This window comes from Delphinapterus leucas, chromosome 14, assembly GCF_059928025.1.
Source record: "Delphinapterus leucas isolate spDelLeu-1000000601 "Yukka" chromosome 14, BTC_Dleu_Yukka2, whole genome shotgun sequence".
Lineage (NCBI taxonomy): Eukaryota > Metazoa > Chordata > Mammalia > Artiodactyla > Monodontidae > Delphinapterus > Delphinapterus leucas.
In genome coordinates this window covers 63,219,121-63,291,209 of record NC_143142.1, presented here as the reverse complement: position 1 = coordinate 63,291,209, position 72,089 = coordinate 63,219,121, and the positions used below count along the sequence as shown (strand labels likewise).

Genomic DNA, 72,089 nt, shown 5'->3' with positions numbered 1-72,089 from the left:
TGGAAAGGGACTCCAGGAACTTCTGACCGCCGTCACAACCCCACAGCTGACCCCTACCTCCTCCCCTCCCCTCCCGCTTTAAACGCACACCCCTCACCGTTTGTGGGTTTTGTCAAACTCTCCTACCCTGTCCATCCCTCCTCCTCTCTCCGCCTGACCCAGGAGGTTGAGGTAAACTGTCTCTAATTTGTTGCTAAAAGATTAACTGCAGAGGGCAGGTCGATTTGATTAAGGCAATTAATCTTTGGTTACAATGTTCTAGTGTCATTTGCGTGCGTGAGGGCGGAGAGGGGGACCGTAGAGAGAGAGAGAGAGAGAGAGAGAGAGAGAGAGAGAGAAAAGGCTAACGAGACTTTTTGGAGACGCTGTGGAAAGAAGCTACCCTGCCCGGGACTGCGGCCACGTCTTCGCTCCCACACCCCGCAGCCCCAGAGCCCACGCGCGGTTTCAGCACTTCCAAGCCGGGACAGCGACTCCCGAGAGCGCGGCTAGTAACTTCCGGGTCACATCCCTGGAGTTCACACCTGGCAAGCAGAGGCAGGAGCTGACCGGGAGTTTGCACTTCGCAGGCAGAGGCTGGAGCTGACCAGGACGAAGGGTACACCCTCCGCCTTCCCCATTGCCCAACCACTGGGCTTCCCTTTCCCCACTTCAAAGCAGGACCCGGTCAAATACTGTCCCCCTAAATCCTCAAGACTCAAGCCCACCTAGAGGCGGGAAAGGGAGAAACCCCCAAACGCTCCTAGTAAAGTTCCCAAAGCTGGAGTTTTCTCTTTTCGTGAATAATTAACGCTGGTCATAAATAACTGATGGAGGCAGTGGAGAAAAGGAAGAAGGAGGAGGCAGGCGAGAGCCAGGGCGGCCAAAGAGATCGAAGGGTTTGTTAAAGGACCATTAAGTAAGCCTTGCTGGGAACGGTATTCCTCTGTAGATCACAGAGAGGTTACACCCAGGCACCCCGGCGTGGGTAAAAGCAGGGAAGCAAGGCACCCAGGGGAGTGGGGTTGTGCTGACCAAGCCCGGAGCACCTACCCAAGACCCAGTCTCAGCACTTTACCCATTCCCTCTCCTCTATCCAGAACTCATCTTCCCAGAGCCCTTTGAACTCTAGTCATCCTCTAGCCATCTGTCATTCACATCCCCACACCCAAAGTGTAGAAGTTCTGGGCTAGATAGTAGAGGCCCAGGGGTGAACCTAGGCTTTGAGCTCTGTCAGTTCTTCCCCAGCCTGTGGCAAGTCCTGCCCACTCCCAGTTTGCAGGCACCTCCCCAAAGCCACCTCCTCACTCCATCCCAGACCATACCATTTCATTCTTTTCAAACTGGTCCAAAATTTTGGGACTTCAGCCTCTTGCTTGTTCATTCTCATCTTCCTACACCAAACCTTGAAGAACAGAGTAGTGTACACACACACACACACACACACACACACACACTGCTCCATGCTCTTCCCCTGCCCCTCCATCATCTCCAATTCCTGACTTCTTTTGACGGTCTTAAGCACGCTGACCTCTGGCACCTTGTGTTTGCCCCACCTCTGAACTGAGACTCTTAGGCAGGGGTCTCAGAATCTGGAAGAAAACCTAAGAGGAAACCCTTGCTCCTAGGTTGGAGGCCTATGCCAGAGCCTTTTGGCCCCTTTAGGAGACACTGGCCTCTCACCAGATGGCTAGCCTCAGGTGGCCAGTGCATGCTTTCAGAGTGAAACTCCTGAGGGCCCTTAAACTGAGCATCCAGCACAATCCTTCACAGGGCCTCACTGAGTCCTTTCCACAAGCAAAGCCATGTCTTGTCTTTTCCCAGTGCAACTTGGGATAGGCCCTGGGAAGAAAATATTGTAGACTGTAGCAACCACCACTGGCTGTGAGGTTGGGTTCCGACGTGCGGGCAGGCAGAAGGCTTTTTGTAGCCTTTCCATTGGTTAACAGCTTCCACCACCCCCACTTCCCTAAGGACCAGCTCTGAATATATCAAAGGCCAGCCTGGCTTTTCTGGGTGGGAGCAGAGAGTAGCTTCCAAAGAGGAAGGTTGGTGGCCAAGCCTCAAGGAGTCTAGATTTTTAATGAAAATTTTCTCGTCTTTATGTGATATGAAAGAAAACACTAAAACCAGTTTTATTTTCTCACCCACTTCATCCCCATCCCAACACTCTCCACACCCTGAGCTCTTACCTTTTAAAGAACTGGGAAGTTCTGAATGGGGAAGGGAAAAGGCGAGAGAATAGGGACAGTTTTAGGGAATTGTCTTTCTGCCTCAGTAGGGATACAACAACCCAGTAGGGTTGTGAAACTAGACAAAGGGGTGGGAGGAAATCAGATCTGGGGGAGAGGAGGCCAGCCCTGGAGCCATGGGTTGTTTACTTCTCATATAAAATATAACTCCCCCAAGCAGGAAGTTACTGCAAACATGTATCAATAATGAATGAATCTCCTGTAATAAAATACTTACATAATTAGCACAAGTCAAGTGGTTGCATTATGTTAACCTTTTGCAACTCTGAGATGGAAAATCTTGCTCCAGAATTCCTCAGAATGCCATTTTCATTCTCAGGAGAGGGTGAGAGCCAAGCGCTCACCCAGCTTTCCACTTTGTTACAATATGGTTTTCCATTTCTGAACCAGAATGTAAGTACTTCTGAAATATAACAGAAAACTCTCTTTGGTGAATTCAGAACAGTCATTAACATTCAGTTTTAAGTGAATGTTAACAGTAAATAAAGAAATCTCTTGATTGTAATCATAGTAACAAAGCAATAATTACCCAGTAGGTGGTCATCAGTAATGATAAATGTATCATTATTACTGTGTGAGTCTGGGAACTCCGTTTTGGAAAGTACTTCAGACTTTTTAGTAGCATGGCTGGTTACAAAGCATTTCTTAGCCTGAAAAAGCCATATAATTTTATACACAATTTAGGTGAAAATAAATTTAAATCTGTATATTACATTTTTAATTTCAAGTTAGTAATTAAAGTTGGTTCATTATATCTCCTCTGAAACCCTCAGCGCTCATCTCCATGGTTTGTTTGTACAATTTGTTTCTAAGACACCCAAGGTTACACAGTTCTAAAAGATGGAAATTTTAATTATTTGCCAACATTAAGAGTTTGTCAGTGATATCATAATGCATCTTGAAAAAGTTTGGGATTGGTTATTGTCTTTGATCTGGTTAGCTATGCTTTCACTTTCAACCTCATGAGGGAAAGACTTTTTGCTTAAAAAGTACTCTTAAATACACAAAAATAGAAAATTCCTCTGAACATTCTCTCTGAATTTTCACTGGCTGCTATTTTTTCAGGAGAAAAAAAATCAGTGACTCAGATTTCTACCCCCGTCTACCCTGGGATTTATTTTGCTATTATCTAATTTCACCTTTTGCTACCACTGAGCTAACAACTGCAGGCAGGAGGAAAGCTGAAGGCATGATGCTTATTGGGCAGCCTGAGAGCACATGATACTTTAATAATATATTAGCTAATGGGATCAAGCTTGATGGCAAAGTAGAAAATTTTCAAATAGGGAGGGGGTGAGAGGGAAGAGGACAGGAAAGGGGGAAAAATGCCTTTATTTCCCCAGGAAATAAAATCCAATGTTCCCTCCACCAGTGTCACTGGGGAGATGTTAAATGTATATCTATGTCATTTTCTCTCTTGTGACATGTCAACAGACAATCTACAGCCCCTCCCCCTACTCCTACTCCTCTGCTTCCCCTCCCCAAGCTTTAAAATATCCTGTTCCACACCCTTTCTGCATCCTCAGCCTCAGTTACACATTAAATTGCTTCACTGAAACAAAAGAGCCAGTGTTTTTTGTTGGTTTTTTTTTTTAAGCCTCAAACAGCATTCTTGTTCTTGGTGGTAGTTGGAATCTTCATACAATTAAAGACTCTTTTGCATAAATCCACTGAAATACTTGCCTTAGTTTTCTCTCCCACAATCTCTATTTCTTGCTCCACTGTCTCCTTTTCCTTTTCTCCCTTTTCTCCTCTCCCTTCTTTAGGAGTGGCAATCAAAAAAAGGCAAGCATCTTTCCTTCTTATTCATTATTACAGCGGCATCTTTGAGACGCATCTTTGCCAATGAAAACTCCATGTAGATGCCTATCCTTTTGTTGTGGTGGCCTAGGTTATTCAGGAGCAGAGACAAAAGCCTGAAGTGATGTGATCTAAATGAGCTCTGGGGTTTTCCAGCTGGGACCACCTCCATTTCAAAGGACCCCCTCCCTCCCAACAGGGGGAGGAGGGAAGTGGAGGGGGCTGGTACATATGTGTATGCAGGCACAGAAAGAGAGAAAGGAGAAGACAGGGAAGGGAGAGAGTCTAGTGGGCTCTTCCTTATGCCAATGTCCCTCTTTGATGCACACTCGCAGGTTGTGTTCAGGGAGCATGCATCCATAGCCTATGTGTGTCATCAGGTATTTTGTGTTCCTTTGAATTTTATCTTGGTCAACTAATATTTGCTGAGGAACCATCAAGTATACCAAGTTCATGTTCCATTCTGGATTTTATTACTTCATGTAAACTATGTGCACATGTGAGTACTTTGCTGTGTTTACAAGTTTGTGAGGACTTGTGCAGAAATGTGCATTCTTTGTTATAAAAAAAGAAAGTCCAATAGCAAATGTTTCCATTAGTCCCTGGCCTCTGTGAACTGGTAGGGTAAGAGCTTTCTCTGCCACTGACCCAAGGACAGGTTCTCTTGTGAGAATGGTTTCCTCTGATTAAGGGGAATTAAGCCTTGGTTCCTTCTCCTACAGTCTTTATTTTCTTATAAAGGTGTTTGTTTGAAAGGTAAGAAAGAAACTACTGATTCCCATAGTCATTGGTGCATGAGGAACTCAAGGGATCACTGGGGCAGGGGTACAGTGCAAAATGTGTTCATTTTCTCTTCCCTTCCTCAATTATGGTTTAGATTTTTAGGTTTGTGCTCTCATTGTATGTACTTCTCCAGGGATACTCTGGCCCCAGGAAAAGGGTTCCCATTTATGGACAGTATTTATTAAGAGAGGGCTCAGAGGCCTTTCTCATTTCTCCTATGATTTCCATAATGGATGAGTTTTGGTTTGCTCCTCGTCCTTGGTTTCCTTCATAAAACTCCAGCCAGAGCAATGGAGGAAAAACCAGGGAGTCTAAGCTGGGCTTGCCAGGCTGCAGAAAGCTCTTTTGGGTAGAAAGAGGGAACTGAGGGCTATCAGCAATTATTATCATTATGGCCATTACCATTGCTAATTTTTGTTATCAGCTTATTTTAACTTGGTTAAGCAAACAGTAGCTAAGGTTCTGGCCACCTGTATACAAAATAAACACTAGACCAATTAGGGGGCAGGATAAAGTTTTAGTGAAAAGGACTAAGATTCCTCCGGGGAATTTGGTTCCCTCTCTGCTCACTATGAAACTAAAATGCCTTTGAAATCGTTTACTCTGGAGCTATTAAAGACTTCAAACATATCTTGTAAGAGTACAGGCCTAAGCTTGTCTCCATTCTCCAAGGAAGGTGCTTTTAAAGCTAGCATGTATTAAATGACTACTGTGTGCCAAGCATTTTACATATATTATCTTATTTAATTCTCATAATACCCCTGTGGGCTAGATATCAACCTCCTCATTTTGCAGATGAAGAAACTAGGGCTTGGGGAGTTTAGGTATCAAAGTAAAATTCCACAACTAGTAAGTGACTGAGGAGAAACTTGTACCCAGTTTCAATCTAACTGCATCTCCTGTAGTTTCTGATATATGAGAATTCTTCTGTCCCTGGTAGTTTTGCCAGCCTTCCAGTTTCTTTCTGGGCCTCTACTTTTGCAGACTTGGAACTAATAGGGAAACCATTTCTTGCCCTACCTGATGCAGAAATACCAATGCCAAGGACACCCATTTCAGGGACACAGAAGCAGTAATATTCTTGCCTAAGAGCTGAGAATGGGGTAAGAGGGAATGAGTGAGAGAGATAGAAACTGTTTCTTTGATCTGTAACTGTCATGGGTTCTCCAATACCCAGACTGGCAGTAGAATGAGAAGGGATATCTGGTGTCTCTAATTTTAATGAAATTATATTAAGGCCTTTATCTTCCTTTCGTGTCAATGCCAAACACAGGCGTGGGGGTGGGGAGTGGCTGGACTTCTCAGTCCTTTTAGATGGAGCAGGTGTGGCAGAAGTACGGGGGTGTGTTTCTGTGTCGCCCCTTGCCTCTTAAGTCTGCAAGGCCATGCTGGAGCCCAGAGCCGAATCTAGGGCTCCGATGATTGCAGACTGGGAGGCTTCTTCCGGGAGGGCCTTGAACGCAGTAGGATCTGCTGCGCCACGGAGCTCTGCATTGGCGTCAGCACCGCGGACAGCTCCTCGGCTTTGCCCTTCCTCTCGAACCTGCCGGGATTCCCACGCTGCCTCTCGGAACAGTCTGCTTCCAAAGTGGAGGGCATCCTGACCAGGTTTGGGTTCGCTTCAACCAATTGTTAAAACTGCAGCTAGAAACCTCCGTCCACGCTGCTGCAACCGCCGCGTGCGCCTGCATGGAGGCGGCGCTTCTCCAGTTCCGAGGGAGGCAGCTCGGTTTGTGGTTTTCCTTTGGGTCCGGTGTCTGGGCTCCTTTACCTGTCCCTGGCCTGGGTAAACCGCAGCCGCCTGGAACGGAGATGAGAGTGGAAATGCTCTCCTCCGTGCGGTGATAGATCATGCAAACGGGTGACACCAGTTTAACCAACAAAACAATTTGAATCAATTAGCCGGCTGAGGAGAGTCCCGAAGTGTAAAATGCATGTCTGCTCGAATAGGAAAGCATTGATTAACTCGGCCCCTACCTGCTGCCTCCCGCCACCGCCTGCTCCTCCCTGCTGCCCGCCTGCCAGGGTCTCGGGGGCCAGGACAGGGACTGACAGGGATCAGGCGCCCCTGGTCCGGAAAAGGAAAATGGAAGAGCAGTGGAGAACCATCTGGAGACCTGTTCAAACTTAGGGGACAGCAAAGAATCAGAGAGATAGTGAGTGACAGAAAGTTGCTCACAGACTCAAAAACGTATAAAAAGCCTGTAATTCCGAAGTCCAGCTCCAGACTCATGGTGAGGATTTGCTGGACCACGGAGTCTGGCTTTGAACAATTGTTCTCCACCTTCACCTTCCAAAAATATACTTGGCCTGACAGCTCAAACAGGCACCCCAGACTCACTGGGGAAATAAAATTAAAATGCTATTTTTAGAATTATTTGTGCAAAAGTACTTAACCTAACATCACACGTTTCTCTTTCCAGTGAAACTTCTTTGCATTAAAATAAAATCACAGGTTTGTATGGCAATAACCCACCAAGCTAATGTACAAATGTTTATGTTGAAAGATGAGGTAAGGGGGGTGGCTACAGGTACCACTCAGGCATGGATTTCGTCCTCAGGGTAAACAAGGATGGGAGGGAAGGCAAAGATTCATCCAGTTTCTCTTTTCAAAAAAAAATGTTTTTACAGACTTTTTTTTTTTAAGTAGGGATCTGTAGGGGAAGAGGAGCCTTTTGGGGGCAAAGATGGAAACAGCGAAATAAAAGGGAATAAAAGCACCACATGATCTTCCTTCTCGGCAGCGACCACGAATTTTCCTGTGGTACACTAATGAGGTGATAGGACTTTTCATTTCTCCCCATTTTCGGTCTTAAAATCTGCCCCATTTTCAGGCTTTCTTTCTAGCAGCCTGGGCTCTAGGAAGTGTAAGCAAGCCGAGACCTCCCTTTGTGGGAGATCCTGACCTCAGAGAGGAGGAATAACCAGTCCGGGCCGGGAACCTTCAGAGGAGCAGGCGTGCAGGCGGCCTTCAGCCTTCCGCAGGAATGGATTCGTGAATGAAAATGACGCTCTTTTGGCAAATGAGCCAGGCAGGCATAGTGTGAGTTTCCCTTCTTCTAGGATGGCGGGCTTCGAGGGCACTAGGGAGGGAGCATTCAGTTGACTTCAGCCCCTTAGAACAGAGCCTAATTAGTGCCGATGGTGACTTCAGAGACTAGGAGTTGGGTGAAATATTTCACTGCCGTTTGAAACTTATACCGACACAAACATTACAATTTTCATGGCTCTGAAACTGTGTTTTCTGCATATTAATTTAAAATAGCCACAATTCCTGTATCCCTCACTTTTTGTTCAATTGACTCCCTTTTGTTTTATTGACCTTTAATGAAGTGTTAAGATTTCACACTTGAATTTAGTGATGGTTTGTTGTTGATACTATGATGTAGTCCCCGTTGGGCTTCCGGGTTAGTAGGGGGTGTTCTTTCAACCATTTCTACAATACGACTGCCCACCTCTAAGGCTATGTGTTTCACCAGGCAACAATCGAAAATTCAGCTCTGATAGTAAGGGAAAAACTTAAAAGTTCTTCCAATCCCGCCCCGTGTAGGTATTCTTCTTAGAATGTCCTCTAGATAAGCAGCTTCTTCCATTTCTGATAAACGAGAGGTGGTCATTTTGACTCCTAACAGCTGATCAATGAGGAAGTAATATACTGACACTTCACTATATTGTATGTGTGCCTTACTTTGGGAAGCTATAGGAAATGGTCTTTTCCCATCCTACTTCTACTTCTTCTTCTCATTAGTATTATTATTATTTCCCTTTATGTAAGGGCATGTTTCTACATAGTTCCCTGAGAAATTTACTTCTCTGGGAGCATTGGCAACTTGCTCAAGTGCTTTCCTGTCTCACCTTTTCCTTGTGCTGAAGTGGCCTGCATGGGTTTTATAAATGGGATGGAGAACTATTCTGAATGAAGTTGACTGACGAGTGCACACATGCACTCATTGGGGTCCTCACTTAATTGCACACTTTCCAAAATAGAGAATGCCACTCTGTATCTTGTCCTAAAAAGGCAAATGTGTGTTCAAAAGTGAAGACATTCTCCACGCTTCCTTCCAAGTTTTTAGATTGAGCACGCTTTGCAGAACGCGCCCCCCCCGCCCCACCCCGCCCCGTCCCGCCCCGCTTTTCTCATTTCACAGTTTCAAAGGAGCACTGAAACTATTCTATTCTCCGGCTAACTGAGAACTGTGATTCCTATATCTTCGAAGACACAGTGAGGCTACTGATTTGCACTGCGTACCTGAGAGAGCATTCTCGAAGGAGGGTGGCTCAGAGAAATGAGGGGAGGAGACAATAACTGGCAGGGATACAGTCAATTTAGAGGCATCCTTCTAGAATCCGGGGCCTCCAGGATCCAGGTCCCCGGGATCAGGCAGACTATATAGCTTTCCACTCCTAAATCAGATCTACGGCTCCAGCACCACTGCTGCGTTTGCTCAATGGAGAGGTTGTTGGCAATTGCGGGTTGGTTAGGTGTTAGCTTTCGTGCCTGCTGAGAAAGGATCTCGCAGCTCCTCGCTCTGCCTTTCGCTCTCCCCCCTCCCTCCCTGTAACATGCCAGCCCTTTAATGTGGAGTGTCAGGGAGACGGTGACGTCACCTTGCCCGCTGGGTGGCGTCCCCTCGGTCCGACACGAGTTCAGAGACAGAGAAAGGCGCTGTCAGACTGCACTCCACCTGGGGCTCGCCTGCCGCGGGTTTCCGCGCGCCCACACTTTCTGCGGTCGAGGGGACGCCCCGCAGCAATTCAGGCGGTCATTCTCCGCGGGCCGGGGTACAAGCGCCATTAGAGCCGACGAGCGCCAGGATCTTCACGCGGAGCCCTCTGAAGTCCCGCCCGCTGGATTCCAGGACCCGCTTGGATGCTTCGCCTCCGAGCGACCTCAGAAGATGGGCCGGCAGCCACGCGCGTAAAGACAGCTAGGGGTTACCAGGTACTGCCGGAACCAGCCGGCCCCCGCTCGGCGCACAGCTCGCGGTTCATTATTTGGGATCCCGAGCGGTGGGGTTTTCCGGTTAGGTTGAGGAGCAGCGGAGGGCTTCGGTAGTGATTGGTTTGGGAGCCTGGGGAGTTAAGTTGAGGGTCGTTGGCTCGTCAGTCAGATAGGGAACTTCGCCAGCTTTCTTTCTCAGTTCAACTAACTTTTAATTGTCTCTTCTTCCCTCACTCCCTTTTAAAAATCCCCCAACCTAAACCCTCTCATTTGTGTCTCTGCTCTGACAGGAGTCTCTGGGAGAGCTTGGGGTGAAAGTGGAGCACACCCAGTAGGAGACACTTCTGCCCCGTCTACAGCTGCTCAGGCTGCGGGTCTCTAGCCAGCTCCCCGCTAGGCCAGGCCCGCTGCGCGCATTGCCATTATCCCAGGGTCTTATTAAGATAATAAGAATCTTGTTAGGGAGGGGAAGGAGGATTGAAGGACCATTTGGCAAAGTTAGGGCTGGTTATATCAGGCCCAGGTATCACTGTGCCATTTAACACCCCGTCCCCTGGAAATATTGTCTTTGATCCATCCGAAGTGACAGGCCTGGCTTTCGTCTCGTTGATCGCATCGAGGTTTGTTCACCCTTCCTGGAGGCCACAGAACGTAATGAGAGCTGAGGATCCAGGGGTCAGAAGGGCGAAGATTGTCGGGATAGAGGTCACAGGGGCCCAGAGAGGACCAGGATATGACAATTTGAGTAAAGGGGTACACTGGTGTATTCCCTGAAATCTCTGTAATAACAAACTCCAGTGTCCTTGATGGAAAGTGGTGATGAGACGGCTACCGTTGATTTTCCAGGGCAAACGATAGTCTTAGCAGCTGCCCTGGACAAGTAGCTGTGCAAAGGTCACTGTCAGTTTCGCAGGGAATGAGCCGCTTTGCTTGTTTTGACTTAGCAGTGTTGTCACAAAGGTTTCTTTCGCTTGTTTTTTCTGTATTTTCAATTTACTGGCTGTTTTCCCCCATTAAATATCCCAGTTGCCCAGAGATGACAGGAATTTTACCGCAGGCCCAACCCTGGGCTTCCGCTTTCAGCGCTCCCACAGATTACCTAGTCCAAGGATTATTTCTACCGTGGGGCACTTCCCCCCACCCCCAATAAGGTAAAGAGATATCTACATAGATCAGAAAAAGAAATGTCACAGAAAGTGGTTCACCTTTCAACTAAATTTGCCTTTTAAAGCCCATCAGTAACGATCCCCAAGAATTGTTCAGTTTCTTTGCACTGTTTCTGGGCTTAACACTCTTGCCTGTACTTATTTGCTCATTGTCATGGAAATAACAGGCAAACAGTTTTTGAATATTTTCAAGTCTACAACTTCATCTTTTAAAGCCACCTATTGGAACCAGAACTACTCAATTTTAGCAAGCAGTTTTTTGAACCCTTGAAAGTGGAACGCCTGTTTTGGTGCAATCTTGCATATCGGTTTGTACATTTTCCCCAAAAATTTCTAATTAAAGTATCAAAATATCTAATGGCAAAGGTAAGGGAGAAGGGATTTCGTTTTGCTTTAATGAGCTGTGTCTCAACCAGTAGTGAATTTCCCCCAAGGAAACCACAGATGCCACAAAAATTACTCTTGAAAAGGTTTGGGGTTGTTTGTTTTTTTTTTAAATCAAAATCAATCTATTTTCAAGCAAATGCGACTGGTCTCTCTTTTAAAATTTGGGCTTCAATGGCTAAGCCTCAGTTTTCCATAACTTTTATAACCTGTACTAGTTACCACTGTCATCATTACTTCCTAATTTATAGCAGGAGTGCCATTTTATTCTAACAGCTTCTATAAATCGGGGATAAGGTCTTGAGTTTCTTAGGAACTGACTTTTTAAAAATTTACTTTGGATATTTAGAACCGAAGAAAAGTAATTCCAAATTCCTGCATTTCCAAAGGATGACCTTGAGGAAATTTAAGAGATGACTTCCTTGTGTCTGAAACTTGCTTCCTTTGCCCAGTGATAATTATATCTTAACCAAAGCAAGGAAGTGATTATAATTCTTCAGTTAGCGACTCAACCCACCCCTCTCTTTGTAAACTGAAAAAGCTCTAGTCAACGCTTTCTCCTTTCCCTTCCAGTCTCCAAGGCCGACCCGGAGAGCTCGGCCCGGGCTTCCGCGGCGGAGGAGATGGCTTCCAGCCCGCTGCCGGGGCCCAACGACATCCTGCTGGCATCGCCGTCGAGCGCCTTCCAGCCCGACGCGCTGAGCCAGCCGCGGCCGGGCCACGCCAACCTGAAACCCAACCAGGTGGGCCAGGTGATCCTCTACGGCATTCCCATCGTGTCGTTGGTGATCGACGGGCAGGAGCGCCTATGCCTGGCGCAGATCTCCAACACCCTCCTCAAGAACTTCAGCTACAACGAGATTCACAACCGCCGCGTGGCGCTGGGCATCACGTGCGTGCAGTGCACGCCGGTGCAGCTGGAGATTCTGCGACGCGCCGGGGCCATGCCCATCTCATCGCGCCGCTGCGGCATGATCACTAAGCGTGAGGCTGAGCGTTTGTGCAAGTCGTTCCTAGGCGAAAACAGGCCCCCCAAGCTGCCTGACAACTTCGCCTTCGACGTTTCGCACGAATGCGCCTGGGGCTGCCGTGGCAGCTTCATCCCCGCGCGCTACAACAGCTCCCGCGCCAAGTGCATCAAATGCAGCTACTGCAACATGTACTTCTCGCCCAACAAGTTCATCTTCCACTCCCACCGTACGCCCGACGCCAAGTACACGCAGCCGGACGCAGCCAACTTCAATTCGTGGCGCCGTCACCTCAAGCTCACTGACAAGAGCCCCCAGGACGAGCTAGTCTTCGCCTGGGAGGACGTCAAGGCCATGTTCAACGGCGGGAGCCGAAAGCGCGCGCTGCCCCAGCCGGGCGCGCATCCCGCCTGCCACCCGCTCAGCTCGGTCAAGGCGGCCGCTGTGGCAGCGGCTGCGGCGGTGGCGGGAGGTGGGGGACTGCTGGGCCCGCACCTGCTGGGGGCGCCCCCGCCGCCGCCCCCGCCACCTCTGGCCGAGTTGGCGGGCGCGCCGCACGCGCATCACAAGAGGCCGCGCTTCGAAGACGACGACGACTCGCTGCAGGAGGCGGCTGTCGTGGCCGCCGCCAGTCTTTCGGCCGCCGCCGCCAGCCTGTCGGTGGCCGCGGCCTCCGGCGGCGCCGGAGCGGGCGGGGGGGTCGCGGGCGGTGGCTGCGTGACGGGCGTTGGCGCCGGCGCGGGCGCGGCGGCTGTCGCCAAAGGGCCACGCAGCTATCCGGTCATCCCGGTGCCCAGCAAGGGCTCGTTCGGGGGCGTGCTGCAGAAGTTCCCAGGCTGCGGGGGACTCTTCCCGCATCCTTACACCTTCCCGGCTGCAGCAGCCGCCTTCGGCTTGTGCCACAAGAAGGAGGACGCGGGCGCCGCGGCCGAGGCTCTGGGGGGTGCGGGCGGCGCGGGCGCGGCGCCCAAGGCCGGCCTGTCGGGCCTCTTCTGGCCCGCGGGCCGCAAGGACGCCTTTTACCCGCCCTTCTGCATGTTCTGGCCTCCGCGGACCCCGGGCGGACTTCCCGTGCCCACATACCTACAGCCCCCGCCGCAGCCGCCCTCGGCGCTCGGCTGCGCGCTAGGAGAAAGCCCGGCCCTGCTGCGTCAGGCCTTCCTGGACCTGGCCGAGCCCGGCGGCGCGGGCGGGAGCGCCGAAGCGGCCCCCACGCCGGGTCAGCCCCCTCCGGTCGCCGCCAACGGCCCGGGCTCCGGCCCGCCGCCTCCTGCGGGCGGCGCGGGCGCTCGCGATGCCCTCTTCGAGTCGCCCCCGGGCGGCAGCGGCGGGGACTGCAGTGCGGGCTCCACGCCTCCGGCCGACCCCGGCTCCGTGTCCGGGACTGGGGCCGCGGCCGCCGGAGCGGTCCCCGTGGGTGCCCGAGTGCCCGCGCCCCACCACCCGCACCTCCTGGAGGGGCGCAAAGCCGGCGGAGGCAGCTATCACCATTCCAGCGCCTTCCGGCCGGTGGGCGGCAAGGACGACGCAGAGAGCCTGGCCAAACTGCACGGGGCGTCCGCGGGCGCGCCACACTCGGCCCAAGCGCATCACCACCACCACCAACAACAACCGCACCACCACCACCACCACCATCATCCCCCGCAGCCGCCGTCGCCGCTGCTGCTGCTGCCCCCGCAGCCCGACGAGCCGGGTTCCGAGCGCCACCACCCGGCCCCGCCGCCGCCCCCACCCCCGCCCCCGCCGCCTCCGCTGGCCCCGCAGCCGCACCACCGAGGCCTTCTGTCCCCCAGTGGCACCAGCTGCAGCTACCCCAGCGAGGACAGCTCCGAGGACGAGGAGGAGGAGGAAGAAGAGCAGGAGGTGGACGTGGAGGGCCACAAGCCTCCCGAGGGCGAGGAAGAGGAGGAGGAAAGTCGAGACCCCGAGGACGACGAGGAGGAAGACGAGGAGACAGGGGTCCTGCTAGGGGACCCTTTAGTCGGGGGCGGCCGATTCCTCCAGGGCAGAGCGCTGTCGGAGAAGGGGAGCAGCCGGGACCGCCCGCCGGCTGCCTCGGGCGCTTTCCCACTGGCCCTGAACTCCTCCAGGCTCCTGCAGGAGGACAGGAAACTGGGTGACCCCGGCGGCTTGGACCTGCCTCCGCCCCCGCCCCCGCCGCTGGCCTCCCAGAAATCAAGCGGCGGCCTTAGCAGCAGCCCGGGCAGCCCGGTCCACCATCCATCACTGGAGGAGCAGCCCTCCTACAAAGATGTAAATATCCCCTTTAGGCTCCTTCAAGCTAATTATTATTATTTAAATGCACCTTTAGGCTGAATCGGTTACATATGCGCAGGAAAGATGAATCACCAGATTTCCCCACAGAAATGAAATATTCAGTGTGTTTGGGAGGGCTTCTTTCCTACCAACTGTCCTCCATAAAAATGTAGTTTCTGGTCTCTCTCTTACAAAGCCTCTCAAAGGCCTTGGGGCCTCTATTCCCCCCTATATTTAAGTTGGCTGCTTATAGAAGTTGGGAAAGACCCCTAAATTGACCAAGTCCTTCCTCTAATCTACCAATCTCTTTTGCCCAACTCCCTGCCGCCAGTTGAGCACAATTGTTCCCCCAGAAGCAGTGGGACCACAAAACTGGTGCAGTCTGAATGATCCTATCATTTTTCTTCTCTGTAATTCAGTGCCTCCCCGAACCATGACCCAGAAAAGATCAAAAATACATTGACTTCAAAAGTTAGATTCAGTTTTATTTGAACTGCTTTAATCAAGGCTTGAACCCCAGAGCTCTAGCCAGAATGGACACTTCTGTAAGACATTGTGTCCAGTAAAACAAAAGGCAGACTCTTTAGCAAGACTGGCTTCTCCCAAACCAATCTCCACCCACGTGAAAGTGCTACCTGGGGCCCCTAAAGACCAAAGTTAAATTTAAGTGGCTCAGCATTGTGTTCACTCAAGTGTGCATAGAAAACACTCTCAAGGACTTCAGAGTGAAGTGACTCTGTCCTAATGTAGTGTAGATGTGACAAATAATGTGGCATGTTGATTTACAGAGTGTATAATAGGTGCATATTTAACATACTACTTTGTAAAGGATAATGCAGGTACGTGCAGTCGTACATTTGTATTTAAGCCCAACAACTATTCAGAGAAGATAACCATCAAAAAATGAAGTCTCCTGAGGCTCCATGGAGTCACTTTTATTGACGCTTCTTCCTGCTGACTGTTGACATTAGCATATGGTTTCATCCAGGCATTGATTTGCATCTCTAATTCTTCTCCATACAGAATCAGAAAACTAAGGAAAATAACCAAGTTATTTTATCTACAAAGGATGACAACAACTTTTCAGGTAAAAGAAAATAACCCCCCAGTTTTCTTTCCTGCATTTAACCATTTCTGTGAGACTCACACCCAGCACCTCCTGCCCCTACCACCATTCTGTGGGTTTTCATCCATTGAATTTTGAATTTTTTCATACTACAGTTTATATTTTAGTGGGCAGCATTTCTGTAGTTTCCAAGCAATGGCAATTTTCCAGATAACAGCACTGTTGCCCCCAATCTCAACATACGTCTTTGCATTTAAATGGCATCAGTACTCTAAACATACACAGATACATAAATACATGTTAAAATTCTTGGGTGTCTTTGTTTCCCACTTGTCAGTACAGATTCACTTGCAGATTTTGTGTTTTGTTTGATTCTAGATAAGAACAAGGAGCATAGCTTTTTCATCACAGACTCTGATGCTTCCGGAGGAGATTTTTGGAGAGAAAGATCAGGTAGGCTGGGACAAATAGAAGGAGTGAAGAGTCAGATGACAGAGAGAAGGGCTGAAATTCATAATCAGAAGACTGAATATTTAGTACAAGGGTAAAGATAAAAAACAATTCCTAGTAGATATAACTAAGAAAAAACACAAATGGGAAAGCAGTGACATTAATAGCAATAAGATTATTAATTGCTGGGCATATTTCAGAAGAGAATTCAGAAATATATCAGGTTACACAGTGAAACGGGCTGGAAAAGCATAAAATGACAATAATTGAAATGTTCTCTTAGAAACCTTCCATTAAAAAGGATCACAGCTTATTGCTTTTAATATCTGTCAGAAAGACATTAAAGGTGTTTTATGACATCTATGCCAACATTTATATTATCTCCATGATAATGATCTCTACACAAAATGTATAATACATTTACAAAAATTACATTATACAAATTAAATGAAACCACCTTTTACTGATTGCTAAATGTCTCCAAGGGGTTTGGGAAAGACGTGATTAGAAGTTTTGATACTAAGTTGTCTATTGCAGTGTCTTAAGGAGAGCGTTTTGTTTCTTGGGAAAAAGGAATCTAATTTTCCATTTATGTAATGCAAACTGCCTTGGCTTTGACTATTCACGGTTAATTGACTGTCAAACGAGGTTGTTATCCTGCGGCAATGTCTGCAAATTTGCCTGTCAAATGAGACAGAGAGAGCAAGCTAGGATGTGAGGGAGAGGGAGAAAGAGTGGTGTGGGGAGCAGAAATAAAGAAAATAGGATCTTAAAGGAATCTTATATAACAGCAAAGTACAATGAAAAAGGTCTCCAAACCTTTGTTTTTATTTTTCCTTAAAGAAAACTTTTCAGTACTTTAAATGGCAAAAGGCAAACACCTATTTTAATGAAAAAATAGCTTTATATATCATGGGAAGAAAGCTTTATATATTGTGAGTTATTTCCAAATTATTTCATGAGTATTTTCTATAAATATTGATCAACAGCCAGTTTGGGCTGACTATGCTAAGGAGTCACTAAGAATAATTTGGTGGTGTATCCTTGGCCGTATCAAGTCTCCATAAAATTGTGCATTCTGGCTTTACCTGTTTGTTAGCACATTTTAAGTGTTTTTATTATTATCACTTTCAATTAAAGCATAGCCCTTTGAAAATTCAAAAAAATCACCTTTCACAGATTTGCTCTGTGTCTAATATGATAAAGTTGTTAAATGTGGATTTTTCTGTTACAATCTAAAGTGTACAAAATAAAGTCACAAAGGCAATGATATTTGCCCAGGAACTACCTCTTCCCTAGTGCGATATTTCACAAAATTGAGGCTTGAAATAGAAAGGACTGGTACCAACACATTTCTAATGGGTTTGCACACACACACACACACACACACACACATACACACAAAAGGTTTATAATTCTATTTGATTGATTCTGTAATATCTAACCATTTCCCAGACATTTCTGGATAGTCGATTGCTTTTCTTTGTTTGATATGTGTAGAGGTTAACAGACATTGGAAACAACACATTTATGAATATAAAGGAAACACTTTTGGAAACATTTTTCAGCCCCATATCAAATGATATTTAGCAGCTCTGTAGAGCTAAAAACAGATTTAAAAGTAGCCCAATTTCTCCCATGCCTAGAAACCACAGATGGGAGTCTATATGTACTCTAGTGAATGCAAATTAATCGGGCTGTTTCAACAGCCAAAGTGGATGGAGACCTTTGCTGGGGGTGTGTTGTACAAACGGTGAGCACTTAGAGAATTCCCATTCCTCTCTAACCAAAATAGACACAGATCGGAAAGAGAGTTTAAAACCAGTGTCACATCCTAGTGGCATTGTCAATAACTTAATTTGGGAGGAATTTTTATTTGTTTTTATTTTATTTTATGTACAACCCTATTCTGTGAGCAGCGCCATGAAGCTTGAAGTCCAATAAAATAAGAAAACTTGCATGTAGCAATGACTTGTATTTTTTAAATAATGTAAGCCATTCAGAGCAGGACAGGGACCCCACTTTTCATTTACTCATCTCAAGACAGGTTTTAATTTACTGTTGCTTGTTAAAATTAGTACTTTGTAATTTATATGCATTAATTTTAAGGTGTTTTTGACTGTCTAAGTTTGGAAGTTTTATTTTTTAGTTGGCTGTTGGTGCTATTAAAGTTCAAATTATACTATACATGTGTTTAATATAAAATAACACATTTAGAGAATAATTCACACCAGACTTCATTTCGCTAAAGCATAACTCATTAGAAGTCTCCTTGGGCTAAACTCTTACTCTATTTGGGTGCAAATTTTAAAGAAAATAAAAATAAAGTTTTATAAGTATTCTATAAAAGATGTAAAATGTATGTAGTTTTTTAAGGGGTATCAATGATTTGTACAAAACTAGGGGACAATTTGATGTTTAAATTGTTAAATTTAAAATAGTTTCCATAGATTTAATGAGAAAATCCAAACTTCACAATCTGAAATCATCTTTTTAGGAACTTTAATTTCCTACCTTGCACTTAACAGTTAGTATTCATAATTATCATAAAAAATTTAAGTTAACATTTTGACAAATGTGTATACCCATTAGAAATCTAAATGTATTAGAACATACTGATTTCTTTACTGAATTATCTTCTCTTCATTACGTGTACATGAATAGTCTCTATAGATTTGTTAAAAACTGAATTTCTCTTCTTCATCTTCCTCCGATTTGGATGGCTGGACTGTTTTCATTTGAAAACAAGTTCCTCCTGGCCTTGGAAGGTATTTGGTTCCCCCATACTTAGGAAGTTCAATAAACCCTAAAAAAGTCATTAGAACCCCAAGCATGATAGCCAGAGTGGGTCAATAACTACAGAATCCACTGTTGTCTGATGTTCAGATGGAAATACAAATGTCAAAAGGATGTAAATAAAAGTATAATCAGGATCGGTGTTCACATAAAAATTCCACAGTGTCTGGAGCTCAGGGCAGTACAGTCGATAGTTATGTTGGTAATAACACCTAGTCATGCTATTGATGTATTACTAGTCCCTCCCTCACAATAATTAATTTGATACAGATTCCCAGAGAAACTTGCTCCACATTGATATTCTGTATTACAGTTTCATTCTCACATTATTCAGAGAAGTATGTAGGTAGTAGGTTATATCATATTATTATTATCCTGTATTGAATGTGAGACAGGTGGGACGTGGAAAGGATGAAAATATATTATTGACATGAACAAATGTTTGGGTGAAGAGTATATTTTGTTAAATTTATCTTGGAATCTTGGGTCACAAGAATTTCACCCTCATGGTTCCTTTGCTGAGCCTGCAGAGATATTTTAAACACCAGAAAGTGTTAAGGAGTTTGGGTTGTTGTAGGACTCGCTGTACCTTCAACTGTCCTTGCTTGTAGGAAAGATCAGCTCATGGTCTTCACACTGGAATGCACATTTGAGAAAATCCCAAAATGGTCACCCAGTTGGCCTATGTTTTGGTATTAATGTATTTACTTGTGATCAGACACCAAGAACCCGTTCATTTAGCAAAGTGTCAAAAATCCAGATGAGCCAAAGAGATTATGAAGCCTGTGATGAACTGCTTTGTAGTGGTAGCAGTAGAATGCTTTATCTGGAACACCTTGCAGGTGAATGGAGCTACTTCTCCCCATGTAACAACTGTTAACTTCCACGTGTACATGATAGCATTCATTTGTTTATTTACTCAATTACTCCCCAAATATTTCAGAATACCTACTGTATGCTAGGTATTTTGCTAGGCTCTGGAGATTCAGAGATAGAATCAACGCCAGTCCCTGCTCTCAAGTTGCTTCCAATCAAAAGGAGGGGACAGATAAGGTGTAAAGCAGTATGAATACTATAATAGCAGTCTACACAACATAACATCCAAAAAGGTTTATATAACCATATGTCCCTTTAGCCAACGTTTAATTCAATCATCATTATTGGAAGATATCAATGTTTTATTTCTGTGCATATACAGTATAACATAGAAGAATGAAATGTCTTTTCAAACTACCTAATAAGTCAGTATGCAATTTTTGATTTTTACATGAATTTTTCACTCCCACAACAATCATAAATGTAGTTTATCAGGAAATTTCTGACCTTTCTCTAAACAAGTAAAGATACAGACTTATCTTTAAATGATAAGTACTTGCTTTAATTTATCCCTAATACAAATTCAGTTTAGCAACAATATTTAGTTCCAGTTCATTTTTTTAGTGCATCATTTTAATTAAGTTTGGCCTTTGTTCAACCTTTCAGCCCTATTGGTAACTGTTACTTTTCAACGATTTCAAAAAGATTACATTTTTTAATGATTTTTTCAAAAACCTCCCTGTTAATGGTCATTAACCTTACTCATAGCAGATATTATACTTCTTTATAATTAGAGGGACCAAACATAAAGTTTTAAGCAGCCAAAATGCCCCAGAAGCCAGAACTTTTATCTGTAGGTCTCTTTAAAATAAGACCCATTGCTTTAAAGCCAAGTAATATAGATTAGGGGGATGGCAGCTTGGTCAAAATATTACCTACTCAAAAATATAAATGACAGCATTTTGCTTGCAATCCCAGAGTAAGGCTTTGCATATCCGTTTTGAATAACTTTAGTGAAGTTAAGTGATTTGAAATTGAATGCAGTGGGGTAAGCTGGTGAGACAGCTGAAAGCTATTGCAGGTCAAGGAAATCGCGTAAAGTGGAGTCATCCTCAATTCCAATCCCTTTCATTGTAGAAACGCCAGAACCATTGGACTCTGAGAGTGGCTGCATCTTGTCATATGTATAGAAGTTTTAAAATCAATTTGATTTTCACTGGTATAATTCTCCAGTGTACTTAATATGCTATGGATGGATTTCTGAGAATAGTAAGAAGCAGTTACACTTCTCATGAATATATAGCAGATGAGGCGCTCTGATTTATTATTCCATTCTATTTTAGAACATGCTTATGATTTTTTTTTAAAAAAAGTAAAAGAAGAAGAAGAAAAATTCTAAAAAGCACAGACTAGTAGATCTGAGTTTTAATTCTCTCACTTACTAGATGACTTTGGGCAAGCCCTTTAAGTACTTTGGCCTCAGTTTATCCACCTCTAAGTTACTACTGACATTTTTATGAACAACGAATTTTGAGGTATTTAAATGTATGTATCCAAAATTAGCTAATCCCCATATTTCAAATATAAATTTCTTTTTATTTATGGAAACATTTTCCTTCTTGTGGTTTTTAATAATTTATATGAAAATCAAGGAGATAGAGAAGGACAATAAAAAACTCTTCAGAAAAAAATAAAAAATAGCATTAATTGACAACACAAGTTCTAAAACTTAAGAGAATTCTAAATGAACTCACAATTCACTAATCAACGAAATCTGATATACTTATTCAGAAGCAATGTGTACGTAACTCACGATAAATTTTTATCATGAACTGTAAATTTTGTTGTAATTCTTAGTTAACTATAAACTCACAAATATTAATCTTGCTCTTGTTCCCTTTTTTGGCTAATGGAGTTAATATTTAGTTAGTTCATTTTGCAGCATACCCTCTCCAGTCATATTGATTTTCTTTTCTGTTCTATGACCTCACTACTGTGCCAGACGTCACAGGGGATGAGTTTAATGTAGAATTTAACACCAAGAAATTAACAGAAGTCCATGTCCCACTGATAGAGGAGAAAATTACTTAACTCTGCTTTCCGTGTAATTGATTTTTTAATGCCTTACTGCAAAATGTTCTTAGAAACCTCTCTAAACCATACGTTGTGCTAAATTTTGGTTCTTGTTCATTGTACTAGTTATACAAACTGTAGATTAACTTTGACCCCATCCAAACTGTACCTCTAAGGTAGATTGTTAGGGAAAGAGAAAATTAAACTTCCAGAAATTTTAAATTAAGTCAGATTATAAAGCTAAGATTAATTATTAAAATTCAGTGTTTGTTTGGGAGTTAAACATATATAAGAGGAGTCTCTCTTGATCAACAGAGGCCAGGCCTGTGCTGAGGCTGTTGGGAGGCAGAGGGCAGGCCCAGCCTGCCCTGAGGGCGTGACAGTGCCCTGGGAACTGCGGGCAGACACCGTTGGTAGCTTCGCACGCAGATCTTGCCTTCCCTTCCGGGGTCTGCTCCCCTGCACTAGAACACATGCAATAGCACGAGTCCCCACGAACTATGGAAACATCTGGATGTTTGACTGAAATTTTTTATTCCTCACCTAAATATTAGAATCCATGTGAATTTCATGTATAGACACAGCCCCAAACTAAAATAGTTTCATTGACTAAATTTGCCCTTCAGCGTGCATTTTCTGAAATGCACTTTTTCCAAATGTTTTTCATCAGTTGTTGTCAACAACAATCCTGGGGGAACAGAGAGGACCTTTCAATGACAAGCAACTTGCTAGCCCCTAGGGCTGCAGGCTGGGGTAGTGCCCCTGAGTGCTGGCTGCAGGCTCAAAGGAGACTTTAAAAGGGAGACAGCCAAGATAAGGGGTAGGAAAAGGAGTGGGATTGAAAGGAGAAGGAAGGAGGATGTATTGCCACAGAAGGGATGGGGGAATGCTAAAATTTTTACTCTTCGTCCAATGTCAGGCATTTTATATTGTACTCTATATACTTTGATGCCCTATACACATACAGGGTACAATACTTAAATATCTTATTTATTGAATTCAAGTTTAGCCTGAGAACAGTAATATCTTTTAATCAACTTCTCCTCCCATCTCATGACCACCAACAGAACAGGTCATCTGACCTACTCATTTGGCTCTTAAAATTAAGTGAGCTTTTTAAAATTGTAAGGTATTTTTGCTGCTGGAGGCCATGGCAGACACATACGAGAATTAGCATCTTCATGTCTCAGTTAACATTCAGTGCTACAGTTTTATTTGTCCCTGAAAGAAATTTTCAAAATGTCAGGTAGGAACAAAAATGGAAACAATCACAAACTTCCCCAGTAAACTGAAAATATAGAGTAATTCTTAGACCATACAATGGATCAAAATGTGCTTGTTCGTTCGTAGGAATGAGTTAGTGCTTTAAAAACCTTATGACAACTGAGGATTTACGATAGCATTAGTTTGTATTTCTTTCACAAAGCAAATTGGATTAAATGAAGTACAACAAGTGTGTGTGGAATACATTTTTACCCCTCCCTAGGGTTGAGGTGATGGGGGTTACCTGTAGGGCAGGATCTCTCTGCCTTCAGAAAGCAGATTTTCTAGCTGAGGAAGATCAGACTAGCATAGGTGAAGCGTTAGAATATTGGGTACAAGGTGGCAGAGTAAAGATGACAAGGACTTAGAACTTCAGCCCAGGAAGGAACAGATCAGTGGCATCTGAAGAAGTTGGGAAAGGTTTTATGAAAGAGTAAATGACACCTGGATGGCTTTCTGATTTTGGGTGGATGGGGAGAGGAGGGGGACACCGCAGGGAAGAGAAACAACATAAAGCAGAGCCAGCAGATGCGAGAAATAAGAGTCTGTCTTGGGTAAAAGGTTTGTGCTTAGTGACAGAGAAATACAGCTTGGCTGAGCCGGATGGGACAAGGTTACAGGAGAACCTGGAGTCTCCCGGGGAGGAGTTGAGTGGATTCTGCAATGTAGACCGTGGGGAAACACTGCAGGTTCTCGAGCAGAGGTGTGCCATAATGTTTAAGAGAAAGTCATTACCGTTGTGCCTTGAAACATAGTGCTGGTGAATCTATTGGCTGTTTTGGTCTTTCTTTTTATTCCCCCCTTTGGATACTCCAGTCTCCCCTTCATCTGCTATTTACTGCTCATGTCTGCTTTGGCATGGTGTATTCTCACATCCATCCCTCTTGTACTTCCAATTTCTGATGGCTGTGTAAGGGCCGATCCAAGGGTGGGGTGGAGCTTTCCCCTGGGATGTGGGACCACCTGGCCCTGGAGGACGCTGGAGAGACCAGGGAAGCAGGGACCATGTGGCTTCAGGCTCCCTGGCCCCTGCTGCACTCAGCAGAGGTATAGTTTCTCTGATGTGGCCTCACACTGCCTCTGCCCCCCCTGGGGCGAGCAGGATTCATGGGCAACAATGCAGGTCACAGTTAACTGGCCCTGTGAGCATGTGCTTGTGGAGAACTGGTGTGAACTCATCCCTGAGCAGCAAGTCCTCATCACATCAGTCCACTGGATGCCTTTTATGCCCTAATTATCCATCATTCTCCAACTTTAAGCCACTCAACTATTTTCTTTTACAATTAAGATCTCTATGGCCCCCCTCCACCCTGGCCTTTTTGTCACTTTTTTTTAAAGGGGGAATATAATGGGAAGGAAAGTAAGAATTTTAGTTTGGGGATTTCTCCAAATGCATTCATTAATTTTGGAAAAGTAAAATGCATTTAACCTGATGGAATATTTGTAAAAATGGAAAGCTCATTGTCAACTAAATCTCATTTATTTAATCTAGTATTAGACTGCCTTTTTTTTAAAAAAAAAAAACCAGATGGAAAACATTAGCAGTAATAGTGAACAAACATATCCAGGCTCCCAGAGGTCATTTTTAACCACCATTAACAATCTGGTTTTCACAGATTAGTAATATGCAAAAGGCAACGGTCCAGTGAAAGATACACAAAAGGCAGCTGAAGCTTCTGTGCTCCTTATTTACCTAACATTGAACCATTTTTTAAAACGCTTTGCAAGAGAGAAATTTGAATCTTCTAAGCTCAAAACTGACAGATTTTTCTGAGAAGTTGCAGCAAAATACCTGTTTCAAATAGACACATGTAAAATATTAATTAATCCTTCACAAAGCGGATGAAAAGCGTATTATTAATGTCATCGGTAGATTCACCTGTGGTTAATATAGTTTTATTTACTAGCTATTTGTTTAATGCTTCATACTAATGTAAACCTCCTATCTGTGAAGGAGAAAAGAAATGCAATTTTACATATATTATTTTAATTTTTTAAGTTAATTATCTAGTTGAAATGTAATGTAAGGTAAACAGTCCACAAAATACACTAGTAGGTCAAAAAGAAGCTGGTCTCTAATGTGATAAGGAAATGGCTTCTAGAGTTCCCTATTCAGAAACTAACTATCTCATTTAAATCATGTCTTGAGGGGTTGGGAAAGTTGTAGAATGATAAAATCTCATCCTGCTCTGTAGATAGATGCAGAGATGTGTGCATGCTCATTTCTTTTCTTGTTCAACCTCAATATTATATGTGGGTATGAAACATCTATGCATTTAACATCTGGTTAACTGAGACTAAAGTAAACATAGGTAAAACTGCACATAATATGCATTTATCTTCATTTAAAAATATCATTATTCTTGGTTTATACATTTACAATTTGTTACCAACATTTGTGTTACTCTTCTTTTAGATAATAGTAGTTTGTAGGAATTACGTTGAGGTCTGTATTTAAAATGCTTCACCGGTATTTCCTCATTATTTATTATATGGAGAAGAAAGCCAAGGTATTAATGTTCAAAAGCCTACAGAGAGAGGTCATGTCCAAGATGAAAATGAGAATAAGTTTGTGCAAATATGACGTAGATAGTACAGAAAATGGCTGCCATTAAGCAACTCAGGATGCCCTGGATATTGTTGTGCTGATGATGGGGAGCCAGAGGAAGTGCCTTCCCATAACTGTGCACATGCTTGGGAATATTTGTACATTTGTATTTTCATACACACATATGCACACATGCATACCTGCACACACATACCCCTGACAGTCATCATGTGGACTGCAGAATCGCCATTTATAAGATCAGGTTGAGGACTTTTCTGTCCGTCCTTGATATTGTAGGCTGCCACTTTGGGAAGAAATTCTGTTTCCCTCTTTGCAGAAATTTTTCCCTTGATAATGAAATTCCCCAGTATTCCTGGAAGTGCCCGGGACCATTTCACTCCGTTTCTTGCTGAGGAAGGGAAATGAAAAGATACGAGAACAGAATTGAAACGATGCATCTAACTTGTGCTATGATTTAGAATTTGTGACCTCCTAGGGTCCCTTTCAGTGACAGCTGAAGACATTTTATTGAATATGCGTATGTGTCTAGTACTGTGCAAGGCACTGGCCATGCAGAAAAGACAGAGCCCCGCCTCCAGGTAGCCTGCCTAGTAGGTGCAGAAGGCTGGAAGCAAACGGCACCAAGGACGTGGAAGAGCTAACCCGGGGGGCAGAGGAGGGGGATAGAGGAAACCTTCTCAGAGCACCTTTGTCTGCACTGCCATATCTCTATAGATGAAAACGGAAAGCTTAATTATGTGGGTAATTGCAGAAAACGAGTTGAAACCTTTTTTTAATTCTGATAGCAGAATGATTGCATTTCTTTGCTCTGTTTATGGTTTCTGGATTATATAGACTCAATTTATGACTGTAGATATATACATTTTCTTAGCTTGTCATCATTCTAGTTAGCACAGAAGCAAAATAGGTAAGAACAGCAATCTAACTTCTATCCACAATACAGTTTATACTGTTTGAAGACAAGTAGTTAAGAAATTATCATCAGCAAGCATATGACTATTACAAAGTAACATAACTTATTTCACTTCTTTCTTCTCGGTTGATTTCTTTTTAAAAAAGCTATCAATTATTAGGAAACCACTCCAGGCTCATAACTTCTCTCCCAGGGACAGCTAAAGCCTCCTCTCACTTCTTTTTCACCACCCCACATTTTGGTGGCCCAAGAAGGCTGGAGGCTTCTGTTTCCATGGTCTTGGGTGCCTTCCCAATAAAATCAGCCTTCTTCACCTCTAGAAAGAGAGGGAGTCTGATCAGATTTCTCCCAGAAATGTCAGCTGTTCAACCTCCTCTTTTGCCCTTCTAGCAGTTAGCTTGGTTGTAAAGGCTGGGCAGTGGTAGGGGCTGGGAGGGAGGCTGACGTCAGGAGTCTGCTTTCATGGAGCTGTCATCACAGTCTAGGTGGACTCGGCCCTCATTTTCTGTCACTCCCCTCCATGGTTCAGGGAAATGATACACGAGTAAATGAGGACGACGTTTGGCCCCGAGGACTTCCACCTTGAAGTTATATTAAAAAAACTCTTTTGTAGATATTAATAGAAAGTGAAAATAACAACTTGCAGAAAATAGCCTACACAAAACTAATATTTTTTTCTCCTTTTTTTTTAAAGGTGAACACACACAAGAGACAAATTCACCTCATTCACTCAGAAAGGATGTAGAAAATATGGGGAAAGGTAAAGAAAAGTTTTAATTCTGTAGAACTTCTCTTAGCTTTAGAAGACTGAAGAGATAATAGGAGGATATTTTTGTTCTACACTATATTTTAAGCTTGACAAGCAACATATGAATAATATATGGACCATGGGGTGGATATAATTGAGATTAATGCATACATATCAATCAATACATGACACTGTAAAATAATCCTTTAAAATAATACATTACATTGATTTATATTCATGGATTTCTGCACAAAATCTATCCTATGTCTATGCGACACTTTTTAAACTGGTAAAATATTTTGTCTTATAATAATAAATTGCCATATATAACAGTCCTCTGGAGAGTTATTTGTAAAGATTAGTAAAATGACTCTTCTTTTTTTCTTTATTAGAAGAACTTCAGAAGGTCTTATTTGAACAAATAGATTTGCGGAGACGACTAGAACAAGAATTCCAGGTGTTAAAAGGAAATACATCTTTCCCAGTATTCAGTAAGAAATCAGTTTTATTTCATTGCCTTATGATATTTGATGACATTTCTATTATTAGGCATAAGGATAGGCTTCTAAATATTATGTGATTACACAAAGTACCACAGGGTCTTCCGGTGGTCTCAAAGTGTTTGGAAATTTTAGCCTGTTATTTATGCTTTGAATCAGCTGACAGATAAAATTTCTTATAAGAACCTTTTGGTGTTTATTCTATTGGTATATGTGTATCTGTGCATCTGTATTGTGTACATTTAAAACATGTATGCAAATATACCATTAAATATGTAGATATATTTAAATAGTCAGAAATATTAATATTTTTTAAAACAAAATAATTACTCAGGTATTTTTTTCTCTAAGGTAGGAAAAACAAAAGAACAGTTAATTCTTATTCTCAGATAGTGCTAGAGAGCTGCCTGGTGCTTGAGACATGAAGATTTAAAATTTAACAATTCAATGTACACATATTTTATTAATTAAAATTAGTACAATTTTAGTAGTTGGGGATTCTCCATACATACTTAGTAATAAAATTTCATTCCAAATTTGGTGGCAAGAGAAACTGTGGCATAAAATCTATTGTCTCTACTCCCAGAGTCCTAGAATTTCAGAAAGACCTATGATAGGTGTCCAGATTTCTAAAATTCACCTGTCGTGTTCTGAATCACATTTGGACAAATACATCACAGTAGTGTTTTTCAAGCTTTTTGGAGTCTCATTTAGTCATATTTTCAATTATATACATTTAACATTAATTTTTTCAGGGACCCTTTTTTAGAATGTCAGTGCCCTTTGTTTTTTAATCCAGGCATCACAAAACTCCTGTTGGTAATTCCTGTGGTAGAGCCATAGGCAAACATCCAGAAAAAGATTTTTCAGTAATTGTGACAATTTTAATAGCATGAGCACCAAGGTCTGCACTCGCCAGGGCTTCTCCAATGTAATCATGAGTACAGACTGAAAGACACGCCCTCTCGGGTAGCATTTTTGAATAGTACTGGGATCCTGGTAACATGCCAAACTAAGTTCCACCAGACTGCTTAGCAGGGATGAGAATGAAGAGGACTCGTGATGGAGGAGAGTTCAGGCCCCAAGGAGCGATAGGGTCGGTCAAGTTTGTGATCTGTCAGTATCCGCAAGGGAGGTTTGGAGCTCACGATGCTTCAGTATTTTGAATCTGGAGAATGCCTGCTGAGGCTTAGAATAAGACGGAAGGGAGGAGAATGGCCAGTAGCTTTTGATAGTATGTTGGGATCATCATGACATTTGTAGCTTCAAGAAAAAGGGAAACATATTAAAAATATCTTTGAAACCTTGAAAAACAGGTGCTTCCAAGGGATCCAGGATTCTCTCATTTCTAAAACCACATCTTAAAAAAGACTGCACAGTTCCTTGCAGCGATGAGCAGACACTGAGTGATTTGTGTCCCTTCTAAGCTGATGTTTATCTAATTATTGAGTTTGCAGATCCAGTAGAGTGAGTCCAAATCCCGCTGAATCCCCAAAGTATCCACCTAACTCCATGTGAAACCCGTGTAGCCATAATTTATCCCATTAATAAAAGCTAATCATCATTTTAAGGAATTAAGTAATTTATACATTTTCTTACTAATTACTCTACCATACAGCATGATGTACGTGTTTCTGTTTTTTAAAAAGTTTGGATGTTGTAGTACAACTGTCCAGGTTCCATTCAGACCCATCACTCATCCTCCTGGTGTGAATTAAAATGAATCCTCTGTGATTGCCACGTATGTGAAACACTTCAATTAAACAACAACAGAAAAGTTTTGCCCATTTTTATCTACAGTGTACTCCACTGACCAAGGAAGTGGTGCCCAAGTTTGAATAATGCGTGGTTTAGACACACCACCAAGGGGCAGTTAATTTCACACCGGCGAAAACAGCAAATGCACATTACGTGCTTGTTAACTAAATGTGAGAGGCCATGAGGCTGGCAGACAGATTTAGATTCGCTCAGATGGAAAGGGGAGGACAGAACTTTGTAAAGCCGCCATCAGAAGGAAGCAGAGAGGAATCCCAGCAAGAGCTTTTTACTAGGAGGTGGACTCACAGTCACAACACTTCAAACCCGGTTCACTTAGAGCACTGGGGAACTAAGCTAAGCTATCACCTGTGACAGTTAGGAAGCCAGGCTCAAAATACCCTGAGATACTTTGTGGCTCTGCTACCTCATGGCTGTAGGACCTTGGAAACTGTAAAGTGGGCCGGATAATTCCTGTCCCACAGGAAGATGAGGACTAAATGCGAGGATCCACGTGAAGGTCTGAGCACATCCCTAGCACAGGATAAGTGCTCGATGACATCAGCAGTGATGGTGACGGTCATGACGAAGCAGGGGGAGGAAGAGGAAACTTAGCATCGAGCTCTCGAAAAGCATGTCTAGAATGGGTCCACACTTCTGAGCTTCTCTTGTTGTGCTTTGGGAGTGAGGGGTGACCTGTGGTACAGAATAGTGAGGATAAAGATGAGAGGAAGGAGGAGGTGGGGGAGGGGGGAAGTGGAAGAGGCGGAGGGGGAGAAAGCAGGCCTCTGTACTCTGTGGGCAGAGGTTGGGAGGAGGAGGAAGCACAAGCAAGTCTCTCCACTTGCTGGACAGAGGCTTCCAGAGCTGCAAGACTCTGATGGGGAAATGCAGGGAGGAGGAGAGGAGCGGACACCGCAGAGCAAGCAGACATTTACCATTCAGGTGGAGGCAGCAGAGAGCCTGGCGGCTAGTAGCGGGGTCTCCAGGTTTGGACACCGACTCCCCCACTGAGTAACCTTAGGCAAGTTACCTAACCCCCTTTTCAACCGTAGAACAATACTACTACCCATCTCGTGGCGTTGCAGAGAGGATTAAATGTATAAAGTGTTTCGCATAGTGACTAGTGACTGATCCGTAGTAATGTGCGTTGCCGCTACTGTTACCATTTTAAGGGTAATATGTACATTCCTGCAGGGGCTTTATTGTAAACCAGCTGATATTAGAAATCAGAACTTCTAGAGCTTTCCTGGGCTGTAGTTATAGAGGCTGAAACAGGCAGTGAAACTTACTTTGATACGAGACAATCCGTTTAGTTGACCACCTGGGTAGAACATGAGAAGAGAGCTCAGGAGGGGATCCTGAGGGAAGGTGGGAGAAATGTAATCTAGACTGGGTAGAAGTAAGAGTTTGGAGGAAATGGATGACGAGGAGCTTCACCTTTATCAAGGTCACTGAGGTGACAGTAGGACAGCTGGCCCCACATCCTGCAATGACAGTCATGTTTAATTGGACAGGAGTAAATGGTTGGAGACCCTGCCCCCAAGATGCCACCATTCCGAGCTCTCCCACTAAGGACTGGTCTGATCATTTTTTTTGTTTCTGCTTTGGTTTTTTTTTTGCGGTACGCGGGCCTCTCACTGCTGTGGCCTCTCCCGTTGCGGAGCGCAGGCCCAGCGGCCATGGCTCACGGGCCCAGCCGCTCCGCGGCATGTGGGATCCTCCTGGACCGGGGCACGAACCCGTGTCCCCTGCATCGGCAGGCAGACTCCCAACCACTGTGCCACCAGGGAAGCCCTGGTCTGATCATTTTTGCGGCTGCAAATCCAGAAGTCATTTCAGCCATCACATTGTGTCTGCCTTCCCTAGTGAAGCTCTCCTTCCTCCCGGCTCCTCCAACACCCTGCACCTTCCTTTATTACAGTATTCAGGCCTTTGCTGTCATTTTTCATTCATTTTACTCTCTTGCCACTGGCCACCAGTATAACTTCAGAGCCTAGGCCTGACTGGGACCTGCCAAAGGGTTGCTGGATGAGGCCACGAATGGAGAAGGCCCTCACCCTCTCCCTCTCCTGTGTCGCTGCCGCGGGGTGCCCTGCGTCCTCACCTTCCTTCCCCACTCCAGCCCTTTCTGCTTGCTGCTATTAGCCCTGCCTTTCTAAAAATCTACCTTTGGCACCACGCCTTCCACTCACTGTAGTGATTCCCTACTGCTGACCGTATCGCGTCTCATCTAACTCCTGACTGGCTTTTACAATCCTCCATAATCGGCCCACCCAGGCTTATTTCCACTTCTCCCCCTACTCACTTCCACTTACCCTGCGGACCGCCCTCGCCCCTCACTTTCCACCTCTGCACCCTGCGTTTCTCTAGTCCAAATGCCTCCCTTGTCTAGGTGCTCCTCATTATTTGGGACAAAGCTCAAGCTCTGCCACCTCCAGGAAGCCTTCCTGCTCTTGCAGTTTGCACTCTGTGCTGAAGTCCTCCTGTGTTTATTTCTAGTTCCATGGGTGTTTTGTGTTCACTGCTCTCTGATTGTTTCACCCTCTACCCGACAGTGTTGTAAATAATTTCAGAAAAGAGTCTTCTGTTGCTGCCCATTGCAGCAAATTGTGGGAACATGACATACTCTCAATCAATGGTTGATATAAATATTGGAGTCATATTCGAAGAGATTAAAACTGACAGTGAAGATGAGATTGGATCACTGATAAAGGAGATTAGCAAGGACTCATGAGTTGAGTCCTTGGATTTGCAGGTATGATGACAAATTCATGGCATTTGAGAGAACCAAGTGGAAAGGCCAGTGGTTTACAACAGGGAAGACCTACTAATGGCTGGGGTTTTGTGAAAAACTTAACTGGTAGATTTTGATCATGTCATCGTCTTAGATTTTTATAAAAAATTTCTTTTCCAAGTTACTTTTAAGGTTACTTCTTATTAAAAACAAACTACATTTCATCTACCTGAATATGGTTGTCCCATCTTTCACCTGTGGCTGTTACTAGATTCATTCTGTGTTCAGTGGTTTCCGTCCTTCCTTCCTCTCTCTTTGTTGTGGCATCCTCTGGAGAAGCAGGGATGGGGATTCTAAACCACGGTACAGATCAAAAGTCTCTGTCGTTGTTTAAAAGCAGTGATAACAAAATAAAGATTATGTAAATGAAATAAGCCCCAAAGCCTATTGCTTGATGAGTAGGCTCTACCAGGGGAACTAGATCTACCATATGAGTTCTCTTCTTATTTCTAGTGCCAGGTATGTAGGCTGGATACTTTTTGTTGCTGTTTGAAAAACTCTTTGGCTTTTCAAACTGTCCACGTTTGCAGAGCACAGCCTTCAGTGCTTTTCTCTGCCACCTCCTTTTATGCTATCGTCTTCCAAAAATAGTTGGGTTTCAAGTGATTCTCGTTAGAGTAAACAGCTTAATGGTGTTTTCATCTCCCCTTAAATTATGTCTTCATCAACCTTAGAACATAGCAAAACTTTTAGTTTTTTTTTTCTCTCGCCAATTAACAATCTTTATATCTCTAAAGTTATACACATGCTTGCTGTAGAAAAGTTTAAATATACAGAAATATAAAGGAAAGAAAATAAAAATCACCCATAATCCTGTCACCTAGAGGAAACCAATGTTAACATTTTGGAGTTTCAGCCTTTCTAGTGCATATTAAATCATTTTTTAAACAAAATGAAATACTATACACACCAGTTTTTACCCTCCTTTTTTTCACTTAACATGAGCTTCTTTTCAAGACTACCTAGCAGTCTATAAATGCACTCTTATATTGGACATTAAAGTTTATCCAAGTTTTAGGCATCGTTGTTACTGAATCTTTGTACAAATCCATTATCATCTCCCTAGGATAAACTCCTAAAAGAATTTCTGTTAGAGTATGAACTTTTCAAAGCTCTTGATACGTAATTTTATGTTGCTTTCCAGAAAGGTTGCACTAATTTATACTTCCATCCTTGGAACACCACGTATCATCTTTTCTTTAGATCTTTGCTAACTTAAATGGAAAAAGTGGTTCCTTGTATTATATCCTTTTCTCTCATTGCTAGGGATATTGAACACTTTGCACATGTCTGTCATCCATTTGTATGTTTTGTGAATGCCCACGTATTCTCTCCCCATATTTCTTTTGACATGTTCATTTTCTCCTGGTTTATGTGAGCTCTTTATATACTAAAATATTAATTCTTCATCATGTTGCAAATATTCTTTTGTTTCTGTCCATTTTTAAATGTTGACTATGGTGTTTTGTGTTTATTGTCATACCAAAGTTTTAACTTTTTATCTAATCAAATCTGTAAGTCTTTCCTGTTTGCTTTTTGTCTTTGATGCCCTTCCTCACTCCAATTTTATAAAAATATTCACCATTTTTCCGGCACTTTAACAGCATCATTTTTTTTTTCACTTTAACTTAAAGAATTGTAATGTGTGCCATCATAGAGCAATGAGCATGAATTAAGTAAGGACTAGTTATCATCATTCCACTCCAAATTACCCTTAGCTATTTCCTTCTCCAACATCAGACTCTCCTGGGCTGCCAGGGAGGTGCCACAGCCAGCTTCAGGCAGCCCTTCATCTCCCACCCACCTCAGCATCACCCTGATCAGAGGCACTGCGGAGCCCGAGAGGGACAGAAGAAGCTGCTGAGGTTCAGAGGGCAGATCTCTCCTTCACAGAGGGAGACCTGCTTGGGATGTGCTTTGGTATCTGGAAAACACACTGATCTTCTGAAGGTATTCTGGCCCAGGCACAGGGCCAAGGGCACTGGAACCAGGGCAGTTTGCGGAGCACTGACTCCTGTTGCCTGGTACCCAGCCTATGGGCTTTGACCCACCTCCAGAGCATCCTGAGGTGGCAGGTGGGTGCCAGCCCCTCATACAGTACCTGACTTCTAATTTTCATCAGTATAAGTCAAAATTACCCGCTCCCCATTTTCCAACACAGGAAAGACAGAACTGGGTGTGTGGAGCCCAACCAAATCAGTTTACCTTGTCATCAAATCTTAAAGCAGTAGAGCAAGAAAGGACCTTACAGAGCACATCATTCCACACCCTTGTTTGTTCAGATGAGGGTCTGAGCCTCCAGAGGGGGGTAATTACTGTCCAAGGCAGAATCCAGACCTTCTGGTGGGTACTTTATTGTTCTATTCATTCCTCATTCATTAACGAGCCCCTGCTGTGTGCCAGGCCCTGTGGTGGGCTTTGGAAATTTTAAAAGTGTCTAAAACTTATCTTCCTGTCCTCACTGTTTCACTGAGAGACAGATGTATAACCACTAATCATAGTACGGATTATGGATGCATTAACAAACGTATGTACAGAGTGCTGGAGGAGTACAAGAGAAATGTGGCTAATTCTGGCAGGAGAGGGCAGGAGAACTGGAGAGAACATTTCAGAAGACAGAACGTTTGAGCTGGACTTTAAAGAAAAGGGAGATGTTTGCTGTAAGGGCCAGGCCACAGCAGTGGCAAACACAGAGTGGCTGGGAGTGCAATGCATGTGTGGACTGGAGAGTGGTTTGGTGGGTGATGTGGTGGAAGGAGCTTCCTCTACCCCCTTTGCTGCAACCAGCTGAGCCACTTGCTGTTCCCTACTCCCGCCTCCACATCTTAGCGAAAAACGCTGATCACACCTCCTCAAGCTTTTCCTCCTTCTTAATCCTCCAAGGGAACCCGAGGGCTCCTTCCTTGACCCTTGCATAGCACCACAGGCTTACCTCTATTACAGTACCTTTCACATCAAATTCTGAGCTGAGAGTAGGAAATGGGTCTTCTTAAAAATATGAATATTATAAAAGGCAAAACTATGGAGACAGTAAAAAGATCAGTGACTGCTAGGGGTGGAGTGGAGGGGAGGAGTGAATCACCAGAGCCCAGAGGATTTCAGGGAAGTGAAAATACTCTGTATGATATTGTGATTATAGACATATGTTATTATATATTTGTCCAAACCCATAGAATGTCCAACACTAAGAGTGAATCCTAAGGTAAACTATGGACTTTGGGCAATAATGAGGTGTCAATGTAGGTTTATCCGTGGAAACAAATTCTGGTGAGTGATGTTGATAATGGGGGAGGCTGTGTGCGTGGGGGGAGGCACAGAGTGTGTATGGGAAATCTCTGTACCTCCTTAATTTTGTTGTGAAACTAAAGCTGCTCTTTTGAAAAGGTCTTTTAAAATTAATTAAAAATACATGCTTGAGGTTGGGGAAGGAATTCAAATAGTGTAGAAAGATAGATCAAAAAAATAGGGCTTCCCTGGTGGTGCGGTGGTTGAGAGTCCACCTGCCGATGCAGGGGACACGGGTTCGTGCCCCGGTCCGGGAAGATCCCACATGCCGCGGAGCGGCTGGGCCCGTGAGCCATGGCCACTGAGCCTGTCTGGAGCCTATGCTGGAGCCTATGCTGGAGCCTATGTCTGGAGCCTATGTCTGGAGCCTATGCTCCGCAATGGGAGAGGCCACAACAGTGAGAGGCCCGCATACAGCAAAAAAATAAATAAATAAAAATTAAAAAATTAAAAGAACAATGTTTTTAGTTTCTGAGTATCCAGAATCTCATGAGTGGTAAAGAGTTTATTACCTTGAAAGCGATGGGAAACCCTCACGGAGTTTTAAGCAGGAGAATGAAAGGGATCTGGAGGCCAGATGGTCAGTTGGGAAACTTTTCAGGGAAGAGGTGTCTGCATTTGGGAGGTAACAATGGCAAAGAGAGGAGAGGATGGAGGTAGAATATACAGGACTCACACACCAGTTGGCTGTAGAGATGAAAGGAAGAGAAAAGATGATGACAGAGTTTCTGGTTTCTTCAAGCCACTGCCCTGACCATCCACCACAGATTCATATGAAATCATGTTAATTTCTCATTTAAAGCAGAAAAAGCTGAAGTTAGCCAAGCCCACACTTTAAAAAAGATCAGTGGAGAAGATGAAAGAACAAGATGCACATTAAGAAGTCATTCCTTTCTGGAAATACAATAAAAATGATCAATATGTAGAATGGCAAAGATATTTTGCACAATATGTCTTAAAGTTCCTTCCTTCTCAGATTGAGGCAAGGTCTGTAGAACCACATAGGCCCAAGGAGGACGTAAGATAAGGCTGCTACCAGGTGGGAGAGTTTGCAGGTTGGGAGAGTCCAGTCAGAATACATTTATCACTCACTCTCTTAGACGTGAGATGAGCTGCAGTGAAGCCAGGCAGGCACATCTAACAGACCTACGTCTTATCACCCAAGGGTTCGCGTGCACAAGGGTCCACATTTCCTATGATGGACTTTGTCTGAACTTCACCCCGTCACTAGCACTAGACTTCTGAAGACAGTGGAAGCTCTCAGTACTGTGACTGGCTCAAGTGTTCAAAGACTAGAGAACATGCTTGCCCTCGACATTCCTGAGTAGTTATTATGTGCAAGAGATTATACTAGACGGGCTATGTGATATTGTGAAATATAAGAGATAGACCTTTGCCTCTCAGGATTTACTGTCTATTCTGATTAAGTCACAGTCTTGAAGAAAACATCTCTTCAAACAACTATAGTGTTTACTTTTAAAAATACCAAAGGGTGGGGGGGAGGGGCGGTTCTATGGGACTGTCAGTAATATTTTTACTAAATATACCAATAGTAGATTTTGCACTTTAATTAATTTATTTCTCTGTTTCTCACTCCTACCAGATAATTTTCAGGATCAAATGAAAAGGGAACTAGCCTACCGAGAAGAAATGGTGCAACAGTTACAAATTGTAAGATGCATTTCTACTTAAAAATAAATGCAAGGTGATGGGTTTGTTTTCAAACCACCCAATATGTATGAAACTGTTTGTGTTTTTGCCTTGAAATCCTTTGGTCCACCTCCCTCTCCGCTGGTTTAGATGCTAATTGCCAAGAGATTTACTTAGATGCAGGATACGCAGATGTGTCAGTACATTTCCTCTAAATGTAACTACCTACCATGTGTTAATAGACAGATGTGTACATTGTCTCTGAGGGTGAACCAGAGGTACCTGCATTGTCTTCCACTGTGCAGACTTCCGAACACAGCGCTGGGCTGCACCAGAAGCTCAGGGAAGGGCCATTGTCTTTGTCTTCCCCCTCCTTCCACCACCCAGACCTGAGCAGGCCCTCTGCTGTCAATAGAACTTAGTATAAATACAATTAAATCAATTAAATTCACTTGAACGACGATGAAAAGAAACGAATTATTTCCAAATGAAGTGTGTTACTCTATCCTAATCATGTCTGAAAGTGGACACTGACAAAGATCTATTTATACAGAAACAGGGAAACAGGAAAATGTGTGATAAATAAATGTTGCGAGGTTTTATGTTTTTCGTTTTTTGAGTTGTTTTTTTTCTTTTCCCTGAATTCCTCACCCTTTGTCCCCATGCAGATACATCTGGTATTATTTATTAGTGCTTTGAAAGCAGTCTCCCAAGCTTCCTCATTTTCATGAGTACAATGGGGAAATAATTTCTGCTTAGTTTTTGTAAGATTATTTATTTATTTATTTATTTACGGCTGCGTCGGGTCTTCGTTGCTGTGCACGGGCTTTCTCTAGTTGCGGCGAGCGAGGGTTACTCTTTGTTGCAGTGCTAGGCTTCTCCTTGCAGTGGCTTCTCTTTGTTGGGGAGCACGGGCTCTAGGCGCACGGGCTTCAGTAGTTGTGGCACATGGGCTCAGCAGTTGTGATGCATGGGCTCTAGAGAGCAGGCTCAGTAGTTGTGGTGCACGGGCTTAGTTGCTCCGCAGCATGTGGGATCTTCCCTGACCAGGGCTCAAACTCATGTCCCCTGCATTGGCAGGCAGATTCTTAACCACTGCGCCACAAGAGAAGTCCATTTATAAGATTTTTTTTTTTTTTTTTGCGGTACACGGGCCTCTCACTGTGGTGGCCTCTCCCGTTGCGGAGCACAGGCTCCGGACACACAGACTCAGCCGCCATGGCTCACGGGCCTAGCCGCTCTGCAGCATGTGGGATCCTCCTGGACCGGGGCACGAACCTGTGTCCCCTGCATCGGCAGGCGGACTCTCAACCACTGCGCCACCAGGGAAGCCCCTATAAGATATTTTTAATCACCTGGGTAAAGACATACATTGATCCTTAGTGTTCTTCACAGCATGATTATTATAATCTGGGTTGCTTGGTGTTTCTGAGCTGGTCCACGTTATCCTTATACCACAAAGCATGTATCTATGCAGACCCGCCTGTCATGTCTAGAGAGCCAGGCATCTAGCTTTCTGTCAGGATTATTTAAGGAAGATGGTTATTGATGTTTCCTTTCTGCATGGGAGAAATCATGCTTGCGTTAATGGAGATTGCTGAGAGTCATTTTGAAAGCAGCCTTGTATTTCATGATGTTTTCCCCCAGTCTAGGGGCTCTATTAAAAGTACTGCTTCTAACTTTAACCCTCCTTCTGAGGTTTTCCTGGATCTCAAGTGCTGGTCCACAACTCTCAGTTCTGAAAACCACCTCAACATAAGACCCTCTTAAACTGGATCTTTCTTCTTGTTTTGGTTTTGCTTGTGTTAGTTTTATTTGCACCTAACTTCACTGGGGAATAGAAGGATTTTCTTAATCAATTGAAAACTAATCCCCCACAGGGGTTAAAAAAAAAAAGTATCTACTCTTCTCAGCTTTTGATACCTAGATAATAAGAGCTGCTCATTACTTGCTGTGAATTTACGTATTGTTTTATTTGTCCAAAGGAAGAATGTAAAGATAGGATCAGAGATAGAAGGATATAAAATTTTAAGACCTTACTTATTTTACATAGGATATCGTTTTCAGACTCTTAAAACAAAAATTACCACACATGCAACCAAAGATGTGTGACTGCTGGGTGGTGATGAGCGTAGCAAAAGGGGCATTAGGAAAGGAAACTAAATAATTATTTCAGTGCCAGTTATTTAAGGCCAGTTATGTAATTTTAATGTCATAATTTTCTTTGACATTTGGATTCTTTAGTAAAAGAGGAGATGATATTGCATTCATGTAATAAGCAGGCAGTATTAATAAAAGAAAAAATATCTCTTGTCTTTTGAGATATTTGGTACATGGAAGATACAAATTGGTATTACAAAATATCTTGATTATATTGTATTGCAAAATATTTTCTCATTATGTATTTATTTATCTAGACAAGTGTTATTAATTCATATTCCTCTAGATAGTAAATTTTCCTGGTTGCAAATTAAATTCTTTGGGAGGAGCTGGAATGTTTTCCCCCAGCCTTGTAGGTACAATATAATTCCTGAAATCCACAAAAGTACATCCAGACTACCAACATGAAAATTGGTGAAATAGACATGATTTGTCCCTTCTGCTTCTTCCCCTTCTTTTGTGTCCCCTATCCTTAGATGCCCGGGTCTTCATGCTACCTTCGACACCTAGCATGGTGTCTAACATCAAATAGGGATCAGTAGACATTTGTTGAATTAACCACCACCCATGGATGCCCCCTGACCCAAGGCTGATACTGTCATGTAGCAGTCCTCTTAATTCTTTTCCAAATTGTCCTGGCTTGGTCCTGATTTCCTCAAATTTTTTTTTTGTGCTGGGGAACTACTACCAAAACTACTAAAAGAAGGCATACTAGTGAATTACTGGGAGCTTATGTATTACAGCACTGTCCTTGTGACTAACAGATACAAGCTTTAAAGTCTGCAAACTTGAGTTCAAGATTCATCCTGCATAGTTCATTTTATCAGTTTCTAGACCAAAGGGACCCGTTATAAGGTCCAACCTAGTACCCTGATAGGGATATGATAAGGCACAAGTGTTTAATAAACATGAAATGCACATGTAAACATAAAATGCTGTGCCAATACAAGTAATCAATTTAATGACGTGCCCCTTCTCAAAGTAGTACCTCTATTAGTGGAACTATTTGAGCCTTGGCGGCTGGAGATATATTTGTGCGGGAAGGACCTGTGTTCATACTATACCATCTGCTTTAGAACTGAGGCAGCAAACTCAAGTTTACTTGAGCAGAAACTTATCCTGGCCCTTATTCAGCTTGTTGTATCTGCTAAAGTAACTGGAGAAAAATGTCTTTAGAAAATTATACCTAAACATTATCAAGAAGTTGCTAGGCATCACAATTATTGACTTTCTCAATATTTTTAGTTGAATGCTCTAATTCATCAGTAAATATAGTTACATGCTTTGCTCCTTGAGAACCGAACAATTCACCAAAAATTATTTTATTCTTTTCTGTTTAAATTATTTTATATTTAAAGTTTACAAAGCACGTATTACAGAATAGTCATTTGCTTACAGAATAGGCATCTTTTCCTTTAGATGAAATAAAAACCCACTCTGCAGTCATGGAGAATTGAAATATATTAAAACCATCATATTTTGTAACAATTCCCATAGAGCCACAATGCATTTATCCTATGCTCTTGCACAGCGTTCTTATTCAAGACGATATCGAAAGCATCTTGGGTATCATTGCCATAGAAAGAAAACTTACGAATTTCTTTGGTTCCTGCATTTTTAGATTCTCCACTGACTAATTTCTACACCATTGCTTCCTTTTACAGTTTGTTAAATGCCAAGTTGTGATGACTATAGACTCAAATGATTGACTCTCTTTGTGTGTTTATAAATAAATGTGCATTTATCTAATGTGAGATTTAAAGCATATGCAGTTTATTTAACACATATACATGGGCCACAAGCTAATATTTTTTTTACAAACAGTTTAAAATGAGAGTTTTACAGTCCTTATCACAGTTTGTGTTATAGTCCCCCACCTCTGCTCTGGGTTTTCAAATGCTTAAAATGTTTTTATTACCAAACCAGATTTATTTATACAAGCGAAGAAATATGAACCAAATACAAAGGTTTTAGAATTTAGCACATTCATGAAGATGTTAGTGTTTAGTATAATAAAGAGCAAAAGGTTTCTCATTCACAAGTGAGCTGTGGTTCTAGGGAAAAAGTTCAATTTTTAAAACAAAACCATCATCCCTTAGGATTGAGAAGAAGGTGAAGAAACCATTACAATGTTATATGTAAATTATATCTCAATTTTTAAAAAATTTTTAAAGAAGAAAGTGAAGGCATTTTACTAAGTGTATAACCATTCTTAAAAGATTTTTATTAGAGTATAGCTGATTTACAATGTTGTGTTAGTTTCAAGTGTACAGCAAAGTGAGTCAATTATACATATACATATATCCACTCTTTTTTAGATTCTTTTCCCGTATAGACCATTACAGAATATTGAGTAGAGTTCCCTGTGCTATATAGTAGGTCCTTATTAGTTATCTACTTTATATATAGTAGTGTGTATATATCAATTCCAATCTCCCAATTTATCCCTCCCCCCTTATCCCCTGGTAACCGTAAGTTTGTTTTCTACATCTATAACGTGTACAGCCTTTTGATTAAAGTTTTTCCAAGGACTGGAATATAATGTCGTTTACAACATGAGCCGAGACTACTGTGATGCCTTGATAACCTTTTTTCAATTTTTTATTGCTAATTTGGCAACAATTTTTTAAAGCAAGTACATGTATGTATAAGCTACTACTGTAGGTTTGTTGAAGGCATGTCATAGTTGAAGACATAGTTGTTGAAGACATTAGTCATAGTTCTTGAAGGACACTGTGAAGCTGCAACAGAAAGCACATGATAAATGGCTAGACCCAGATTCACATACTTTGAACTTGCTGGATCGCTACCACAGGGCATGTAGATTGAGAAAAAGTGCTTTTAAAATATGCTAGTCTTGAAGTGCCCTCTGCTGTTCTTCCAGAACACTGCAGCCACACGCAGCCAGAGGGAACCAGTCTCAAAGTTCCTCATTAAAGCCTCAATTAAAATTAATGTTCAACCAATAGATTTAGTACTAATGTTTCGTTCACCGTGGACTTGTAAAAAGTCAGTTTACAACTTCCTGATGGTGTGAGCACTGTGCATCCTTGCCGGGAAAGGAGCGGTGACAGGTCTTTATCGTTTCTGGAGGAGTGCTCCCCCTTTGGCAAGGGTACAGCTCTTCAGTGTGGTCTTTTCTTGGAGGATCTCCAGTATTCATTAGGATGGGAACTTACCCAGATTTCTACCGTCTGAACACGGAGAGTTTTTTAAAATATGCTTTACATATTTTTAAAAGGTAGATAGAGCACTTTATTTTTAGAAAAAGATTCCTGGGCCCCTAGAAGATTTTGATTTTGTGACTAAATATGTAACAAGTAGAGGACTTGATGTAAGTCTGAACTTCCTTGGAAGCTGCCTTAAGATTCTCCAGGAGACAGACTTTGACTACAGTGGGTCCTTTTCCACTTATTGATCTATTGCCTTGCATCTTGACAATGCAATGACTCGTTTCTTAATTATATATCCTTTTTCTCGTCTTTCTCCTTTTGAGATGTTGGCCCACCTTAATGTCTGAGCTCAGGCTAACTCTCTTGGCACAATCTAGGAAATTATCTTTTTTGGTAAAATCTCAATACTTTTGATAGACTAGAGCCAACTAGGTGATTTAGAAGTTGTGTAGCAACTTTGAGGGGTTTTGCCCATGCCAATCTTGGTGATTTCCAAGCTGGTCAGAATGAAAAGAAAGCTTTTATAAGTTCTATTATAGGAGATTTACATGGCCTAATTATCTTTAATGGAGCCTCTAAGATCCTGAGCTCCCCCAGTTGGGGAGTATAGAACCTGAAGCACCATCAATCATAAAAGTGCCCATTGCTTGATGTATCATAAGAAAAGAAGTTTCCAACTATTATTCTCAGATACCATCAATTATAGTACATCCAACTTCAGAAGTGTTAAAATGTGAGGGAAAAAACTGCATCTTAGAATCAATGAAATAGGATAGTTTCCGTGAACAGTCGGGCCATATGCTAATATATTCTTTATTAATCATTCATGACTTAAGACTTGGGATTAATGACTTTCAGCTCACAACCTGAGGTTAATAATTCTTCACACAGATTTCAATTTCAGTCCGGAGATTTGGGGATCAAACGTGCTTATTTGGAAATGTCCTTTTTTTCCTGAGTCCTTTTCTTAAATTTCCTTACCAGCTTCCCATCTTAATGAAATGTTACATTGTTGTTTCTGAAAAAAAGAAAAAGACATTCAGACTTAGATCTGAAATCAGTGCCCTTCAGGCAGTTTTCTTTGGGCTAGGATGAGTAGTTTACTGGCTTTGATGAGGTGGCGCATGGTGATATTAACTTATCTCGTGCAGTGCCTGGCACAGAACAGACACTTACTAAATCTTGGTGGCATCTAATCTTGATGTTGAGAATGCTTTCTAACTGGGAGGGTGACACAAATACATTTTATTAGGTAATCCTTATACCCCAAGGTTTACATCATTTCTACTTGTTATCCTAAATAATACAATTCCATTCAAAGCTCTGACATCATGCATCTAAAGAAAGAGGTGATCCATGTGTTTTGGCATATTGTTTCATACACCATAATGGAAAATCAGGATTCAAGTATGTCTCTGTTAATAGCAGGTATAGCATAACCCAGAGTGGAAAGAAGAGGTAACTAGAGTAGGTCCCTGTGTAACTATTCTTGTCATAGTTATCTAGCTAATCTCAACTCTCGTCCTAAGTATGAGATTAGGACACAACTATTTATGGTCCTATATGAACCATAATTTCGATGCTGCTATTATGGCCTTTATCAGATATGTCTCTATCGTATACATCCATGTTGTGGCTGTGTATCAAGATAGTGAGGTGGTTATTTTAGTCTTCTCTCTTTTTTTCATTAAAGACTGTTTGAGGGCTTCCCTGGTGGCACAGTAGTTAAGAATCCGCCCGCCAATGCAGGGGATATGGGTTCAAGCCCTGGGCCAGGAAGATCCCACATGCCGCGGAGCAACTAAGCCCGTGTACCACAACTACTGAACCTGCGCTCTAGAGCCTGTGAGCCACAACTACTGAGCCCGCGTGCCACAACTACCGAAGCCCACGTGCCTAGAGCCTGTGCTCTGCAACAAGAGAAGCCACCGCAATGAGAAGCCCCGCGCACTGCAACAAAGAATAGCCCCCACTCGCCACAACTAGAGAAAGCCTGTGCGCAGCAATGAAGACCCAACGCAGCCAAAAATAAATTAATTAATTAAAAAAGAAAAGACTTGTTTGATTCAGCTAACCAGTTATTATGGCAAAATGGTCCAGCTAGTCTTAGCCACAAGCATCACTATAGATTTGTAGTTCCTTTCCATTAATAAAGGTTCATGTTTATGGACTGGTAGATCAGGAGAGCAAAACAAAAATATGCTGGGGATATGGGGAATGTATATAACAGTATTCAAAATATTAACTACTTGAATGACTATAATTTTCTTTCCTTCACTGCTTTTATATAATATCAGCCATAGTCCATGTTACATTCTAGAAGGCTGAATATTTCTTTAAATGTAAAACAGATTTATATCATTAGAGTCCTGAATTTAGCCTTATAATGATGAAGGTAAGTAGCATGACTAGGGTTAGTAGAGAGGCAAATCTAAATAATACATGTAGTCCAGTTTCAACAATTTGAATTTTCTAATGAAAAGTAGCATATCAAATGCGATAGACTTTCATTCAAAACCCCACTATTGAAAAGTACTTTTCAAGTTTATCCAGGTAGAATTCTCAAGGGTCATTATTTTCCATTCAGTGCAATTATTTCTGATGCTTCTTAGTAGTTATTGGGAAATTACCCAGAGTAATAGTTTGTGTTTAGTTAATCTTATTTGTGATTTATAATGATAGCATATTTCCTCACTCTAATTAAATGAAAAATTACATTAAACTAGTTTGTAATCACATTCTTGTTTTGTGACCTTGGACATACGTTATAACTTAATTTTCATACATAAATAAAAATAAGTACCATATTATTAAGTGCAAATTATTAAGTGCAGTGAAATGTCACATAGGAACCTCAGAGACTAGCTGTAGCAACAACCTAGTGTGATCACCTGTTCTGTCCTGATTGCTTTTTCACAGGCCTTAGACATGCTATGCCCCAGAAGCCCCATACTGCCGGGCAGATGGAGACCTTTTGTCCTCAGGGCAGATTCACCAGCATTCAAATTTAGGCACAATGAAGGGTCTCCATTATACATGTCTCCAAATTTTGCTCACCTGGATAGTTTTGCTTGTTTTTATCTTACAGATTCCCTATGCAGCAAGCTTGATCAGGAAAGAAAAGCTAGGTGCCCATCTCAGCAAAAGCTAAAAGGTGAGCTCACCAGAGGAAACAGATTTTCCTTAACTCTCTGAATTGTCATTGCTGGGCTGTGTTCTTTACTGATGTACTTGAAATAGCCCAGGGGATTGATGATGTTGCATCCTGTGTTTAAGCTGATACACTGTTGAACTTCATCCTAGGCATGGGGCTTCCTAAATAAATGGCTAAGTGCATCTTATAAATTCTGTGGAAAATGTCTAAAACTAAGGAAATTCTCAGTTCAGTCTTGTAGATGTGATCTTCATTTTGTTTTAAGGTTTTCTACTCTTTCCGGTTCCTCCTGACACCCTGATTCCTGGTCCTCTGAAGGAAACCGGAGTGTCAGAAGCCATGCTTATTATGTTTTTTCTTCTCTGTCTCTCCTTTGCTTCCAAAATGTCTTCCTGAAACCCGACTTTCAGTGAATTACTGACAGATGGTGCTGTGAATAACTGCGTGCGACATAGACCTTCGAGAACTTCTGCTGCAGAATTAGTCATTCATTCTTTCCCTAAAACAATCCTTGTTTCTCTACAGCTGAAGCCAGATCCAATGTCACATACCTGACAGCAATTTAAAAGACAAATATTCTGGACTCCTAAGGAAAAGAAGACAGTAAAAATTCAATGACTATATTCAGAATATACCTAAACATTTCAAAAGCAACTTTTTGATGATATGGCAGAAGATATAAATAATTGTTAGAATTGAAGGCATGCAAAAACTAGGATATTGTTGTTTCTCTAACAATACATTAGGATGACCTAGCAGTTGGAACTGCTAAGTCAGGGGAAAACTCAGATGTCAGAGGTGGTATTTATAAGCGCTCATGGCTAACTAGGATTGTGGTCATTTCTCAGTTGTATTTGTTCCCATCAGAGTGATTCTTCCCACTCCTTCCCTCTGGAACATATTTTCAATTCAATAGAATTGACTGGCCAAAAATACTCTGTGCAATGCAGGTTCATGGTTCCTTTTCTTTCCTTCATGCCTCTTTTCTGCATATCACAAGCCTCCTCTACCATGTGCACATGCCAGTTCTACTTCTTGCCATTACCTTTATTGGTGATGATCTTCAGTATTTTTCTGAAACAGTTATATGTATGTCACATTTCATTAGGAGCTCAAAACTCTTTCCAAGACAGTCTCTCATTCATATGCTTTCCCTTAATTTTACACACAGGGAACCAAGGTACAGTGAAGAGAGATGTGGTGTTTTATGTCTCTGTTACAAAGCCAGGAAGAGACTCTAGGGCTCCTGATTTTACCAGCAGTGCCTACTCGCTCCTTAAATAGGGACTTCCTGTCTTCTGTGAGCAGACGTTTAGCAACAGAGTTGCTCAGATGCTAAGTCATTCTGTTTTGGGATGCTCAGATAATGTCATTCTGTTTCCATCTCCATGAAGTCTGCACAAATGGACCTGTGAGTTTGGTTTCATTCTATATCTTCAAGTATTTTTCTTACGTCTGAACTTGACTTGGGTGATTTCTTTCTCATCATTGTAGACCAGATTTGTCCCAGCAGTGTGAAATGAATAGTTTTAGAACATTCAGAGTCTAATAAATCTTAACGCGGCATATCAAGGTAATCAAAGCAAAAATCATCCAAGTTAACGCTGACAAACCCATATGTATAAAAGTTTGAAAATGTCAAACCACTTTTCTTTCAAATCAAAAAGTATATATTGGGATGTGTTTTTTTAAGTAACCTTCTTATTGAAATATAACACACATTCTCCTAAGCCTATAAGTCGTCAAGTCATGAAGTCAACACATCAGAGCTCAGTGAACTTGCTTAGGTTTCTAGCACCCAGATAGCTACCTTGTGCCCCTACCCAGTTACAAAAGATTGGTTTTACCTGTTTTTGAACTTTAGTAAAGGACATTTTATAGAACATTCTCTTGTATCTGGCTTCTTTCACTCCACGTTTGTGATTCATCCATTAGAATGGAGTTTGATTCATACTTAGGAACTTCAATAAACTCTCTTTCTACCCTTCCACTTCCCTGACTCATCTTCTCTGCTTGTCAGACATGAGCTGCTCTTGCACCTACAAAATGAAGACTTACTGCCCAGAAACCACACCTTTGATGGTGACATAGTGTACAGTGAGGTGGGAAAAAAAAAAAAAAAAGATTGATTTGTGTTTAGTAACTAATGCTTCCTCCCTGCTGATTTTGTTTCCATCCTTGCAGACAACAGGGATTGCTCTAAGTAGACCCTGGTGCTTTCAGAAGATTAGTGGTTACTTAAATGCTGAGCTAAATCAGCCAAGCAGAGAATCACAACCATATTGTTAGAGGCAGTATTCGATTCTCAACATGCCAAGTCTGCAAGGAATTACCCCAAGAGAGATGACAAAATAAAAATCATTACACCAAGGGAGAGAAACAAGTTCTGTCTTGCTGAGTGACCACAGGTTTCCAAATTAGGGACTGATACATTAATGTCTTATGCAAGAGTGACCCTTAAGGTAGTGTGCTGTGTTCTTGCCACCCAGTGAATTCCAATATGACTGTTAAGAGGAGGAAGCTTTTCAAAACCACAGGCAATCCACTTAATAAGCTGAGGGAGTATTGCCACATATCACTGCTCTACAAATCATTTTTGCCCTACGTTAGGACACAAGAAATTCCATGTCGAATCAAAATAAAAGTCCACCCATACCAGGGGGCTAACAGTGCAATTCTGTTAGAAGAGCCAAATTGTTGTTCTTAACAACACCAACCTCAAACTTCAGGCATGTACACTGAATAACTCTTAACTTTCCCTTAAGAACTCCTTAAAGATCCATCATCCATGGACTTATCTAAACCTTTCTTCAACCTAGTTGAAGTCCCCTTTGGGGCAATGAATTCTATTTGTTTAGCTACCAGCTGTGTAAACTGTAGTTTATTTTATTTATCTTCAAACTGCTTTCTAAAAGAAGCCCTTGTAGATTAGATGTTGCACTGCTCTGCATATTTGCTTTATCGTGAGCTCACGAATACAGTGGAAGTGATTGGAAAAAATATTGCAAAATGCTATGTGTATTATCCTTTCATCTGGAACTGTTTTGAACACCGGAATTACTCCTGACGGTCTTCTTACCTTTGCTTATTAACGTGCCCCAGTTCCTACACAGACGCTCCAGGATAATCTGTGTGAAATCTGCACCCCAAATAAAAATGTCATGATGTTAACACCAGTTTAATATTACTTTACATTCTTTTTGCCCCAAGCTCCTTTTAACATGATGCAAACGTCGTCCCTGCGACTCAGTGAAATACTTAGGTCTTTCACAGAGAACTCAATCATTTTACTTAAGTGGAAAGTGAATCATAGGATATGGCTCATTCATAGTCATACAGAAACCTGCTGAACAAGCTGGAAATAATAATAACCGTCATTCATTGAGCACTACCCATGCCAGATACTGGGTTAAGCTGCCACATTCTCTCTTTTGATCTTTACAAGTCTATGAGGTTGATCCTATTACTATCTCCATTTTATACATGAGAATGCAGAGGATCAGTGAGGTCACTTAGCTCAAAAGTGACAAAGCCAGGATTCAATACAGGTCTATTTGACTCTAAGCCCCTTCTCTGTCTTTCTAGGATCATTGGGCTGGTTTTGGGAGTCTGGCTTCTCAATCTGACACTACTTCCCTTTGTCATCTGAAGTAATATCATTTAATCTCTTCGAGGCTTACTCTTATCTATGAACCGTGGATGGCCAAACCTGATCAAAGTCTCTGCCAGGTCTAAATTTTGACTCTCACCCTTGCATGCCAGTCTTCTGCCAGATTCTCTCTCACAAAGGGGCTGCTTTTATTAAAATCTGTTCATATAAAACCCTATATAACACCTAAGGGTGTAACCCACCTACTTTTTGCCTTAGGTCTTCATTTTCTTCATCACTAATTGCTACTTAGCATCCTCCTAGAGAGTTTGAAAGTATCATTTTTTCCCCTATCCTAACAATATCTAACTCTTTGGTAAACTCCTGTTATTTTTATTTTGTTATTTTTATTTTAATTCTGGGATAATTGCTACGAAAAGAATAGCAAGAAAAAGGTCTTAAAGGGGTGTGGAGGGATTGTAATTGAACATTCTGTGTCTTCCTTTTGTAACGATCAAAGATGGGGGGCGGGGGGGGGGCATGTCCATTTCTAGCCTCTGTCCTCAAACAAAAGAGAACCAGGCTCTTTCAAGAATCTCCGTTGAGAATGGCAGCGCGCTGCCACACTTCGAAGGGCTTTACGTCAATTATTTAATCTTCAAAACAACCCATTGAGAGACGTACTGCTACTCTCACCACTCTACAGCTGAGCAAACAGAAACGCGGAGACGAGGAGGTCGTGTGGGCTCGCTGCTGTAACGAGTGGCAGAATCTGAACCAGGCCGCCTGGCTCTGCAGCCCACACTTCATCTGCTCTCCCCTGACCTGTGACCTGAAATCGTGGCCTAATTCACATCTTCCATTATCAGTTATAAATAGGCAGTTAATAACCAATCCAGTGGTTTCATTGATGTTGAATCGCAAAACCTCTATAGCTGCCCTAACACCCCAGGACAAGAGAAATGGATGTAACTTGGACCATTCAGCCAAAGCCAGCAGGGCACCAGTGCATGAATTTCTGTCTGCCCCTTTTACCACAGGCTGTCTTAATGTTTGCTCAACAACAGATTGGAGCTTCTGGAACCCAGCAAAATGACTTTACTGTAAAGAAGGCATAGCAAACCAGCACGCTCTGATGTAATAGTTCTAGTTTGGCTGTCAGCAGAGATGCATCATGTAAGGTAGCAGGCAAATATATGGGAAAAGGAAGATGCTTTCATGGTCACTGTTTAAACATTTTTATTCAAACTGTACTAAAAATGTCTTCTCTGAAGGATATACTAAATATTACTTTAAATGTTTTTAAATTATCTGATTGTGTCACACTGAGGTTGTCATTCTGTGCTTTTTGTCTTATCCCAGGTGCACAGAACCACTTACTCTTGTTCTCTTGTAAGATACAGACTGCCCCTGAGTACTTCCGACCTGCACAGAGGCTGAAAATTGAAAGGGCTTGGGAATCAAATATAAAATCAGGTTCGGGAGAACCCAAGGACAAGTGACCTCAAAGCAGCATGGACAACCATGTAAAATAGACTGTAGCAGCCATTCATTAGTTGGGGGAGGGGGGAGCCAACCAGAGCAGTCAACGCTTGTTGCATCTTTTGGTGGAACCAAAGTTTGAGTCTGTGTTTTTATAGGCCAACCGAACCCAGAGCGCGGGAGTGCTGTTAGCCAAGCGGGGTGGGAAATCCATGGACGGTCCCAGGGGATCTCTGTGCTACATACTTGGAGAGAGCAGCTCTGTGAGACCGTCTTTTACGTTTGAAGAAGTGATTCTTTGTGAAAAGACAACACAAGACCTGTCCTAGGAGGGGGGGATCACGTTTCGACAGCTAGGATGGCATCAGCCGTACAAACCTGCTTTTCCCAGCAAAGTGGACAGACTTATGCGTGGCCCCTTCCTCTCTGGTATTTTGCCTGCTGTATGAATAAAGATTGTATTCCTCTGGAAATATTTTACAGTTTAATATTGAGTGTAATTAAGAATATAATCATGTTATCAAAAATGGTATTTAACTCTGTTGTAGTTTCTTTAACATTCATGTGTATAAAAAAAGTCTATAATAAAAAAACTATGAAGTAATGGTTGTGTTCATGTAGTTAAATGCACATTTGCTTGGGGGCAACTAATAGAAACTAATACATTTTAGAATTATTTTGGCATAAAATATTTGAATAAATTATTTTTGAAAATGAAATTCCTTCAAAAATGGTTATTAAAGTCTAAATTAGCCTTTGGCCCTTGTCAGCAACTGGAGTCCTCCCCAGCATGATAGGATCTTTGTATGGGTAAGGGAAGGTTCTAAATTCCAGCTAGGTCTCCTAACAGCATTAGTGAGGAAGTCGATAGTGTGCCTTCCTCCTTACTGTGATGTTGAATCAAAGTCCATGAGATCATTTTATGCCAAAAATTCTGCCTCTCAGATGAGAGAGATAGAAGGGCCAAAATGGTGACCCTTTGGAGCCAGGATTTCTAGAGTAATGCTGGGTTGAACAGAAGTCTTCTGTGGATGATCTCCTGCCCTGGAATTGCCAACGACCATCCTAACTGAAGAGGCATCTCACCAATGGCATCCCTCGACAGATTTCAAAAGAAGTTTAAAATGCATTGCCATGATACTTGATACTTTTACCCACCATCTTCATTATCATAAACTATCAAAAAAAAAAACCTTGACAATTCTCCCTTGAGATAAATTTTCTTATCCTTAGCTGCCACATTAAGAAACCAAAGGAGGGATACTCATTAGTGATTTTCTTCCCAGACCATGAAGGATGGGACCATGGGTCAGAGAAGGGTTATAAACCAAGTACTGGAGTCTGAGGACAGGTTCCCCGTGACCACTAGCCAAAAAAATAATGTGAAGATGCTGCAACTAACCACGGAGAGGAGGAAGTTCTTCCAGGAGCCTGGGCATGGGACTCACACAGCCCTTCAGACGTGGCACACGCTTCCGAAACTGACAGCTGCGCTTGACACCGGGGTGGGGGTAGCTGGTCAGTCAAGTTGGTGGAGCTTTTTCTCCTATGTAAGCTTTAAATTACACGTAGGGATGGAAGCCTAGCATCCTTAGCTTTATACTCTCAGCCAGTAATACCAGAAGTGACAGAAAATGACCAGGGAGGACACAAACCTGGCTTCATGACCAGCCACCAGGGGACAGCAGAGGTCATTTTCTGCAGAACCCAATGCAAACTCAGGGACCAGATAGCTTCTCAGAGCGAGAGCGGCAGCTCCAGAGGGAGCTAAAGATTTGTGGATTAAAAAAAAAAAAGATTTGTGGATGAATTTAAGGTCTCCGTCCTGCAGCTACATCATCTGTCCACGTAAACGAGCCTGAAACGTCGTTCTTTTCTTTCCAGTTGCAACTTTAAATGTCTCAGAGTTGTTAGTGTTAAAATATCAGCAAATGATCTTGTAGCAGAAGAAAAATTAGAACGAGATAACTTGCCAGGTATGTCTTAGAGCCTAGAGGAGTTCATCGTGGCGTAGCTCTGATTGAGTTAATAGCCGAGCTCAGTGTGGAAGTCCGTTGGCCTGTGCTGCTAGGATGCTGAAACTACATTAGTGCCTTCTGGCTCTCCACCTAAATTCCAGGCTCCATGGAAGCCCAGCTGTGCATCTTTCCCTGAGCACTAGGAGACTCCTGTTGCCCTTTCCCTCATGGCCTTAGAGTCTCCCCATTTCTTGAGGTATTTTATCAGACTGAGTCTATTCCTTTCAAACACTAGAGACTATCAATTCTCCACGCAACCATGAAGTTATACACTAAAAGCCAAAGCCTTCAGAAGGAAATCCAACATGTAATACGGAAACATCATTAACCCATATATTTTCTCACTGAGGCGAGTGAATACCTCCTCTCTATTCTAGCAATGCTTGATGCTTCAGAGTTGGAACAAAAAGAATTTGTCCGTAAAACTGGATGTGATTGGGTTATCTGAGCCGCCTGTGGAAACAGACAGGACATCCATTTAGAGTGCTGCATGAGGCTAAAAATAAAGCCACTCTTCAGAAGGACAAAGGAAATTCTTGGCAAATAAAATGACAAGCAAAAATTGCTGTGTTCTTTTCTTCGACTATTTTATCATTCCAAGGTCAACCCAAATATTAGCTAATGAAGAATACAAGCAATGCAAATAAAAGGTTCTGTTTTAATTCCAAATGAGATTATAAGATCAGAAAGGGCCATAGCAAATCAAAGCAGAAACCCAGGCCTATCCTACTGGGGTAGACTAGACATTTCAGACTGATGGTTTTGACCCTCAGAATGCCTGAATAATTGCTCATCTATTTGCCACAGGCAAGGAGAGTGGGACATCGTATCCCAATTTCCTTTGATTGTACAAAAAGTGTAGCCTCAGCTCTTCGGAAAATAGAGAAGACTTCTCTCCTAGCTACAGGAGATATAATCAAGCAGAGAAGATCGCTTTCATTTAAGGGTAAGAGTTTAAAGCAGCCTTGGTCAGCAGTGAGGAGGGTCAGAGGAGAGGACCACGATCGCCATGCTGTGTAACCACGTCATTCAGTGGGGTGCTTCCAGCCAATTCCAGGCCTGATGAGGAGAGCTCCTCTGTCTCCCTCTACAGAGTTGAGTGCACAAAGTTCAAGTGTGACCATCTTACAAGATTTCCCATACACAACCTACATCACAGTTTGTAATTATACACTCCTACGTGGGAAGGTATACACTGTAAACATTCGGAGGGCAAGGACCTTTGTTTCAGCCCACTACCACCTTCCTCGTGCTGAGAATAGTCCCTGGCATGCAGTAGCTACACAAAACATTTTTTATTGAATAAGTGAGTGAGTCTCATCTATTTTATTTGGGCCAATCGTAAGAGCGGCTCATTTCACTGTTATCACTTTAAACTCTCTCTCAGAGAATGTTGACATTTCATTTGGTTCCGAATGACTATATGTGGCAAATTGCTGGTTGCCCTCCAACAGACCATTCTCAGGTGGCAATACACCTAGATAAAATCAGACTACATCTCCCAGGCGTACGTGCTGTTAGATGTGGCTGTGTGACTATGTTCTGGCCAAGAAGATGTAGGTAAAGATATGTGGAACTCTCAGGAAGGTCACTTCAAAAGAGCTTGGCTTCGTTAGGCAGCGTTTCTCTTTTCTCTTCCCTTTCCCTCTTTTCTGATGTCTGTAAGGTGGAGGGAACCTCAGAAGTCTTCTTGAACCGTGAGGTGACTTTTAAGATAGAAGCCATATGCTAGCGTGGCACAGAAAGGTAATAGGAGCCCCGGTCTCTGACAGCTACTGAGCCCCCATGCCAACTCTGGAGTGCCCACTTCCAAGCTACCTTTATATAGGAGAGAAATGAGGTTCTATCTTGTTTAACCACTGTTACTTCAGATATTCTGTTAACTCTGATTACAAAACCTTTTTCTCTATGTGGGGGCTGTGATCAGCCAACAGGAACACAACTTCCTATTTGTGTGACAACTTTCCAATGCGTATTTATGCTGGTTACATCACCTTACCTTCTCATTAGCCCTTTGATTTAGCTAACGGAAGTCAGTGATTATGAAGTCTATTTCATTGCTGAGTCAAGCCTCAAATCCAGTTCTTACTGCCGTGGCAAGCTTTTCCTACTTAATCTCATGGCCTCATCATCACAGCTGAGCAGGTCTACGACTTCTCTGATAATACAGACAGGTGAAGATGGGGGCAGGGGCTGGACCTGAACTTGATCTGCTCCCCAGAGTAGGACAGAAACTGGGTTGGAAAGGTATGCTGTCCAAAAGGCGAGCAAAGCCGTGACCAGGTGTGTAGCTGGGACCCCACAAGGGAATAGAGCTCTGCAGCACAGGCATTTCTGGAGCAGGAGGCTGTCAATCATCATTATCCATGATAACAGGCTCCTGATACTCACTTGGCCTTCATGGGCAGGTTCCATCCTCAGGGAAACACACCACTAAGAATAAATAGTGTGGCAATAAGCAAGCTCAGTCCTTGACTCAGGGATGTGACAGGCAGAGAGGAATTTGGCTCAGGAACCCATATGGGCATTGGCTCTCCTAGTCAGGGGGCAGCAAGGTAAGCTTGGGAGATGAGGTGGTAGCCCTGGGACTCCCGGACTTGGGTCAGAAACTGCCACACAAAACTAGAAGAGAGCTAAAGCGTTCTAAATGCCCCTTGACTCCAGTCTTGATTCGGGCTTTGAAATAGTGCTGCAGCTTTGGGAGGGGGAATGGAAAGGGGGCTTGTTTTAAGCTGAGAAAGTATGGGAAGAACACTAAGAGCTGAGAATACCTTTCTGCAAATTTCCAGACCAGGCCTAATATACATATAATTTAGAAGTAATAAACTCAAGTTACCTAAAGTAAATAATCATTCTGAAAATTCACGACTCTGTACTAAATTAAGAAGTTCCCTGAAAGCATTGGTAACATCGGAAGTTTTCAAATAATAAAATTCATTCTTCTCATCCAACTTTTATATCATCTCACTATTAAAAACAGTGGCTTCCTGGATGATTGTTAACGATGGCTTCCTTTATTATACTTTAGACCATTTAGCAAAGTTTATTGATTTATATACTTCCTTGTAATTAGTTGTAGTGATTAAAATAGCTTTTATGGCCCTCTAGAGATTGACTTTATAAAGTATCAACATTTCCCCCAAATCGTGCGCTTTAAAACATGGTTAAATACTGTTTGAATTCAGTACTAAACAATCATTGGTGAAACTGTGATTTTATACGTGGTTGCTTTCTCATCCCTCTACTTATATGGCACTATCATCCAATTACTTGGCAGCCAATAATAATAACAGCAGCCAACTTTCAGGGAGTGATGACAATAAGCCGAGCATTGTGCTAAGTGTCTTTTTTTTTTTTGCAGTACGCGGGCCTCTCACTGCTGTGGCCTCTCGTGTTGCGGAGCACAGGCTCCGGACGCACAGGCCCAGAGGCCATGGCTCATGGGCCCAGCCGCTCCGCGGAATGTGGGATCTTCCCGGACCGGGGCACGAACCCGTGTCCCCCGCATCGGCAGGCGGACTCTCAACCGCTGCACCACCAGGGAAGCTCCGTGCTAAGTGTCTTAATGCGTTATTTCATTTAATTCTCTTCACAACCCTGCGAGGCAGGGACTACAGTATTTAACTATTTAATTAAAACTGGAAGGCGTTAACTCACTCAGCTGGTAAGTAGAAAATCAGGAATTTGAACTTTCTGCCATTGTGACTTTAGAACCTCTGCACTCCACTGCTCAGTGCCAAGTAAGCCAAGCAAGAGCCCCCTGTACACGTGGGTGAATTGGGAGTCCCCTGACTGACATAATTTGAAGGGTGTTGGAGACCTCTCTTAAACAAAAATATCTCCCCTCACCAACCTCACTTGAAAATGAAATTCCACCATTAGCATGATTCTTTTGACTAAGGTATTATATGTTCCTGGAAAGATAGGTACTCTAAGACAGTGCTACTTGAAGTGAGGTCTGTCAAAGAGCTAAAATAGTAAAATTCTTAAAAGAAAACCTAGAAGTAAATCTTTATGACCTTGGGGTAGGCAATGGTTCCTTGGATACAACACCAAAAGCACGAGAGACAAAAGAAAACACAGGTAAATTGGACTCCATTGAAATTACAAACTTTTGTGCTGCAGACAATACCATCAAAAAAGTAAAAAAAAAATTAAATTAAATTAAAGTAGCTTACAGAATGGGAGAAAATATTTGCAAATCATGTACCTAATAAGGGATTATCCAGAATATATGAAGCACTCTTACAATTCAACAATAAAAAAACAAATAACCCAAATAAGAAATGGGACCATTTGGGGGTTCCTTTCTATAACTAGAAGGAAAGTCTCAGCTCTTGAGGGCTTGCTATGGATGGGGGACAGAGGGTGCAGAGTCACATCCTAATGGAATCTGTTAGTGGAGGAAGTCATAGGTAGTAATGTGATGTGGCTCAATGTATCAAAAAGACACATCTAACCGAGTTTCTGGGTAGCAGGGGATGATGTAAGGAGTAGAGGTCTTTCTGTTTAGAAAGGCACCGTGATGGGCAGCATTTCTAGTGCACGGGTAGGCCCTGAGCATAGTCTACAGGTGGGAGCTGAGAAAAGGGGAATTGGAGCTGCTTTGCATAACAAAAGTAAGGCATGCCCCCATTTAGATTTAGTTGGAGAGAATATGTTGGAAGATTGGACTATGTGTAGGAAGATTCTCCCCTCCCTTCCTTAATATGGATTTGGACTGAGACTAATGGTTTGTCTTTGGGGTGTGTGTGTGTGTGTGTGTGTGTGTGTGTGTGTATGTGTATGTGTGTGAGAGAGAGAGATATCTAAGAGTTACTCACAGGCAATCAGAAGACCACAGGAAGAATGAGGAGGGGTATCCTGACTACATGCTGGCAGAGGGACCCTGAAGAGAACAAGAACTGGAGAAATAAAGCCTCCCTTGGATTGTTCTGGGCATCATCTAACTACATGGCATTACTTCTAACTGAGTAACTCAGACTTTGAGAAATGCATGGCTGTGGATTATCTTTACCTTACAGATGATCCTATTTGTGGTAGGGGGTAAGGGTTGGGTGGATCTTGTTGAGTGGGGGTATCATGGGCGGGGTGGGGGTTGCATTAAAATGTAAACACAGTGAAAAAAAAAAAGAAAAGAAATCAGAAAAGGATTTGAACAGACATTTCTCCAGAGAAGATATACAAATGCACAATAAACACAAGAAAAGAGGCACAACATCATGAGTCAACAGGGAAATGCAAATCAAAACCACAACGAACTCAATTCACTTCAAATCCATTTCACACCCACTTGGATGACTTATCAAAAAGACAGACAATAACAGTGTTGGTGAGGGACTTCCCTCGTGGTCTCAGGGAACTGGTGGTCCCTGGTGGACTTCCCAGGTAGAGAATCTGCCTTCTAATGCAGGGGATGCGGGTTTGATCCCTGGTCGGGGAACTAAGATCCCACACGCCGTGGGGCAACTGGGCCCCCGTACCACAACTACTGAGCCTAGGTGACTCAACTAGAGAGCCTGTGTGCCACAAACTATAGAGCCCACACGCTCTGGAGCCCACACGCCATAACTAGAGAAGAGAAAACCTGCACGCCACAGCTGGAGAGGAGCCCACATGCCTCAACGAAGATCACGCATGCCACAACTAAGAACCGATGCAGCCAAAAGAATAAAAATAAATAAATAAAATAAATTAAAAAACAATAACAGTGTTGGTGAAGATGTGGGGAAAAGTGAAGCTCTTGTACGTTGCTGGTAGGGATGTAAAATGGTACAGCCACTGTGGAAAACAGTTTAGCAGTTCCTCAAAAGAACATAGGAATACCATATCACTTGTCAATTCCACTTTTAGGTGTAAACCCAAAGGTATTGAAAACAGGTATTTAAATATGTGTATACGAATGTTCATAGTAGCACTATTTACAATAGTCAAAAGGTGGAAACAACCCAAATGCCCATCAACACATGAATGGATAAACAAAGTGGGGCATAAGCATACAATGAAATATTATTCAGCCATAAGAAGAAACGAAGTACTGACACATGCTACAACATGGATGAGCCTTGAAAACATTATGTTAAGTGACAGAAGCCAGACATAAAAGGTCATATAGTGCATGATTCCATTTATATGCTATTCTTAGAATAGGCAAACCCATAGAGACAAAAATCGGATTGGTGGCTTCTCGGGGCCAGGGGGAAGGGATAATTGGTGGAGACTGCTTAATAGGTACAGGGTTTTCTTTTGAGTGATGAAAATGTTTGCTCACTAAATAGAAAATGTTTTTTCACAAAATTATGAGTGTATTAAATACTACCAAAATGTCACTTTAAAATGGTCAATTTTATGTTAAGTGAATTTCACCTTATATTTAAAAAAACAAGAATAAATGTATCAAAAGATATATAAAACCTTTACACTGAAAATCTCAAAACATTGCTGAGAAAAATTTAAAAGACTTAAAACACTTTGGAAATATACGATGTATGTGGACTGGAGGATTCATTATTGTTAAGATGTCAGTTCTCCCCCCAAAGTATTTATACATTCAATACAATTTCAATCAAATTCCCAGAAGGACTTTTGGGAGAAACTGGCAAGATGACTCTATAATTAAACACAGATGCAAAAGATCCATGATGCCCAAGCAACTTTGAAAAAGAAGAGCAAGATTTCAGGAATTCATATTACCTAATTTCAAAACTTACTATAAAGCTATAGTAATCATAACAATGTGTGGCAGAGCTGGCAAACACACCAGTGTAACTGAATAGAGAACCCAGAAATAGACCACACTTACATGGTCTTTTGATTTTTTGGCAAAGGTGCCAACACAATGGGGATAAATGTCTTTTCAACAAAATGGTGCTGAAATAATTGTGTATCTGTATGAAAAAACTGATCATCAACCCCTACCTTATACCATATACAAAATTTAATATGAGACAGATGATTTATAGACCTAAATGTAAAACTTGAAATCATAAACACTTCAGAGCAAAACATAGGAGCATATCTTTATTACTAGGAGCCAGGCAAAGATTTCTTAGACATATAAAGCAATAGCCACCAGAAAGACCATAAAGCAAAAAAAAAACCCTGATAAATTGGACTTCATCAAAATTTTAAACTTCTGCTCGTCATGACACCAATAAGAAAATGAACATGTAGGCCACAGAGAAAATATTTGCAAACATATATCTGACAAAGAACTTGTATCCAGAATATATAAAGAATTCCTTCAACTTAATAAAAAAAGCAACGCAATTTTTAAAAAACTGAGCAAAGGAATTGAACAGGAATTTCACAAAAGAAAATACACAAATCATTAACAAACATATGAAAAAGTGATCAACACCGTTAATCATCAAGACATGCAAATTAAAATCATGATATACCACTACACACCCACCAGAACGACTATAATTTTAAAAGACTGACAACATCAAATGTTGACAAGGTAGTGGAGCAACTGGAACTCTCATACATTGTTGATGTGAATGTAAAATGAAATAAACACTTTAGGAAAAGGTCTGGCAGTTTCTTATAAAACTAAATATAGGACTTCCCTGGTGGCTCAATGGTTAAGAATCCACCTGGCAAGGCAGGGGACATGGGTTCAACCCCTGGTCCTGAAAGATCCCACATGCCGCAGAGCAACTAAGCCCATGCACCACAACTACTGAAGCCCACACACCCTAGAGCCCACACGGCAACTACTGAGCCCACGTGCTGCAACTACTGAAGCCCAAGCGCCTAGAACCCGTGCTCTGCAACAAAGAGAAACCACCACAATAAGAAACCTGTGCACTGCAATGAAGAGTAGCCCCCACTCACAGCAACTAGAGAAAGACTGTGCACAACAACAAAGACCCAATGCAGAAGAAAAACAACACAAAACTAAATATATACTTACCCTATGACACAGAACTTCCACTCATAGGTATTTATCTAAGAGAAATGAAAATATATGTACACAAAGACTGGTACAAGAGTGTTCATAGCAGCTTTATTCATAATAACAAAGAACTGAAAACAGCCCAGGTGTCCATCAGTATGAGAATGGATTTTTAAATTGTGGTATATTCATATGATGAAATATTAGCTATATAAAGAAATGAATTAATGATACATACAATAACATGGGTGAATCTCAAAAGCATTTTGCTGAATGAAAGAATTCCTACGTAAGAGTATATGCTGTAATTATCTGAGGATTTAGAATGATTTCAACCAATCCATACAGGGTAAAAATCACAACAGTGGTCATCTCTGGGAGAGTAGAGGTAGAGAGATTAACTGGGAAAGGACAAGACAGAACTTCCTGGGGTGATGGTAATGATCCATATCTTATTCATTTCTTATTTGGGTTACATTTATTTGTAGCCCTCATGATGCCTAATCATTTTAGTTGTATGTCCAGGCCACTGGTTCCCTTATTCACTGCACATTGGAATCACCTCGGAAGGTTTCACCAGCAGAGACTAATCTGATTGGTCTGGAGTGCAGCCTGGGCGTCAGAATTGTTTTAAGCTCCCCAGATGTTTCTTTGGTGGAGCTGAGGTTGAGAACTATTACTCAGATCTTCCTCAGGCCCATCATTCCCTTTTAAAGGTGCACCAACAATAAGAGCACACAGAACCTCTATTGCAGACACATCACCACAACGTTTTGCATTACCCTTCTCAAAAACGCCCAGCATTTAATCAACTAGTCAACTTCTCCTCCTCCCCTCTTCCTTTGCCTTTATCCTTCCTCTTTGTCCCCCAGCCCCAGCCCTTTCTCGTCTTTATCTGAAAGATTGAGGCTAATCCATTCAGGAAAGAGCTACTCTGCTTCTCAGTTCCCCCTCTTGATTCTTAAAGGAAAACTTAGAGCCCCTCATTCTATCACCTCAGTCCCTGTACCTTTCAATCTCACAGATGACCTCATGATGATGGCTTCTCCCTCTGAGAGTACAGGCTGACCTACTTTTCACTACACTTCACCTCCATTTCCACACATTCCCCCATGGAAGCATGATGTGAGGTGAGCTGTTAGAACCAACAAATGTGAACTGATTGAGCTATCCATTTTCTTAGCCATGAGAGCCCAGAATGGAACATCAGTAGAGAATAGTTGTTGAGCTGCAGAGAGGAAGCCCTTCCTTAAAGCAGCTACTAAAGAAATCCAGGTAAATGTCCCTAAAGAATCACCTCTTCAACCAATGGCAAACCCAGGCTTGTTATTATTCATGCATTAGGAAGGACTTCCCATGAGATGGATTCTGAAACTGTGCCATCTTGCCAAGAATCCTCTCTGAGATGCTGAAGACAGCTCTACAGGATGGCATGAATGTGGCTCTGCTCAGAGCCATGGAATAGACAGACCTCTCTCTAAATCCTTCCAGGAGGAGTGTTGAATCTAGCTCTTTGCTTATACTCTTTTTTTTATGGATTATTAATAATAACCACCCTTACTAAGAACTTGCCATGTGCCAAGTACTAAATACTTTATCATATAATACAACAACCCTGTGAGATAGGGATTCTTACGATCATTTTACAGATTCAGGAAACTGGGTGTTAGAGGGTTGAATGTTCCAGGCACAGTGCAAGGCACTGAGAGTAGGAAACCCCTGCTCTCAAAATACCACAGTTCAGTGAAGAATACAAACATTTATAATGCGGTAGAAGTACTATAGTGGGCACACACAGGATGCCTTGAGTACATAAAGAACACCTGACCTTGACTATTGGAGGCTGAGAAGGTGCTTCTAACATCTCATTTGCATCCTCCTTGATACACTTTGTCTGGAGAAGATGACACCTGAACTGAGCCTTAAAAAATAAGAAGTTGACCAAATGAAGAGTGAATGCAAGGGAATGGAATGCCAGGATGGGGGGAGAATGTTCTAGGCAGAGGAAGCAATACACCACTATGGCACTCCCATAGGGTATCAGTTACCCATTGCTAGAATAAATCAATCTAAAACTTAGTGGCTTAAAATAATGATTTGTCATTTTTTTGTGAGTCTATAGGCTAATTGGGCAGTTCTGCTGCTGGTCTCCCCTGGGCTCACTCCTGTGTCTGCATTCGGGCAGCAGCAGGTAAGGATGAGCTCAGCTGAGACAGCTGAGCTATCTGGGCCTTTCGTTCCATGCATGGTCTTTCATCTGGGTTTTTTCTTGCCATTGCAGACCTGAGGCAGTGTTCCAAGAAGGAAAAGGCAGAAACCATAAAGCCTCTTGAGGCCTAGATTCCAGAACTTGCACCTATGTCACTTCCTCTACGTTCTATTGATTAAAGCAAGTCCAAAGGCCAGTGCAGATTCAGACTGGATAAAGGAGTTGCAAAGAAGTTGTGGCCAGAGTTAATCCACCACATGTGCCACACTATGGCATCACCTCTGAAATCCAGCTCTTGTCATTCAAATGTCCTACTTTCTAACCTCAACCACCCCTTCTTTCTGCATTTACATCAGCTTCTTCAAGACTTCTAGTCCCTGACCTCCTCAGTCTCCTCCTAACCTTTCTTCTCTCTCAGCACAAATGGTTGATCTCCTGAGCTCTCTTCTCACCTGCCCACATCATTCCTGCTCAGAGGGTGGGAGAGTTGGGCAAGGCAGAAATCATGCAATCAGAAAGAAATCACACAACCCACAGGGATTTGCAGATTTGCCCTGCCTAGTCTCAGAATCTCAGCTCTCAGCTCCACCTCTCAATGTTTTCCCTTGTTCTGGTCAGTTCGTCTCCCATTGCCCTGTAAAGCTAGTCCAGCCCTCCACTGCTCTATAAGCACCTTATGCAAACCCTCTCCCTCACTCGCAGCAGACAGTGCTCTTACTCCGGTAAGGAGACATAAGTCATTGGATACGACCTCTCTCAACTTCCCGCTCCCCACCTATAGAAGTATCTATCTCACCTTTCCCCTTCAGTCTCAAAAGGATGATGTTTCCCCTCATCCAATTCAAATCTCAACTTCTAGCTGTGCTCTTGACCCTAGACCTGCATTTGGATTCAGGAGATCCGAACTGAAGACATACAGAGTGAGTGGCTGGTGGCATGGGGCGGAAGCCAAAATACAGAGAGAAAATGTCAATAAGCAGAAGTCATGGGGCAGTAAGAGTAATCACTAAGCAGCAGCTGAGAGGAGGCAGATGCTGTGAGTAATCAGAAGCGATAAGGCAAAGAAAAGCAGAGTCGAGAGAAGGTGGTTGTCGGAGGCAGGAGCAGCAGAAGCGGAGGCAGCAAAAACCAAAGTCAACTCTTAAAATAATTAAATGAGGAGGCAAGTAGACTGGTGTGACTCTGATACCTCGGTAGCCTATGTAAGCAAACCAAACCTAAGCCAGAGTCAATGCACTTGAGGCCAAGAGAGTGAAACTTAAGAACAGCCAATCACACACAGCCAAGTAGGCTTCTCTAAATAAGGCAACTGCTTAAGCTAGAACCAATCAAATCATTGCTTTGCTCTGCTTCAGCATCTTCTCTCTAAAAATTCCTGGCCCCTGTCTAGAGCGTTCCTAACCACTTTGGTTTGGCACTGCCCTATTCAAATCATTGTCTGGTCAAATAAGCTCTTGAGAAAACAAATTTTAATGTGCCTCAGTTTACCTTTTAACAGCATAACAGCCAAGCATGAAAAGAGGGAGCTACAGACCCACTCTTGGGCTGGAAACTCAATATCTAGGTCACTTCCCAAGCTCCATCCCTGTCTTTGTGAATTCAGTTGTATGGTGCTCCTGGGTCCTTGTGAGGCCTGGATGCACAGTCAGATTCCTGTTTTCAGGAATATATATATAATATATATATATATATTATATATATTCAGTAAAGTCCGATTGCCTGAAATTACTTGAATAGACCTCTAAAAGTAAAACATACAAATGCTTAACCCCCTACTTGTGTTGCTTTAATAGTCCCAATTTTACTTACAGCTAAGTCTAAAGACATAAAAGACATTTTCTATGTTCCCTGCTCCAGGAAAGTATGCTGGGAGAAAACCATGTGGTTTTCCTATTACTTAGAAAGAGGAAAGATATTCCATAATATAACAGGTTTTCAGAGCCCTCACAGCCCCCAAATCCTTTCTAACATCTGTGGGCATCCTTCCTGATATACTTTGGTTTCCCTACCCCACCCACCCACCCCATCTTTCCTGAGTGTATGAAGTTCATTCAACAAAGATTAATAACGAAATATTTGTAAAGAGAGCTCTTTTATTTAACAAGCTACATAAATAACAACAGACATAGGAAAATCCCTTGGGAGATGTTAATTAATTCTCAGGACTCCTAAGAGGTTTCCTTCCTTTAACGTTAAGTAACAAAGAAGGAAAAATCTTGGCAACAACAGACGGGTGTTCCATCTTCTGGAACAGAACTTTTTATTCTTAACTCACAATAAGTCAAGGTTAATTGATCCTTGTAGCTACTCCAGAATCAAACTGAATTGGTATCATATTCTCAGATACCTGAAGGCTTAAGAACTAATACTAGAAAAATAAATATGGTCTAAGGTTTTATACCACCACTTTTACCTTGAAAATATTTGATGCTACCTATTGTCTACAAAATAAATCCCCAATCCTTGCCTGTTGTTCAAGGTCCTATATACGGGCATACCTCATTATATTGCACTTCATTGCACTTTGCAGATACTGCAAGTTTTACAAGTTGAAGTTTTGTGGCAAACCTGTGTCAAGCAAGTCTATCAGTGCCATTTTTCCAAAATCATTTGCTTATTTCCTGTCTCTGTGTCATATTTGTTAATTCTAGCAATATTTCAAAACTTTCATTATTATTCTGTTTGCTATGGTGATCTGTGATCAGTGATCTTAGATGATCCTATTATAATTGTTTTGGGGTGCCGTAAACATGCCCACATAAGATGGCAAACTAAAGAGATGAATGTCGCATGTATTCTGATTGCTCCTCTGACCAGCCGTTCCCCCAACTCTCTCCCTCTCCTGGGGCCTTCCTATTCCCTGAGACACAGCAATATGGAAATTAAGCCAATTAATAAGCCTACAATGGCCTCTAAATGTTCAAGTGAAAGGAAGAGTTGCACGTCTTTCATTTTAAAGTCAAAATCCAGTGATGAAGGTTAGTGAGGAAGCCGTGTCGAAAGTGGAGACAGGCTGAAAGCTAGGCCTCTTATGCCAAACTGGTAGCCACACTGTGAACACTAAGGAAAAGTTCTTGAAGGAAATTAAAAGTGCCACTCCAGTGAACACGGGAATGATAAGAAAGCAAAACAGCCTTATTGCTGATATAGAGAAAGTTTTAGTGGTCTGAATAGAAGGTCAAAGCAGCCACAACATTCCCTTAAGCCAAAACCTGATCCAGGGCAACATCCTAACTCTCTTCAATTCTATGAAGGCTGAAAGAGGAGAGGAAGCCGTCGAAGAAAAGTTTGAAGCTAGCAAAGGTTGGTTTGAGGTTGAAGGAAAGAAGCTGTCTCTATAACATCAGAGTGCAATGTGAAGTAGCAAGTGCTGATGTAGAAGCTGCAGTAAGTTATCCAGAAGATCTAGCTAAGATAATTAATGCAGGAGACTACACTGAACGATAAAGTTTCAATGTAGATGAAACAGCTTTCTATTGGAAGAAGATGCCATCTGGGATTTTCATAGCTAGAGAGGAAAAGTCAATGCCGGGCTTCAAAATCCAGGCTGACTCTCTTGTTAGGGGCTAATGCAGCTGGTGACTTGAAGTCGAAGCCAATGCTTATATACTGTTCTGAAAATCCTAGGGCCCTTAAAAATTATGATAAATCTACTCTGCCTGTGCTCTATAAATGGAACAACAAAGCCTGATGACAGCACATCGCTATACAACATGGTTTACTGAATATTTTAAGCCCACTGTTGAGACCTACTGCTCATAAAAAAAGACTCCTTTCAAAATATTACTGGTCATTGTCAATGCGTCTGATGACCCAAGAGCTCTGATGGAGATGTATGAGATTAACATTGTTTTCATGCCTGCTGATACAACATCCATTCCGGAGCCCACGAATCAAGAAGTCATTTCCAATTTCAAGTCTTATTATTTAAGAAATATTTTTCATAAGGCTATAGCTGGGGACCTTCAAGATGGCAGAGGAGTAAAACGTGGAGATCACCTTCCTCCCACAAATACATCAAAAATACCTCTACATGTGGAACAACTCCTACAGAACACCTACTGAACGATGGCAGAAGACCTCAGAGTTCCCAAAAGGAAAGAAACTCCCCACATACCTGGGTAGGACAAAAGAATAAAGAAAAAACAGAGACAAAAGAATAGGGATGGGACCTGCACCTCAGGGAGGGAGCTGTGAAGGGGGAAAAGTTTCTACACACTAGGAAGCCCCTTCACTGGCAGAGACCGGGTGTGGGTTGGGGGGAAGCTTGGGAGCCACGGAGGAGAGCGCAGCAACAGGGGTGCAGAGGGCAAAGCGGAGAGATTCCCACACAGAGGACAGGTGCCGACCGGCACTCACCAGCCTGAGAGGCTTGTCTGCTCACCCGCCAGGGCGGGTGGGGGCTGGGAGCTGAGGCTCGGGCTTCGGAGGTCAGATCCCAGGGACAGGACTGGGGTTGGCTGCGGGAACACAGCCTGAAGGGGGCTAGTGCACCACAGCTAGCCGGGAGGGAGTCTGGGAAAAAGTCTGGAACTGCCTAACAGGCAAGAGACCATTGTTTTGAGGTGCACGAGGAGAGGGGATTCAGAGCACTGACCATACGAGCTTCAGAGACCAGCACGAGCCGCGACTATCAGCTCGGACCCCACAGACAGGCATGAAATGCTAACGCTGCTGCTGTAGCCACCAAGAATCCTGTGTGCAAGCACAGGTCACCATCCACACCCCGCCCCCCAGGAGCCTGTGCAGCCCACCACTGCCAGGGTCCCATGATTCAGTGACAACTTCCCCGGGAGAACACACGGTGCACCCCAGGCTGTTGCAACGTCACACTGGCCTCTGCCACCGCAGGCTCACCCCACATTCCATACTCCTTCCTCCCACCGGCCTGAGTGAGCCACAGCCCCCTAGTTAGCCACTGCTTTAACCCCCTCCTGCCTGGGTGACGAACAGATTCCAGAGGGCGACCTACACTCAGAGGTGGGGCCAAATCCAAAGCTGAACCCCAGGAGCTGTGCGAACAAAGAAGAGAAAGGGAAATCTCTCCTAGCAGCCACAGGAGCAGAGGATTAAATCTCCACAATCAACTTGATGAACCCTGCATCTGTGGAATAGACAACGAATTGTCCCAAAATTGTGGCGGATTTTGGGAGAAACTTAGACTTGGGGTTTGCTGTCTGCAACTGACTTGTTTCTGATTTTTATGTTTATCTTACTTTAGTGTTTAGCACTTCTTATCATTGGTGTATTTGTTTATTGGTTTTGTTGCTCTCTTCTTTTTTACTATTATTATTTTTTATTTTAATAAATTTTCATTTTTTATGATTATTTTTTAATTTTTATTTACTTTGTCTTCCTTTTTTTTCTCCCTTTTTGTCTGAGCCATGTGGCTGACAGGGTCTTGGTGCTCTGACCTGGTGTCCGGCCTGAGCCTCTGATGTGGGAGAGCCGAGATCAGGACATCGAGCCACCAGAGACCTACCAGACCCATGTAATATCAGTCGGTGAGAGCTCTCCCAGAGAGCTCCATCTCCACACTAAGACCCAGTTCCACCCAACGGCCAGCAAACTCCAGTGATGGACTCTCCATGCCAAACAACTAGCAAGACAGGAACACAAGCCAACCCATTAGCAGAGAGGCTGCCTGAAATCATACTAAGTTCACAGACACCCCAAAACACACCACCAGACACAGCCATGCCCACAAGAAAGACAAGATCCAGCCCCACCCACCAGAACACAGGCACCAGATCTCTCCACCAGGAAGCCTACACAAGTCACTGACCAACCTCACCCACGGGGGGCAGACACAAAAAATAATGGGAACTACAAACCTGCACACTGTGAAAAGTAGACCCCAAACACAGTAAGTTAAACAAAATGAGCAGACAGAAATATGCAGCAGATGAAGGACCAAGGTAAAAACCCATCAGACAAAACAAATGAGGAGGAAACAGGCAGTCTACCTGTAAAACAATTCAGAGTAATGATAGTAAAAATGATCAAATATCTTTGGATCTTCCAAATTCTATTTGGAAATAGAATGGAGAAAATACAAGAAACATTTAACAAGGACCTACAAGAACTAAAGAACAAATAAACAATGATGAACAACAAAATAAATGAAATTAAAAACTCTCTAGAAGGAATCAATAGCAGAATAACTGAGGCAGAAGAACAGATAAGTCGTGGAAGATAAAATAGTAGAAATAACTATCGTAGAGCAGAATAAAGAAAAATGAATGAAAAGAATTGTGGACAGTCTCAGAGACATCTGGGACATTAAATGCACCAACATTTGAATGATAGGGGGCCCAGAAGAAGGAGAGAAAAAGAAAGGGTCTGAGAAAATATTTGAAGAGATTGTAGTTAAAAATGTCCCTAACATGGGAAAGGAAAGAGTCAATCGAGTCCAGGAAGCACAGAGGGTCCCATACAGGATAAATCCAAGGAGAAACATCAAGACACATATTAATCAAACTATCAAAAATTAAATACAAAGAAAAAATATTAAAAGCGGCAAGGTAACAGCAACAAATAACATACAAGGGAACCCCCAGAAGGTTAACAGCTGATTTTTCAGGAGAAACTCTGCAAGCCGGAAGGGAGTGGCAGGACATATGTAAAATGATGAAAGGGAAAAACCTACAACCAAGATTACTCTACCCAGCAAGGATCCCATTCAGATTCGACAGAGAAATTAAAATCTTTATGGACAAGCAAAAGTAAAGAGAATTCAGCACCACCAAAGCAGCTTTACAACAAATGCTAAAGGAAATTCTCTACGTAGGAAACAGGAGAAAAGGAAAAGACCTACAAAAACAAACCCAACACAATTAAGAAAATGGTAATAGGAACGTACATATCAAAAATTACCTTAAATGCAAATGGATTAAAGGCTCCAACCAAAAGATATAGACTGGCTGAATGGATACAAAAACAAGACCAGAATATATGCTGTCTACAAGAGACCCACTTCAGACCTATGGACACATACAAACTGAAAGTGAGGGGGTGGAAAAATATATTCCATGCAAGAGTAAATAAAAAGAAAGCTGGAGTAGCAATTCTCATATCAGACAAAATAGACTTTGAAATAAAGACTATTAGAAGAGACAAAGAAAGACACTGCATAATGATCAAGGGATCAATCCAAGAAGAAGATATAACAATTGTAAATATTTCCGCACCCAACACAGGAGCGCCTCAATACTTAAGGCAAATGCTAACAGCCATAAAAGGGGAAATCGACAGTAACAAAATAATAGTAGGGGACTTTAATACCCCACTTTCACCAATGGACAGATCAAAATGAAAATAAATAAGGAAACAAAAGCTGTAAGTGATACATTAAACAAGATGGACTTAATGGATATTTGTAGGCCATTACATCCAAAAACAACAGAATATACATTCTTCTCAAGTGCTCATGGAACATTCTCCAGGATAGATCATACCTTCGGTCACAAATCAAGCCTTGGTAAATTTAAGAAAATTGAAATCATATCAAGTATCTTTTCCGACCACAATGCTCTGAGACTACATATCAATTACAGGAAAAAATCAGTAAGAAATACAAACACATGGAGGCTAAACAACACACTACTTGATAACCAAGAGATCACTGAAGAAATCAGAGGAAATCAAAAAAATACCTAGAAACAAGTGACAATGAAAACACAATAACCCAAAACCTATGGGATACAGCAAAAGCAGTTCTAAGAGGGAAGTTTATAGCTATACAAGCCTACCTTAAGAAACAAGAAACATCTCAAATAAACAACCTAACATTACACCTAAAGCAATTAGAGAAAGAAGAACCAAAAAACCCCAAAGTTAGCAGAAGGAAAGAAATCATAAAGATCAGATCAGAAATAAATGAAAAAGAAATGAAGAAAACGATAGCAAAGATCAATAAAACTAAAGCTGGTTCTTTGAGAAGATAAACAAAGTTGATAAACCATTAGCCAGACTTATCAAGAAAAAAAGGGAGAAGACTCAAATCAGTAGAATTAGAAAGGAAAAAGGAGAAGTAACAACTGACACTGCAGAAATACAAAGGATCAGGAGAGATTACTACAAGCAACTCTATGCCAATAAAATGGACAACCTGGAAGAAATGGACAAATTCTTAGAAATGCACAACCTTCTGACACTGAACCAGGAAGAAATAGAAAATATGAACAAACCAATCACAAGCACTGAAATTGAAACTGTGATTAAAAATCTTCTAACAAACAAAAGCCCAGGACCAGATGGCTTCACAGTTGAATTTTATCAAACATTTAGAGAAGAGCTAACACATATCCTCAAACTCTTCCAAAATATAGCAGAGGGAGGAACACTCACAAACTCATTCTATGAGGCCACCATCACTCTGATACCAAAACCAGACAAAGATGTCACAAAGAAAGAAAACTACAGGCCAATATTACTGATGAACATAGATGAAAAAATCGTCAACAAAATACTAGCAAACAGAATCCAACAGCACATTAAAAGGATCATACACTATGATCAAGTGGGGTTTATCCCAGGAATGCAAGGATTCTTCAATATATGCAAATCAATCAACGTGATACACCATATTAACAAATTGAAGGAGAAAAACCAAATGATAATCTCAATAGATGCAGAGAAAGCTTTTGACAAAATTCAACACCAATTTATGATAAAAACCCTCCAGAAAGTAGGCATAGAGGGAACTTACCCCAACATAATAAAGGTCATATATGACAAACCCACAATCAATATCATCCTCAATGGTGAAAAACTGAAACCATTTCCACTAAGATCAGGAAAAAGACAAGGTTGCCACCTCTCACCACTCTTATTCAACATAGTTTTGGAAGTTTTAGCCACAGCAATCAGAGAAGAAAAAGAAAAAAAAGGAATCCAAATTGGAAAAGAATAAGTAAAGCTGTCACTGTTTGCAGATTGCATAATACTATACATAGAGAATCCTAAAGATGCTACCAGAAAACTATAGAGCTAATCAATTAATTTGGTAAAGTAGCAGGATACAAAATTAATGTGCAGAAATTTCTTGCATTCCTATACACTAATGATGAAAAATCTGAAAGTGAAATTAAGAAAACACTCCCATTTACCATTGCACAAAAGGAATAAAATACCTAGGAATAAACCTACCTAAGGAGACAAAAGACCTGTATGCAGAAAATTATAAGACACT

The 72,089-nt window shown here is 42.3% G+C and overlaps 1 protein-coding gene across 1 annotated transcript; it reads left to right on the top strand.

The window, feature by feature from the left end:
• Positions 1-11,929: 11,929 nt before the first annotated feature.
• SKOR2 (SKI family transcriptional corepressor 2) lies at positions 11,930-45,721 on the top strand. The gene is made up of 7 exons (XM_022561812.3): positions 11,930-14,527; positions 15,554-15,617; positions 15,975-16,049; positions 27,171-27,236; positions 27,617-27,715; positions 37,165-37,232; positions 45,633-45,721. The coding sequence occupies exons 1-7, from the start codon at positions 11,930-11,932 to the stop codon at positions 45,693-45,695; spliced, it is 3,033 nt and encodes a 1,010-aa protein (XP_022417520.2). The 3' UTR covers positions 45,696-45,721.
• The last annotated feature ends 26,368 nt before the right edge of the window (positions 45,722-72,089 follow it).

Coding starts and splice junctions, on each gene's coding strand:
- SKOR2 (XM_022561812.3), top strand. CDS start 11,930: ATGGCTTCCAGCCCGCTGCCGGGGCCCAACGACATCCTGCTGGCATCG. Junction 27,716..37,164: donor TACATCTTTCCCAGTATTCA/GTAAGAAATCAG, acceptor CACTCCTACCAG/ATAATTTTCAGGATCAAATG. Junction 37,233..45,632: donor TGGTGCAACAGTTACAAATT/GTAAGATGCATT, acceptor TTTATCTTACAG/ATTCCCTATGCAGCAAGCTT.